The sequence below is a fragment of the Eumetopias jubatus genome, unplaced genomic scaffold, assembly GCF_037043125.1.
Source record: "Eumetopias jubatus isolate StellerSeaLion01/CBP00866 unplaced genomic scaffold, mEumJub1_p1.0 scaffold_8, whole genome shotgun sequence".
NCBI lineage: Eukaryota > Metazoa > Chordata > Mammalia > Carnivora > Otariidae > Eumetopias > Eumetopias jubatus.
In genome coordinates this window covers 52,841,894-52,913,982 of record NW_028274814.1, presented here as the reverse complement: position 1 = coordinate 52,913,982, position 72,089 = coordinate 52,841,894, and the positions used below count along the sequence as shown (strand labels likewise).

At 37.9% G+C, this 72,089-nt stretch overlaps 1 protein-coding gene across 2 annotated transcripts; it reads right to left on the bottom strand.

The window, feature by feature from the left end:
* Positions 1-38,792: 38,792 nt before the first annotated feature.
* Positions 38,793-59,935, bottom strand: MGST1 (microsomal glutathione S-transferase 1). 2 transcript variants are annotated; one of them, XM_028119752.2, is made up of 5 exons: positions 59,770-59,935; positions 59,581-59,641; positions 53,210-53,357; positions 50,718-50,812; positions 38,793-39,398 (listed from the first exon to the last, which is right to left on the bottom strand). In XM_028119752.2, exons 3-5 carry the CDS (start codon positions 53,333-53,335, stop codon positions 39,152-39,154), a joined length of 468 nt encoding a protein of 155 aa, XP_027975553.1. In that variant the 5' UTR covers positions 53,336-53,357; positions 59,581-59,641; positions 59,770-59,935; the 3' UTR covers positions 38,793-39,151. The 2 variants fall into 2 exon arrangements, with proteins under 2 accessions (XP_027975553.1, XP_027975552.1); XM_028119751.2 differs by lacking the exon at positions 59,581-59,641.
* Between the last annotated feature and the right edge of the window lie 12,154 nt (positions 59,936-72,089).

Genomic DNA, 72,089 nt, shown 5'->3' with positions numbered 1-72,089 from the left:
CCTCAATCAAAAGATCTGAATCTACTGTTAGGGTATTTTGCCCCGTATGGTAGTGGGTATCTTGATAAGATGGTCTAGGGTATTAAAATACTCCTGAGTGTAATTATTTAGAAAGATTAATATTTTAAGTCACTCATGAAATAAATGAGAAAAATTACTATTTTGCATGATTCTTAAAGCCAATACATAAAAACAAACTTTAAGGAAAATAAAATTAGAGTAGAAATAAATTGTTAGCATAAACATTTCCTTCTAAATCACCCTTGATCCTTACACTGGATTCAAACTGCTTTCAGCATTAATATACTTTGGTTTTTCACCAAAATCCCTCTAGACAGCCTTCATCAGCTGCCAATATGTCTCCATCACAGATCCAAGTAGTCTGTTCACTCTGATTAGACTGTTGGAGCTAATTTAAAGTATGGCCTTTGTTATGTCTATACCAGTCTAATCAGCTAGGAAGATTCTCTGACACCCTGGCATCCAATCTGTCTCCATGTCATTGAAGCAGAAAGACAATGATTATGGCCATCAAAGTATATCTTCAGGCAGAGATATAGTTCTCCAAACCAGTGCTTAGTTAAAATTGTCATGTTTTAAAATTACTGCAAAGATAGTCAGATTTTTGATAGAAATTCCAGGAAGCTTAGAAGTGTCTCAGTTGTTTTATCTTGGCTAGGTCTCATTTCCCTAATTAGAGAGTAAGCTCCTTGAAGGAATAGATCATATTCTTCTCAATGTTCCCTACAGTATCTTATAGATGGAATTGTTTTACACAAATTTATGTAACAAGGTAATTTACTGTGAAAGTTCCCTGTTACTTTGATGTCTTTCTGATGCTATCTCACCAGAGCACTCACTTTGGACTATACACAATGTTAGGTTCTTTATATATGTCTCATCTTATTTATCCCCCACTAGCTTAGGAGTGAAACATTATTATTATTGTCCCCATTGAGATGACCAAAGCACAGAAAGGTTAAATAATATGTATATATATACCAGTTGGTGGCAAAAGTGGTATTTAAATACAGGGTCTCCACCTCCAAAGCCCAGAATTTTATCTTCCTACTTCTCAATGGAAGCAGAACACTCAGAAGATTCTTTGAGTGTTAGGGTGTGCTCCTGGGTGCAACACAAGTGAGGGAACAGAGTTCCGTTCCTGGCACCACAGGTGGAAAATGATTCTGAACAGAGAATAACAAGGATTATAAACCTAGCCCTTCTGCTGTTATATTTGTTAATTCAACAAAAATACAAATGTTAGCCCTCCCTGATTTCCATCTTCCCTACTTCACCTTCAGGTGTTTTTTCTCTCATGTGAACCTTGCTCTAATCCTTGGAGGTGGAATGGTATGCTGCAAAGAACATGAACCTTGGAATTAAACTAGTTTCATTCCATTTCTGACTCTACCATTGACTATCTGCGTCCTTGGGCATAGTATTTAAAATATTTGAATTCAATTTTCAATAAAATGAAGACAATAATCCCTACCATATAAAGTTGTTTGGATGATTAAATGATATGACAAACATAAAACTGAGGGCCCATGGAAGATACTCAATAAGTGTGAATTCCCTTTGCCCTGCTTTGACTGCTTTATTTTCCTGATGAAGGGATACATGTGCAATCATCCACCAAGTCTTAAAAGTCTTTCCCTACAGCAAGGAGCAAGGAAGAGCTGCTCAAGCTGGAAATTGAAAATTTCCTATCTTCCATATGTAGAATTGCTTTAATTGAGTAATTAAGAAAGGACCTCAATTACATTTAAATACTTGTCTTGATACTTTAAATACTTGCTTTAGTGCTTTTGTATTTTAAAACCAATACCTTTGATGTTTTAGTACTTGTGTTTGGGGATTTTTTTAGGTTTAGAATTTGATCCCTATTGTACGGATGTTAGGGCCCATTAGCTCAGATACTGTGGGTTTGCTTTTAATAGTTCCAAAATACGTAGGCCTTTGTTAACCTACCATGAGTTAGAGGTACTGATTCATTTATATCACTGCCAAGCACTCTCTATTTTTGGCATTGGTCAGATGTTTAAACTTTAGAAGTGCTACAGCCTTACAGAAAAAGAACTAAACCAAGAGTCCTGACAACCTGGATTATCACATTGGCTCTGCTACTCTCTATCAATAACAATTTGGACAAAGAGCTCTCTGAGCTCCTCCAGTATGGCACCATTTCTCATCTGTTCTTATGCTCAGAGTCCAGCAGAGCACCTAGAATGAGGTAAAAACTACAAAAAAAAAATGTTTGTTGAATCAAGAAGTATTTTAATCAGTTAATATTTCAATCAATCAAAGTGTTTGGGACTGTGTTAGAAAGGGCCATTGGGAAAGTGGTATATTGTTCTAAGAAGGAGGACATAAATGTATGACTAGGAGCATAATGAATAAGAACTGACTCTGCTTCAATATGATACTTCTCTTTTTTAAAAAAAACAGTATTTTTATTAATAAAAGAATTACAAAATTGAATGATTTGAAAGGAATAATCCAAGCACATTTAACTACTTCTACTCTAAACAAAATACTAGTTTACAACTAGGCTGAACTTATGACTCATTCAAAATTTATGTTGAAATGTGTGGTTCTCTCTCCACTTCTCTACCATCTTTGTTACACCAAGGCTACCAATTGTGATGTTCATAACTTTGCATCTTGGCATTCAAATATTAAAATATTTGAAATGTTGGTATAGTAGAATTTCAGGTATTCTGGAAGTGAGAGTGATGAGCATTTGGTTAGAAAGAGACTTCAAAGGCACACACAAAAATTATACCAAGTAGGAAATACTTTATATTTTTCATATAAGACCATATGGTCACCACTCTTACTAGGCATATATCATTACACTTAGCTACTGATCCCAGACTTTCAGAAAACTTAAGTTCACTCTGATTTTTAAAGAAATGCTGCACAGAGTAAGCCTTAATATTATGTTTACAAGAAGGAAATAATATGTACATAGATTCATTCATTCATTTGGCATTCGCTAAGAGTCTTCTATGTGCCAGGAATTATATGCTAGAGATGCCAAGATTAAATGACACTATTAATTGCATAGTCTAGAAGTGGAAATAAATGTAAACAAATATTGGCAACATACTATGACAGGTGCTAGAACAACAAGATATAGTGGTTTACCCAAAAGGAGGGGATAATCAACACTTCTTTGAGAATGTGTGGAAAGAATTCAGAGTAGGTGAGACATTTAAGATGTATCTATAAAGATAAGTAGATTCTGCTTATGTTATCTGGGGAGAGGACAAAAGGGGATTCAAGCATAATGGGCATTTCATCATCAGTCTTTCTCATCCAGTGCTAAGGCTGAGAGATTTTTCTCTCGTCAAATGCTTCACAACCACTTACTTGTTATTTTCAATGTTCATAAAATGCTCAAGCCATTAAAAATTGGATGCTCTGTTCATAATGGGGTTGCTTTGGATGACAGTCAGCAAAATCTTGGGCAATGAATAGATGTATTTTCTGCTGAAGAATGCATAGACAACATGCAGGCACCTGTGAATACAAGACTCTCCCTTAACAGCTACATGAGCATCAGCTAACAAGATTCTTCAACACAAGTGACACATGGTGGTCACCAAAATGGCAACAAGGCATCGCAGGAATCAACTTAGCTCTTTCACAACAAATTGAGGTTGAAAAACCACAGTGATAGTGATTTTCTTGATGCCTATTTGTTGGCTCTGTCCACTCTCTTCCTTCCTTTCTTTCTAGGTGACACTCATTGACTAACCACATACTCACTCCCAAAATAATAACTACTAACACCACCAAGTGTGGGAAGCCTGACAAGTTTGCTACTCTATTTCTAGCTTATTATGATGGCATATACTCTATGTTCTGCTTCTTTCAGAGTCCTATTCTTGAACTTTGAGAACCTTTTCTTCTTTCTATAAAAACTGGTCTTCCAAATATTGTTTAGAAGACTGGAAGAAACATCAGGGTTTTTTTTTTTTTCCTCTCTAAAAGCCTGTTATTTACAATTCTAATTCTCTTCAAGTAATGAATGCCTCTGACAAATTCCAGCCAGGAAGAGATTGGGACAAAATTAATAGTTCTAAATATCTCACTACATTTGCCAGTGTACAAACTGACAAAAATGAAACCTGGAAGATCAGGGTAGTGCAGTTACTTTATCAACTATATTTCATAAGCTTAAAACAACCCTCTAAGGTAGATGTTATCATGCCTCACATGACAGATGTAGTTGTTAAGATTTAGGTTGTGCCCTGGTCATAGTTAGTGGGTTGAATTTCAATCCAAGTCTTTTGACTTCAAGTTTAATGCCCTTCACGTTTGATCTATAAAACGAAATAACTAAGAATAGTCTAGCTCCAATTTCCACATAGCACATGCTTGACATCTTAATGAAAAAATTCAGACATATCACAGGCCAAATAAGAAGAATAGCTAACATTTATTAATAGTTTACTATTTAGCAGGCACTATGCTATGTACTTTATATGAGTTAATTGTTATTTTTACAAAAACCTTATGAGAGTGGTATTATCATTAATTCCATTCAACATCTATGTCAAGTAGGGCTTATAGAACTTATGTAACTTTCCAAAGACCACAGAGCTAAAGGTGCTGAAACCTAGGGCACCTGGATGGCTCAGTCAGTTAAGCATCTGGCTCTTGATTTCAGCTCAGGTCACGATCTCAGGGTTGTGAGATCGAGCCCTGTGCTGGGCTTCACGATCAGTGTGGAGTCTGCCTGAGACTCTCTCTTTTCTTCTCCCTCTGCCCCTCTTCCTGCTCATGCCCTCTAAATAAATAAATAAATAAATAAATAAATAAATAAATAAATAAATAAAATCTTTTAAAAATAGATACAATAATCAAAATTTTAGTGGATGATATGGATTTTAGGGTAGATTAGACTCAACTAATAAGAGAATTTGTGAATTAGAGAGAGATCAAAAGCAATTATCCAGAATGTGGCACAAATTTACAAAAAGCTAGAAAATTTTAAAAATAGATGAAAAAATATGGAAGAGAGAGTGAGATGATCTTACATAGTAAATCAGTTTCAGAAGTAGTGAAAAGAGAGAATGCAAAGAATAATTAATAATATATTAACTAAGAATTTTCCAGAACTAATGAAATATACCAAAACACAAATACAAGGATCTCAATAAATTCAAAGTAGAATAAAATATTTATAGCAAAAGTGCCAAATGCCAAAATAAAAAAGAACATTGTAAAAGTAGTCAGAGGCAAAGATTAACTTTAAAGGAGTAGCATTTAGACTGATGGTTTTCATCTCAACAGCACTAAAGGAAGTGAAAAAGAAATAGAATGATAGTTGGAATGTGCTTATAAAAAAGCATTTATCATACTGTAATTCTATACTCATCAAAATATCTTTCAAGAATAAAGGTGGAATAAAGACATTTTTCAAAAAATAAAACTGCCACCAACATATCCACACTAAAAACAAATCTATAAGAGGTACCTCAAACCAGAGGAAAGTAATCCTAGTTGGAAGTTGGAAGATACACAAAGAAATAAGGAGCAAATAAAGTGGTATATGAAGATGTGAAGCTAGAAGACCATTGACTGAATACAATGGTAATAATATCTCTAGAGTTTAGGGGTACCTGGGTGGCTCAGTCAGTTAAGCATCTGACTCGGTTTTGGCTCAGGGTTGTGGGATCGAGTCCTGCACTGGGCTCTGTGCTCAGCAAGGAGTCTGCTTGAGATTCTCTCTCTCCCCCTCTGCCACTCCCCCTGCTCTCTCTCTCTCTCTGTAAAATAAATAAATATATTATATCTTTAAAAAAAAATCTCTAGGGGCACCTGGGTGGCTCAATCAGTTAAGCATCTGCCTTTGGTTCAAGTCATGATCCCAGGGTCCTGAGAGTAAGCCCCTCATCAGGCTTCCTACTCAAGGGGCAGTCTGTCCCTCTCCCTCTGCTCCTCCCCCCTTCTCATGCTCTCTCTCTCTCAAATAAATAAAATCTTTAAAAAAATATATCTCTATGGTTAAAAAAATTAAAATAAACAAGGACAATAACATAAATGTAAAGAAATAAATAAATGAAGCAAAAGTTTCTGTGGTCCCTAAAATATCCCAGAGAAGGTTAAAAGTATTGGCTAAATTTGGACTTTGATCAGTTAAGGATGTCTGTAGTAGTTTATATTAAAAAATATAAACAGAATGTATAGCTTCTAAACTAGTAGTGGGAAAAGAATAAATGATCAATAATACAAAAAGAAAAATAGAAGATTAGGTATAAACACAAATATATCAGCTGTTACATGGACTAAAAAGGAACTAAATGCCCCTGTAAAAAGATGAAGATTGTCAGATTGAATTTTAAAAAAGAATCTAATATATCTTCAAATAAAAAAAGATCTAACATAATTCAGACAAGTTGAAGGTAAAAGATGGAAAAAATGTACTGCGCAAACATCAACTAAAAGGAAGCTAGTTATTATTTAATTATTATATTAATTATCATGCAAAATAGACTTTAAGGCTGGAAGAATTTCTTGGGATGAAGAGGGTCATATTATAAGGACAAAAGTAACAATTCAAATATATATACATATATTTGCATATATAATTTTGTGTCTGCTTAAAACATGACCTCAAGATGCATGACACAAAAACTGAACTATAAGGAAAAATGAATAGCTCTGCAATTATTGTAGGAGACTTCAAGTTTTCTCATAATTGATATTAAAAAGTCAGACAAAAATTTTACAGCATACTTAAATTTTGACACATACAGAATATCATATCCACCAAGCGCAAAATAATTTTTTTTCAAATACACAGGGAACATTTGCAAAATTGACTATATAATGGGCCATAAAAAAGTTTAAATAAATTTCAAAGGACTGAAATCATACATGGCATATCTTCTTTCCTCAGTGTACTTAAGTCAGAAACTAGAAACAACAACAAAGCAAACCAGCAAAAAAGAGGGAATAAACTAACACATTTAGTATTTAATATAATCTATGGGTCAAAGAAGAAGTTGGAAAGAAAATTTAGAACATTTTAACTGAATGATAAAAATCATAAATACCAAATATGTAGGGTGCAGTTAAAGCTGTACTTTTAGGAAACTTCTAGTCTTAAATATTTATATTAAAAAGCTGAAAGGATATGGAGCACCTGGGTGGTGCAGTTGGTTGAGCGTCCGACTCTTGGTTTTGGCTCATGTCATGATCTCGGGGGTGTTAGATGGAGCCCCAATTCGGGCTCCATGCTCAGCGTGGAACCTACTTCAGTTTCTCTCACTGCTGCTACCCTGCCTTCTAAAATAAATTAATAAATAAATCTTTTTTTAGCTAAAAGAATAAAAATTACTGAGTCAAATATCCATCTAAAAAATAGAATACTTTTTAAATGTATAAAAAGGAGAAATAAAATCCAAAGAAAGTAGAAGAAAGGAAATAATGTAGTTAACAGCAGAAATTAATAATAAGAAAACACATCCACAAAAAAATTAAATAAATAAAATAGAAAACACACATAGAGACATGCAACAATAAAAAAGTTGGTTCCTTAAAAAACCAAATAAACCAACAACAGCAGCAAAAAACAACATACAAATATCTGGCTAGACTAACCAAGAAAAGCTTAGAAATCACAAATAAATAGGGGATCCAAAAGAATCTATCATATTCAGAGATTTAATTACGTTTACTAGATACAAAATGATATATAAAACTCCATTACACTTCCATATCCCAGCAACAAACAGGGAAAAAAAAATAGAAAAAGATACTACTTAAATAGCATCAACAATATTAAGAAACTAGTTATAAATATAACCAAGGATGCCCAAAATTCTATAGAGAAATTAAAATTCTTATATAGTGCATATAAATAAGTGGAGAGATATTTGTGATCATGGATTAGACGATTTGATATGTTCAGATGTCAAATATTCCAACAGGCCTTCCATTGATTTATAGATTTAATATAATCCTATCCCAAATTTTAATGTAGAGTTGGTGGTGGGGGGAACATTATACAGCTATTTTTGTTAAAACACTGTGCTGTTGATGCTGGAGTAGACACATAGACCAATGGAATTGAATATAGAGAGGGCAGAAAAGGACATACACATTTTTGGAAACTTCATATATATTAATATTTAAAAATCTAGAAAAATTTATACATATAAATTTTATATTTTATATATCTATATCTATGATATTTATATATAAATTATATATATTAATGTTTGTGTATATATAAAAGCACCAACTGCAAGAAAAAGAAAAGGCAGTCTTTTTTAAAGAGAACTCTCTAGAGAGTGAGTTAGAAGAGGCTATTCAGAAAGTGGAAAAAGGCACAGAAAAAGAGATGTGATATACTGGTGATGAAAGGGAGATTTTGAAATGGAGAAGAGAATGAGAATTGCATTATCAATTTTAATCTAGTCAAAATATGTATTTTTTAAATTAGGTTAAATGGTATTACAGGGGCGCCTGGGTGGTTCAGTTGTTAAGCATCTGCCTTCAGCTCAGGTCATGATCCCAGCATCCTGGGATAGAGCCCTGCGTCAGGCTCCATGCTCTGCAGGAAACCTGCTTCTCCCTCTCTCACTCTGCTTGCTTGTGTCCCCTCTCTTGCTGTGTCTCTCTCTGTCAAATAAATAAATAAAATCTTTTTAAAAAAATGGTATTACAAATATTATGAACTTGCCTTATGTTTCTAATGTATTTTATTTTGTCCAAATTTTTATAAAACCATACATGACCCAGTTTCTTTCTCAATGCATACTATAGAATCTCAGATTTAATTGCATACTCCTTGAAATAAATTCTCTCCTTGACCATGACTATTATAGATTTGAAAAGAGAGAACTGTCGCAGTCATATCAACCAGGCCCTCAGTTCTAAACATAAATGCGCAAGAAGGAGAGAGGAAGGAAGGGACTAGGGAGAAAGAACAGGTTTATTTCATTTAAGTGGGAAATGATGGACTTTTCAATGAATGGTGATGAGAAAATTGTATTTCCTACTTCGTACTATATTTTCTTTTTTTCTTTTTTTACAATGTTGTACAATCACCACCTTTATTAAATTCTAAAGCATTTCACCAGCCCCAAAGAAAACCTCATACTCAATAAGCAGTCAGTCTCCATCTCCCCTGTGCCTCATCTCTTGGAAACCACCTATCTGCTTTCTGTCTCTGTGGATTTACTTATCCTGATTTTTTCATATACATGGAATTTCATATACATGGAACATCAAATTCAAAAATTGAATTTTTGTGCCTGGTTGTTTTCACTTAGCATGTTTTCAAGGTTCATCCATGTTGTATGCTGAATTCCTTTTTATGGCTGAACAATTCCGTTGTATGTATATATCATATTTGGTCTATCTACTCATCTCTTGGTGGACATTTAGCATGTTTCTACCTTTTGGTTATTGTCAATTATGCTACTATGAACATATGTGTTTGAGAGCCTGTTTTCAGTTCTTTTGGGCATAGAGTGAGGAGTGGAATTTCTAGGCCATAATGTAATTCTGTTTGACCTTTTAAGGAACTGCCAAAGTATTTTCCAAACTGGCTGCACCATTGTACATTTCCAACAGCATGGATGAGCGTTCCAACTTTTCTACAACTTGTTATTATTATTGTTTTAATTATAGTCTTCCTGGTCGATGTGAAATGATATTTCACTGTGGATTTGATTTGTACTTCCCTAAAGACTAATGATGTTGAGCATCTTTTCATGTGTTTGGCCATTTGTTTACATATGTAGGGACATGTCTATTTAGGTTCTTTGCCCATTTTAAAATTGGGTTGTCTTTATATATTCTGGATTCTAGACCTTTATCAGTTATATGACTCACAAATATTTTCTTCCGATCTGTAAGTTGTCTTTTCACTTTAAGAATATCCTTTGAAGCACAAAAGTTTTTAATTTTGATGAAATTCAGTTTACCTATTTTTTTTCTTTTGTTGCTTGCACTTTTGGTGTCATACCTAAGGATCCATTGTCAAAACCAAGGTCATAAAGATTTACCCCTATGTTTTCTCCCTTAGTTTTATAGTTTTTGGCCTTACATGTAGCTCTTTCTTTAGGTGTAGATCTATTAAATCTATTCTACAGGTGACTTAATATGCTTTATCAATCTGATTCTCTTTTAAATATTATCTTCTGTTTACTATATTTAGTTTTATTTTAAACTTTAATTCCATTATAGTAAACATACAGTGTTATATTAGTTTCAGGTGTACAATATAGTGATTCTACAATTCTTTTTTTTAAGATTTTTTTATCATGTTATGTTAGTTACCATACAGTATATCATTAGTTTTTTATATATTTTTAAAATATTTTGTTTATTTATTTGACAGAGAGAGAGAGAGAGAGCACAAGTAGGGGGAGCAGGAGAGGGAGAAGCCGGCTCCCCACTGAGCAAGTAGAGGGAGAAGCAGACTCTCCGCTGAGCAGGGAGCCTGACATGGGACTTGATCCCAGGAGCCTGGGATCATGACTTGAGCCAAAGGCAGACGCTTTACCGACTGAGCCACCCAGGCAGCCCATGATTCAACAATTCTATACACTACTCAGTGCTCATCACAATAAGTGTACTCTTTTTTTTTTTAAGAGAGAGTGCATCCATGAACGCAGGGATTGGGGAGGGGCAGAAGGAGAGAGAGAGAATCTTAAGCAGGCTCCATGCCCAACGTGGAGCCCCATGCAGGGCTGGATTTCATGACCCTGAGATCATAACCTAAACCAATGAGTGTACTCTTAATCCCCTTCACCTATTTCATCTATCCCCCCACACACCTCCCCTCTGGTAACCATCTGTTTGTTCTGTGTAATTAAGAGTCTGGTTTTTTTGTCTTCCTCTACTTCACTTAGCATTTTACCTTCTAGATCTATCCATGTTGTTGTGAATGGTAAGATTTCATTCTTTTTTATAGCTGAGTAATATTCCATTCCTATCTATATCTATATCATCTATATCTATATATCTTCTTTATCCATTCATTTATCAATGGACACTTGGGCTGCTTCCATAATTTGGCTATTGTAAATAATGTTGCTACAAACATAGGGGTGAACGTATCCTTTTGAATTTGTTGCATTTTTGTATTTGTGGGTAAATACCCAGTAGTGTGATTACTGGATCATAGGGTAATTCTATTTTTTAACTTTTTGAGGAATGTCCATACTGTTTTCCACAATGGCTGCACCAGTTTGCATTCCCACCAACAGTGTAAGAGGTTTCCCCTTTCTCCACATCCTTGCCAACACCTGTTGTTCCTCACATTTTTTATTTTAACCATTCTGACGGATGTGAGGTGATACCTCAATGTGGTTTTAATTTGCATTTACCCGATGATGAGTGATGTTGAGCATATTTTCATGTGTCTGTTGCCCATCTGGATGTCTTCTTTGGAGAAATGTCTATACATGTCTTCTGCCCATTTTTAATTGGACTATTCATTTTTTGCTTGTTGAATTTTATAAGTTCTTTAGATATTTTGGATACAAATCCTTTATTAAATAAGTCATTTGCAAATATCTTCTCCCATTCAGTAGGTTGTCTTTTAATTTTGTTGATTATTTCCTTTGCTGTGCAGAAGCTTGTTAATTTTGATGTAGTCTCAATAGTTGGTTTTTGCTTTTGTTTCCTTTGCCTCAGGAGACACATCTAGAAAAGTGTTGCTACAGTTGATGTCAGAGAAATTACTGCCTGTGCTCTCTTCTAGGATTTGTATAGTTTCAAGTCTCACGTTTGGTCTTTAATCCATTTTGAGTTAATTTTTGTTTGGTGTAAGAAAGTGGTCCACTTCCATTTTTTTTTGCGTACAGTTGTCCAGTTTCCCAACACCATTTGCTAAAGAGACTGTCTTTTTCCCATTGTATATGCCTCCTTTGTTGAAGATTAATTGACCATGTAATCATGGGTTTATTCCTGGACTCCCTATTCTGTTCCATTGATCTATTTATCTATATTTGTGCCAGTACCATACTGTTTCGATTACTACAGCTTTGTAGTACATCTTGATATCTGGAATTGTGATACCTACAGTTTTGTTCTTCTTTTCCAAGATTGCCTTGTACTATATTTTCAAATGTCACTTCCTCAGTGAATTAAGGCCTATAAAAAAGACAAAACTATAAATATTTTAGAAATACAGAGAAATATCTTCATAAACTCAGGGTATTATCATTAATTTTATTCAGAAAACACCAAAACCAAAAAAGAAAAGATATTTAAATTCCATTACATTAAAATCCAAAAAAATTGTTTATCAAAAGACACCTCAAAGAGAATAAAAAAATCAGCTTTTATTGAGATTGTGAGAAAACATTACTGTACATAAAACATATAGGCTAGTTTTCAGAAAATATAAAGAAGCTCTATAAATCAATAAGGAAAAAAAGGATAAATCAATAGAAAACATGGCCAAAAGATCTGAATGGACACTTCCACAAAGACAAAAAAAGGATGTTTGCTACAATAGACAAATAAGCAAAATAAAACCACAATGAGATATCATTAACCATTCACAAATTTGAGAAATACTAAAAAGTCTAACAGTGCCAAGTGTTCATAAAGATGTAGAGCAAAAGGAGGTCTATCATATACTATTGGTGGAAGTGTTTCATAATGCCATCACTTTGGAAAACAGTTTGTAATTACCAAGTAAAATTAGATATGTATATATTCTATAGTCCAACAATTTGTCTTCTAGGTGTATCTCCCAGAGAATATCTTATCTGTTAGCACAGGGACACATGTATGGATGTTCACAGCCACATTATTTATAATAGCAAAAGTAAGGAAACAACCTAAATGTTCATAAACTGGATAAGTGTGGTCTATTAATATAGTAGATTACTAAACAAAATTGACAATAAAAGAACTATACTGTTAGATTGGATTGGGTTTGAGTTGAGTGTTAACTGATATAATACCCTAGTGGCTTAAATGCATTACCAATGTTTAAGTGTAGCAAGTATGTTGGGGCTACTGATCAAGGGATGGAGAAACCTGAGGGTGTGGGTAACATAAGTATAACAGGCTGAACCCCAGTTAGCATAATCTTTGAAGTATTAGCCTCCTTTCTTTCCTCAAACCCATGTCTCTCAAATCCAGGTGGTTGCCAAAGGTTTACAAACTTTTTGATTACAACCTGTTGCTTGCTGTTCCTCCAGGCATTAGGTTTGATGAAACTATGCTCCTAATCTGTTGTTTTCACCTTTGCTGCCATGGTAACATCTCAGACTCACTGCTCTTGTGTGGACAGCCTCTCACTGTGGGTTTTCCTTACCCTGCCAGGAAAAGAAAGCACCTACTCTTCCCATGCTCTCCTCCTATAGTTCACATTTGGGGGCTGAGGAAGGAAACTGCAGGAAGCTAGTGCTTCCTCCCCACATACATGACAGGGTGGGTTTCTCTTTATTTCCCACATTTCTGGGGACAAACTCTCCTGCTACTATCTCCTTTTACCGACTTACTGGGAAGCTAATGAACCTTAAGCATCAAGACCCCCTCATTTGCACAGTTTTCTTCCAATGGTCTGGAAAAAGCCCTAGCAATGTGTTCACATGGACATAGGTCTTTATAAAATTCATAAAACTAATGTATTTAAACAAGAATGAGTTAAGACCACTGTCTACTCCCCCCCTCACAACACCCTTCAGAAAACTTCAACTCATGTTGAACGACATTACAAAAACTCAGAGCATTTTTGATACTTGGTTAAGGGGAGGTTGAACTGGGAATACATTAAAAAGATTTTAGTTGGATATGGACCAATATCGATTTCTATTTATCTATCCATCCATCCATCCATCCATCTAGATATAATTACATAATAGATATAAATAATTATATAATAGCTATACAAACATAGATGTAGAGATGGGGAGAGAGAAACAGATATTGTTTGTCGTCATTTCTGGGCACAGTTAAGTTATTGCTAAGCATCCATCTGTAGTAATGGCTTGCAGGAATATTCATATTGGCCACTGTGCTGACTCAACCTGGTAAGAACAAAGGTGACAGGCTAGAGTTTATATTATGATTTGAACATATATTATTGTGTTAACTACCCCATTTACATAAATACAGGGAGACAAATCACGCTGAAATGCATGGAACCAGAGGCTAGTTTGTAGAAATCTTTTAAACAGTTCATGTATGAAGAAATTTGATAGAAATGTTCCTAAATTTGACAACAGTCCTGGAAGTTTGCATGATATTACTGATAATGTATTATAAAACTTATTTTTTTCTAACAGTAGCAATACATTTTTTAAATTTTTGATTAAACATGTGTAGGGGAGGAATAAGTTTTCTTCCACCCTCTTGGGGTCCCTGGCGGGGTCTGAGAATTAAACTGACAAAGACAGATTAACAGGAGAAAAGCCCCCAAATGTATTTAATATAAGTTTTACCTGACCCAGGGACCTTCGTTAGGAAATGAAAACTTCAAGAGACAGATCTGAATATTTTTGATGTTAGGTTTGACGAAGAGTGGGCAACTGTGTAGAAATATGATAGGTTAAGGAGTACGGGGTAAGTGTAGTATACTGGCAAGACTTAGCGAGGTGGTTTGTGAGATTCTTCTCGGCATCCCTTTGTCTTCAGAGATAAGAAGGCTTCTTTTTTCCTCTCGATGAAGGGAGGGAACGTCTTTCATGAAGGTTTTATGACCTGTTTCAGGAGAGAGGGGCTGGGAAGGTCAGAGTGACATTCCTATTTTTTCAAACTCCTTCACGTTAAAATACTCCATGTGCCAAGGTCCATATTTTGAGGGGAGCTGATCCTAACCTTCATCGTATGCTAGAAGTTACATGAAAAAATTATCCATTACGGCTATAGAAAATCATAGTATATAATCATTGTCATTTGGAGAGGTACTCAAAGAAGATACCATAAAAAAATGTAGGAAAAAAATTATACAAGTATGTCTGACAATTAAAAATATTGGTATCTTGGGTGCCTGGGTGGCTCAGTTGGTTAAGCGACTGCCTTTGGCTCAGGTCATGATCCTGGAGTCCGGGGATCGAGTCCCGCATCGGACTCCCAGCTCAGCAGGGAGTCTGCCTCTCCCTCTGACCTTCTTCCCTCTCATGCTCTCTCTCTACCATTCTCTCTCTCTCTCTCAATAAATAAATAAAAAATCTTTAAAAAAATATTGGTATCTTTCTGTATTTTGTGGCACTTAGTAGCGCTTTAAAATGGATGTTGTTCCGTTTTTATTTTCTCGCCTCAGTAAATATTATTCTTATACCTAATTTTAAATTTGTAAATTTGCTTTTTTTCTGAGGCACCCACACACTGCCTGAGCTTCAGGCTCCATAAAACCTGGATCTGCCCCTGCCTGTGCTACCTTTTCCCAGGGAGACGCTGTAGAGGTCAGCCCTCCCTAGAGTCACTGTTCTGGGAGGACGTATTTCAGGTCCCTCCTTTGGAGCCCTTGCCACATAAATGTGAACATGTAAAACTGAGCCTTAACCTGTAGAATTTCAGTCTCTGATTGAGAGAGCTGTGTACACTGCCTTTCAATTTCCTTTCTCCTGTGAGCATCTTTCGGCTCTTCCTTTTCCACTTGTGCAGCTTCTTCCTACTCTTCATAAGTACTTCCCCTGGGTAGCACCTGATCCAAAGCTTCTGGCACTCACCACCCTTCTTCTTCTCTGAGACTGTCTATGCCTATCTGCCAGTCACCACTAGATTTTAGCACAAAAACCCCAGCACTGCTCATCCAACATGGTTTTATACTTCACACTTTAAAGAAACAGCTCATGAAACCCTTCTTCCACATTCCCCCTCGTCTGGAATCCTGCCTCCCTGCTGGCCACAGAGGGACTCATGCTATATTGCTGTCCTGACCAGAGCAAGGAAGTTCCGAGAAACCCCATCCACCCAGTGACTCTCCTGAGAAAGAGAGGGGAAACTTTCTATCAAAATTTGTAACAGAGAAATCCATGTTCTCTGCAGCTGGACTTGACCTAAACTATGCAATCATAAAGAAGAAAAGAAACATTGCTTTATTATTTTAATTTGATGACTCTGGCTTAAATGATTTTCTGTGAACCACAGGAAACTTAACCACCATCCTCAACTTTATTTTTAAGGCAGACTGTGCTTTTGCATTACAAATAACGGGCTTAATAAATGCTTGTTGGGACACAAACTGTTGGTGCATTGAGTAAACAAACTATTTCTTTCCAGTTTGTGAAGCTAAAACTCTCTACTGCTATTTCTGCAATTGGAGCCCATTGCTGGGAGAAGCCACCGCACTATCACCCAGGTGTCACTATGGCTAATTATTAAAATGAATCCAAGTACATGGTATTTATCCCTATACCACCTTTATCTCTTCTCGAAAGTGCAGAGTGAAACTTCAGGAGACGCACTTAATTTCTGCAGGAAGTTTCAGAAGCTGTAAGAACTCTCATTCCTTCTCCACTGCTATCACTTCCCGGGATCACCCGCTGTGTCTGTTTAAAGCAGCCCTCATCTGAGATTCAGTGCAGCAGGTCAATGGAAGGTCCACACTTGACCTAGGGCAAGAGCCCTGAAAGGACAGAGCCCACAGCCCTCTGCACATTGCTTGAGCCTCCATTCAAGTTTTCCAAAGCTGCCTCGAGCACCCCACTTCCTCATGGCGCATCGGTTTTCATTCAAGGACGGAGAACTAAGCCTTATGGTAATGTCTGGGCCAGTGCCACTCAACATGTGGTCCTCAGACCAGTGCTGGTCTACGAATGGGCCGGTCAATGACAACAGAAATACAGAGATTGAGAGTTTGTGTTAAAAACCTTTTAGAATCCCTTGACATTGCTGCCCGATGTCGCATCCAAGCACATAATCAGTGAACTTGTTTCTTGAAACGGGGAATACCCTGTTTGGATGTTATCTGACTCACCTGGTGAGTTGCTTATGATGTGAGCTGCAAGCTGGTCAGGCACCGTGAGACCACGTATTGGTCTACAAGAGATTAGAAGACAAAAACATATTTTTAAGAGCTGGTTCTTCGTGGTACTTTTAAAAGTTTTGGTTTAGGCTACTGAGAGTGGGCCGGGAGGCAGGGAAGTTTAATGGATGCAAGTTGGAGAGACCCCAGGGAACTCTCTGGAGAGAGTCCTGATTTCTATACGACCTCAGAGTACTTTTCACCTCATACTTGAAATCAGGGTCCTAGGGTGAGGTGTGTTGGGGGCCAGCTTGGATAAGGGTCCACTGTGAACTGCCTCATCAGGGACCTCAGAGTGCTCTCCTTCTATGCAGCTGAGCAGAAATAACTTGCCTGCTGACTGCGCTGATGTCCAAAAGAAAAGCCACACAGGGACATCTAGTGGCAATGAGAAATCGCCGAGATGCTCCAGAGGAGTCCAAGAATTTCCAAACCACGAGCTGCTTAGGCACTTTAGGTTCATTTACTGAACTTTACCCTAGCAAATGAATCACTGCATTTGAAGGCAAGCAGGGGTCAGAAGGATTTGCAGCCCCTGAAATGGAGCCCCTGAAACCTTCACCACTCCTTCGACCACACCTAACAAGCATAGCCAAATGAAGCAAAGAGTGAAGACAACAGATTCTTCAGGCCGGTGCGCTGAGGAGAGTATATGGGTGGGAGACCCTCCTTTTGTGGGCAATTCCTTCCATCCTCTCTTTCTAGTTGTTGGTAAAACAGACCTGACCTTCGAGAGGTAGAAAAGATGCAAAGCTTCAAAATAAAGTGAATACATTAAAAACAGTCCTCCGAACTTGCTGATCTCTAAATGAGCATCAGCAGAACTCTTAATGAGGGTTACTCATGAGCTTCACAGCAAGATGACAAAGCCAAATCAAAGCCAGATACCCACATTGATAAAACAAAGCCCTCAGAGGAGTCAGGCTGCTTCTGGCCTTTGATGGTAGGATGGAAGCAGAAATGGAGATGGTTGCATCAGAAATTCATTGTCAAAAGCTGACTCTTTCACAAGCAGACAGATTTGCAAATAAATTAGATTAGGTCTAAATTAGCTGATAAAAATCATAGTGTACTTTATTACGAGAAAAATATTGAAAGTCTGCAACCATTGATTTTTTACCTCTTCTCTGTGTAGCAAGGTCAAATTTTCCGTACTACAATTCCTACACCCTAGTACCGCTTTTACGAAAGTTATCTAATTGACATAATCTCAAAGTCTTCCCTTAGGCCCACCTTCCCCCAACCTCCAGTGACAAGACAACTCTTAAATTTGCCCTTTCATGCTCACCAACCCTCCTCTTGAGTACAATCATCCATTGCAGGCAAACTTTTTTTTTTTAAGATTTTATTTATTTATCTGACAGAGAGAGACTCAGCGAGAGAGGGAACACAAGCAGGGGGAGTGGGAGAGGGAGAAGCAGGCTTCCCAAGGAGCAGGGATCTTGATGCAGGGCTCCATCCCAGGACCCTAGGATCATGACCTGAGCCAAAGGCAGACACTTAACGACTAAACCACCCAGGTGCTCCACAGGCAAACCCTTAATTGCAGTTACAAGTAGTTATTGGAGCAATTTCTCTTTCCAAGGTTCTCCTCTTTCTCCAAATGAAATTTGGCCACACGAAGTTCATACCCGGGAGGTGGTCTCCAGTCCCTGTGTTGTATTTCTCTCCTGGCTTCTGCTTCTCTGAGCTGTAGTGGTTTCTTCTGCTCTCCGACCTCTGACTGTCCTGTCTAAACCCACTCTGACAGGTCCACACGGGTGGAATCCCTGGTCTGTTCTCAGCACATTTAGTGTCTGGCAATATCCTCCATTCCCACCCAGCTTCTGTCCCTTCCCAATCTCTACCTCTATTACCCACCTGCCCCTGCAGCCTCCACTGTGGCCGTCACCAGAGTCTATCTTCACTGTAGGACCTCTGTGATAGGACCACCCGTTCTCAGATATCCCACCCAGAACAGGTCAGATCCTCAAGAAACAGTCTATGAAAGTGAACCAGGAGAGACTCCGGGGTCTTATTTCTGGGCCTCTCCCTTCCAAATCACATGGCACTGACATAACTATTCTCACATCTCCAGAGAGCCCTCGTGCAATGCACTCCTCCCAGAGTTCATGATAAGAAGCAGGCATGGGGTACCTGGGTGACTCGGTCATTTGAGCATCCAACTCCTGATGTCAGCTCAGGTCATTATCTCAGGGTTGTGAGATGGAACACTGTCTCATGTTCCAAGCTCAGCAGAGAGTCTGCTTGGGATTTCTCTCTCCCTCTGCCCTTCTCCCACTACTTGCGTGCTCTCTCTCTCTCTCTCTCAAATAAATAAATAAAATCTTTTTAAACAAAGAGAGAGAGAAGCAGGGCATACTAGTTTCTTAGGATTCCTGTGGCAAATTATCACAAATGAAACAACAGAAGTTTATTCTTTCCCGGTTCTGGAGACCAGAAGTCTGCAATCAACTAGTAGGCAGGGTTGGTTCTCTCTGGAGGCTCTGAGGGAGAATCTGTTTTGTGACTCTCCTCACTTCTGATGGCCACCAGCCACTCTTGGCATTCCTTGGCATGGAGTTGTACAATTCCAGTAGGCCTCCCTCTTCCCAAAACCTTCTCTGTGTTTCTGCTTCTCCCCCTGCTCTTCCCTCATAAGGATTTGGTGTTGGATTTAGGGCCCATCCTAATTCAGAATAATCTCAAGTCAAGATCTTTAATCTGATTACATCTGCAAAGATCTTTGGTCCACATAAGGTCACATTTATGGGTTCTAGGGCTTAGGACTTGTACACATCTTTTGGGGAGGCACTATTAAACCAATTACATGGGCTATAGTTCTCACTTGGGCCATATCTTCTCACAAAAGCCGAGAACGTGTAGGTCTCTTCCGGGGACCCCAGTAGCATCCCATTCCTAGACCCATTCTGCATGAACCACCTTTTTTTTTTTTAATAGCAGAAGCATTTCTGCTTCCCATCCCTCTTCAATGAGGAATTCTCCTGTGTCATATCTTCCATCTTTCCTACTTCTGGGCCTCTTAGTTCTAGAAGGTACCTACTCTCCTCTTTCCTGGGGTGATAAGGTCTCAGTGCATACACTAATGAAAAACCTATGTGGTTTAAGAGAGATTGAATTGTTTGTAAACATATTTGAAAAATATTATCTCCATTATATATGTTTAGATGCACACAAAGTCTGTTATATTAAGGTTTTGTCCCTACAAGGCAACATCTTAACAAAAACTTTGAAGGAGAAATCCAGTCGTGAAAAAGAATATAAAATTTTACTATGGATAAAAATGCTAATCATAAGCATCCACCAATACACCTCAGCTTGTGTATAATCTTCCTCTTAGAGTACAAAATATTTTTTCCTTCAGTTGCTCATTTATTTTTTTTCAATTTTAATTCCAGTATAGTTAAAATGCAGTGTTATATTAGTTTCAGGTGTGCAATATAGTGATTCAACAATTCCATATATTACTCAGTGCTCATCAGAGTACAAAATACTTCTAAAGTATTCATTCATTACAGACTGTATCTAATTTATTTAGACTTTGATAAAGCTATAGTTCTAGGTCTTGGAAGAATTTGCTCACCTCTACCCTCTACGTTTTAATGTTTTATTCTAAAACATTTTAAACAAAAATCAAGTAGAGAGAACAGTATAGTAATTCTCCATGAACCTATCACTCAGCTTCAACAGTTCAAACCTCAAGACCAGGATGCCTGGGTGGCTTTGCCGGTTAAGCATCTGTCTTCAGCTCAGGTCATTGATTCCAGGGTCCTGGGATCTAGTCCCACATCAGGTTCCCTGCTCAGCGGGGAGCCTGCTTCTCCCTCTGCCTGCCGCTCCTCTTGCTTGAGCTCTCTCTTTCTCTGAAAAATAAATAAACAAAATCTTTAAAAAAACCCTCAAAACTCAAGACCAGTGTCACTTTCCTAACACTGACCCCTTCTGGTCCTTCTCTATCCCATCCTTGCAGTTTGGAACTGTCTCAGACATCAGATCATCTGCAAATATTTCAGAGATGTTTCTAAAAGATGGAGACTTTTTTGCATATTCAATACAATTATCACACCTGAAAATGTTAAAGGAATTCCTTTTCAAAAAATATTCCTCAAGAGACTATGGACTCTAAGAAACAAACTGAGGGTTCTAGAGGGGAGGGGGGTGGGGGGATGGGTTAGCCCGGTGATGGGTATTAAGGAGGGCTTGTACTGCATGGAGCATTGGGTGTTATATGAAAACAATGAATCATGGAACACTACATCAAAAACTAATGAGGTAATGTATGGTGACTAACATAACATAATAAAATAAAATTAAAAAAAATTCCTCAATATCAAATATACATTCATGTTCACATTTTCCCAATTACTTACTGGTTTTCCCTTTGTTTTTACCTTATTTTTTGAATTAGAATTCAAATGACATCCATATATGGAAAAATGATAAATCTCTCAAATTCCTTTTATCTGTAGGTTCTGTCTCTCTCTCTTTTTCTTTTACTGTCTTTCTTTAAGTTTTTGTTGAAAAAATGAGTTACTTATCCTCTAAAGTTTTTCTCAGTCTGATTTTTTTATTTTATCCTCATGGTGACTTTTGCCTTTCGTATTTCCTATAAATTTGTATTCAAAATTAGATACTGTGGAGACTCATGCCGGCTTTTTTGGTCCAGCTTCATAGGTGGTATTGTACACTATCCTCAGGGATAGTTTGTCCCTGGTTGTCTTCTTTTTGTGATATTAGTAGCCATTAAATCATTGTTTTGATCCATTAATTCATAAGGTAATGAAAAGGTAAATTATTTCTTCAATTATTAGCTAGTATGCTTCTACGAAGAGACATTTCCCTCTCAACAGCAACTGGTTAGGCTGAGGTAAAGTTTGTGAAAGAAGCAAGATAAATGTTTGTTCTTTATTTTTTAAGTTTTCACAAAGAATAAGACCCATAACATCCTTCAAAGAAGATAATATATATGACCTCCTATGTATATTATATATATAATAGGCATGTATGTACATATATTTATGTGTATGTATTTGTATTTTATCAACTCATGGAATTAAACACCTTGAATGGCTTACAATTTACTGCAATTATTGTTCTTACTGATACTCATGTCATCCTGTCTTTGACATGGGAGTCTATTCATTTAGGCTCCTGAGTCCTTTTGAGATGACACTAGTAGTCTTGAATAGCATCCTTATTTTCTGATGTGACAAGTTACACATACCAGGTTCATCTTACATTTCCTGCAGCTGGCTGTTAGTTCTTTTCAGTGAATATAGATAGAAAATAGGGTTATCTTTGTTTTGTTCTAGATGAAACACATCCTAAGTTCATACTAATACTTCCAACTCAAAATCAAGAAGACGGGGTTTTTACTAACTGATTTCATATCTGTATCTCCTTTCTGCCATGCCCCCAAATGCTGATTTGGTCCCACCATGGATGTACGGGTCAATCTATGATGCTTCAAAGTCACTTGGGATGGTTCCTCTGTGCCTCAACAGGAGACGCTTTGAGGTTTCTTTTTCCTTTGGCTTTCAGTGGTTAGGAACTGCTCTTTATGATTACTTTTATTTTATTATTATGTAAAATATTTGCATTTCCAAAGTCACATCTTCAAAACAAGGCTTTTAAAGAAAAAAAGAATAGTTTCTATTCTTCTCCCTTCCACTCTGCACTCTCCTTCCCCTACTGTCAACTATTTTTTTGAACCTTATGGTTTGTCTTTTTATTAATGTTTAAAATATAAGCACACAGGCATGCATGTGCATGTGAGTGCATGAACACACACACACATTCTTACATCCTGGAGATTATTGCATAGTTGACACGGAAATTTTCTCATTCTTTTTTATAGTTGCATAATAATCCATGTGTATCATAGATTATTCAGCTCTTCCCTATTGGCTAATATTTGGATTATTTGCAGGATTTTGCCATTGCAAACGGTGCTTCCGTGTATGACCTCATTTACAAGTACTTTCATATTTTTGCTCAGTGTATCTTTGGGATGAATTCCTAAAAATGGGTATCTATGTAACTCTCCTAGTTCATATTTTGAAATATATTTTAAAACTCTTAACTTAGAATTCTACATACAATGGTTACTGTTGTCATTTTGGTAAAGGGTTTGGGGCAATTTTTGAATTCGTGAATTTAAAATTCGTTTGCGTGGCAGGGCAATGAGAAGTCGTGATTTTTCCAGTGGAACAACATACTATTTCTCTATAAAATAGTAATAAATTTAAGACCATCAAAGAAACTAGGGGCAATTTTTAAAAGCAATAACCGTGACTATATTATATGTATGCAATATAAAATCACCACCATGAGCATAAATGTCCCAGGAAAAAAACAAAGATGTTAAATTAGATCTCATCAACTGTTTCTGAGTCTTCCATTTGCTTTCATTTGGCCACAGTTTATTCTGCTCTATGTTAGTGTAAACTACTTGAAGTGATTACACATAGATGGTTTTAACCACTCTTTCTGACAAATGAGTGATTTAATAGTGTTACACTGGAAGTGTCGTGATTTCTGTATATGGAATCCAAGCAAAACAAAGCTTTTCTAGCCAAAAAGCCTTTAAAACTTCAACATCCTTCATGGTAACATCAAGAGTACCCAGCTCAGGGAGAAAATTCAACCACCAGGGAGCACACATCCAGGTGCAGAATATGCTGGTAAGAAGCTGTATTTTCACACAGGCCAATTAACAGTATCTCAATCCTTTATCAATTCAGCAAATGCTTAAAAAGTTACCAAATATCCCAGCATACTCCATACCATGTAGGACATAAGAATTTGGAACAAAAATAGGATAACTTGGTTCAAGTATAAAAGGACCAATGTTGAAATAAAGTTTTCTCAGTCATTTTGATTAAATTCTGGCACCTGTTATTTAGTGAAAAAGAACTAGAGAAACTTCTGTATCCATTTATATCTTTTTGATTCAGTTGTATAGATCAGGGACTAATACACTTTTTCTGTAAAAATATTTAGACTTTGTGAACTAAAAGGCAAATTCGACCATGGTGTATGTAGATACTTTTATAACAAGAGGGAAAACAAATGTCCACAGTTTTTACTGATGAAATTCAAAAGACAACAATAATAATGGAGTACAATTTTGTTTTTGTAATTCAGCTCTACTAGGGAGAAGGGTGGAATTTTATTCAAAGGCTACCATTTTGCATAATTGGGGGTCAAGGTTAGTCTGCCCAATCATCAAATTTGGTGCAAATGTTCATTAGTTTAAAAAACATTTAGCTTATGGGCCAAACAATATCAAGTAGCAGGTCAGATGTGGCCCATGGGCTGTAGGGAACTGAACTCTGGCATAGATAATTCGCATTTTGGCATAGGTTCAGTAAGTTCAACAAATCCTTTTGCTTTCCTTTTGCCTTCTTTACAAGCCCTAAATTAAAGGATCCCCACTAGAATGCAGACTCTGCAGAGCAAAGATCTTCATTTTTCTATCATCGATGTAAACCAAGCACCTAGAACAGTGCCTGGCACATAGGAGGCCCTCAGTGAATATTTCTTTCATGAAGCAATGAATAAAACGTTTTTTGCTATTTGACGTATAGATATTTGGACTAGAGGCACCTCACTGACTCTTAGGAGTCAGCATTCTGGGAGCCAAGAATTAAAAAGACCAAGACATCCTATTTCACTTACATCTGGGCATTCTGTTTGTTTGTCCCACAAATGCTCACTGCTTCTAGTGAATGGTCTACTGAAATGATAGCATGTTTCATGTCTGAAGAAATTTAATAGAAGGAAACCTTATAGGGGAGGGTCATGATGCATTCTTTTTACTGAAAATTTACAAATGATCATTTGGTTTGGGTGACATCACATTGGTTATTCAGAGAAAATTAATTTAAAGATTAATTCTTCTAAGACAGCCACAAAATGCTGTTTAACTCACAAACTTACCTTTGACCTCATTAATAGATGCTACAAGTTTTCTACTCTAATTATTCCCACATCTTGCTATTCATATTTTATTACTGGAAAAAAAGAGGAGTCCAACACCTGCCTCCAGAAAAAACAGAACTTCTAGAGTCAGAGAATATTTCAAATGTTTTTCTAATTCAATCTCTTTCTTTTAAATGTGAAAAAATGAGGAGAGCAAGAGTAGGTGATGTGCAAGTGTGTCTCATGCAAGTTAGTGGCAAAACTATTGTTGGAACCAATCCTTGGTTCTCAAATCTAATTATATTGCCATGAGATATGAGTTATAAAGAAAAAGTAAATTACATCCTGGTAGTTATCAAGTTTATGGATTTAGTAGCTCAGACAAGAAGTTAGCACAGCTCTTGTTTTCATGATGAATACAATGCATAGAAAGATAATATACAATCATTCCAGCAAATACAAAAACAAACAGTTTACTTTTGGGCCAATAATATCGTCTGTTTTATAATCAATGCACCAATAGTCAGAAATTGATTAATTTTGATGAAACACTTGGTTGGGAACAGGGTGCAGATGATAATTCAAGAGAACAGACTGGGCACAGTTTGGGAACCAACTTGATTAGGAAGCAATAAGGCTATCCAAATATTTGTTCCTTGTCCCATCTGTCTCCCAAGCAGCTCACTGCAAATGAGAGGGAGAAGGCCAAGTTCACATACCCAGGATCACATTTTTTTATTTAGTTATAACTATTGCTATCATACTGAGTATATAACAGATTACCACTAATCTGGTAAAATTATGACACAGTAGAATGAATGCTGTTTTAATGTTGTAGAGTTTACAAGATGCTTTACATGTGTTCCAACTGAACCTCATAACAACACCATAAAGTGGGCCGATGTGGTAGATTGATTGCATAAATAGCCTAAATTGTTTCTCTCTCCATGCATCCATGCCCCTTCGCCGTGTGATATTGCGGTTCTCACTAATGAGGTTGCGTCTGTTTCCTAGCACTTTAATTCTCTGCAGTTCTCACTTTAATTCGTATGACCTCTTTTTTTGTGGCCAATAGCATGTTAGCTGACGGGATGAATGCAGAACCTTGAAAAAGTTCTTGCGTTTTCATTTCTTCCATGGCTCTTTGCCGTGGCCGATGAACACATCAGGCTAGCCTACTGGAGGAAAAGTCCGCAAATTTTTTCTGTAAAAGATCAGATCACAATTTTTTTTTTTTTTTTTTTTTTTTTTTTTTGCTTTTGTGGGTCAGGGGTTTTCTATTGCAAGTCTTCAACTACTCAACGCTGCAATGGTGACATGAAAGTGGCCAGAGAAAATAGGAAAATCAATGAGCACAACTGAGTCCCGATAAAATGTTCTTTACAAAACCAGCCCATGGGCTAGATTTGGCTGAAGAGCCATAGTTTGCTGACCCCTGTATCAGAGGATCAGCCACATGGAATAGAGACGAGTTACCCCAGTAATCCTAGTTGAGATCATTTGGAATTAGCCAAGCTCCAGCCAATTCCCAGCTCCATAAGACAACCAGACTCAGGTCCAGCAGCACTGCCTGGCTGACATGTAGCTTAGAGCAGTCACATGAGCAAACCCAGCCAACATCAGCTCAACCCTGTGGAATCATTTGCAAAGCCACTGAGTCATGGGTGATTTGTTACACAGAATTATCGAGGCAGAAGATTGTTCATACAGTAGGTAAAGTATTAATTTTGCCATTTTAGAATTAAAGATGGATCTTAAGGAGGTTAAATACCATGGTCATTATCTGAGGCAGCCAGAGAGTGTCAGAGCCAAGACTCAGATATAGGTGTTTTCAAATCCAGTGTTCTATTCACTATACAAAACTGCTTCAATCTTTTGCTTTTCTTTTGTTTGTTTACATGGAGATAAAGATATAGATATGTACAATTTAAGCTAAAAAATAAGAACTTCAGGCAGCTTCTTCTAACTCTTCACTGCTTCCCCTTTTAGCTTTGAACTATTAAAAATCATGTCACTCTGGCTTAAAGTTTGGATTATTTTCCTTCGATTGCTAATGTGCATCTCCTCCTCGTGGTGTAGCATAGTCTATATTGTCCTGGTTCATATTTTCTAAAACTCCAGTAAAAGGAAATAACTTAAATGGCCTACTCTTGCACACAGCTCCTATTTCTCCATTTTATTGCTCCCATTTTATGCAGGGCTGTCAGGCCTTTCTGAATTAAATGTGACTTAGGGCCTGTGCGTGCTGACTGAGGGGGCTCCTAGGTTCTATAGCTCATCTGCAATCTTGTACTTGAGCTGTCAAGTGTGAGAGATTGGTGCCAAATTCAACCCAACATAGCCCCTTCCCAGAAGTCTGCCTTTGACAACTCCTCCTTGTCAAATCCAACAGTTTACATAGGATATATAGTGAATAAAATACTCTGGAAGATACGAATGCAGAGGTGCTGTTTCCGCGGATAGCAGCAACACCTATCAGCTTCCCACAGGGCTGACATTTCAGGCTGGCAGGGGGGAGATGATCACGGGATTTTTGTGCTGCTGTCTCGAATTGGACTGTAAAGACTCCCAAGGCAAATTGCCTCATGTCTCACTATCTGCCTCCAAGAAGAGTCAGTGTGATGTAACTATGCAACTCAAAAAAAAAAATTTTTTTTTTGGTATTTATAAAGTAGAACCTTCAGGTGAATGACTTATACAACCCATGCAGGAATCCCAAGGCTTGAGTCTCTCCACCTTAAAGTTGAATGCTTTAGGCACCAGAAACTCCATGCCCTTCTCCACACTGCCTGGGGAAATATCTGGTCGTAGAATCATTGAATGTGAGAGCAGGAGGTAGGTGTTAGCAATGCTTGGGTGTTTCTGGAGGTTCCCCTAATTACGAGGAGCCAAATGTTGCACCATTCCTTTTTTTTTTTTTTCAGTGCAATGAGAGCCCATCCCTGATACTTTTATTTGTGCTTTTTTTTAAGTCTTTTTTAAATTGTTATGTTAATCACCATACATTACATCATTAGTTTTTGATGTGTTCCATTATTCATTGTTTGTGCATAACACCCAGTGCTCCACGAAGAATGTGCCCTCTTTAATACCCATCACCAGGCTAACCCATCCCCCCACTCCCCTCCCCTCTAGAACCCTCAGTTTGTTTTTCAGAGTCATCGTCTCTAATGGTTCGTCTCCCCGTCCGACTTACTCCCCTTCATTCTTCCCCTCCTGCTATCTTCTTCTTTTTCTTTTTTCTTAACATATATTGCATTATTTGTTTCAGAAGTACAGATCCGTGATTCAACAGTCTTGCACAATTCACAGCGCTCACCATAGCACATACCCTCCCCAATGTCTATCACCCAGCCACCCAATCCCTCCCACCCCCCACCACTCCAGCAACCCTCAGTTTGTTTCCTGAGATTAAGAATTCCTCATATCAGTGAGGTCATATGATACATGTCTTTCTCTGATTGACTTATTTCACTCAGCATAACACCCTCCAGTTCCATCCACATCGTTGCAAATGGCAAGATCTCATTCCATTTGATGGCTGCATAATATTCCATTGTGTATATATACCACATCTTCTTTATCCATTCATCTGTCGATGGACATCTTGGCTCTTTCCACATTTTGGCTATTGTAGACATTGCTGCTATAAACATTGGGGTGCACGTACCCCTTCGGATCCCCACATTTGTATCTTTGTGGTAAATACCCAGTAGTGCAAATGCTAAATCATAGGGTAGCTCTCTTTTCAACTGTTTGAGGAACCTCCATAGTGTTTTCCAGAGTGGTTGCACCAGCTTGCATTCCCACCAACAGTGTAGGAGGGTTCCCCTTTCTCCACATCCCTGCCAACATCTGTCGTTTCTTGACTTGTTAATTTTAGCCATTCTGACTGGTGTGAGGTGGTATCTCATTGAGGTTTTGATTTGGATTTCCCTGATGCCGAGTGATGTTGAGCACTTTTTCATGTGTCTCTTGGCCATTTGGATGTCTTCTTTGGAAAAATGTCTGTTCATGTCTTCTGCCCATTTCTTGATTGGGTTATTTGTTCTTTGGGTGTTGAGTTTGATAAGTTCTTTATAGATTTTGGATACTAGCCCTTTATATGATATATCATTTGCAAATATTTTCTCCCTTTCTGTTGGTTGTCTTTTGGTTTTGTGGACTGTTTCTTTTGCTGTGCAAAAGCTTTTTATCTTCATGAAATCCCAATGTTCATTTTTGCCCTGGCTTCCCTTGCCTTTGGCGATGTTTCTAGGAAGAAGTTGTTGCGGCTAGGGTTGAAGAGGTTGCTGCCTGTGTTCTCCTTTAGGATTTTGATGGACTCCTGTATCACATTGAGGTCTTTCAACCATTTGGAGTTTATTTTTGTGTGTGGTGTAAGGAAATGGTCCAGTTTCATTCTTCTGCATGTGGCTGTCCAATTTTCCCAACACCATTTGTTGAAGAGACTGTCTTTTTGCCATTGGACATTCTTTCCTGCTTTGTCAAAGATGAGTTGACCATAGAGTTGAGGGTCCATTTCTGGGCTCTCTATTCTGTTCCATTGATCGATGTGTCTGTTTTTGTGCCAGTACTATACTGTCTTGATGATGACAGCTTTGTAATAGAGTTGGAAGTCCAGAATTGTAATGCCGCCAGCTTTGCTTTTCTTTTTCAACATTCCTCTGGCTATTCGGGGTCTCTTCTGGTTCCATACAAATTTTAGAATTATTTGTTCCATTTCTTTGAAAAAAGTGGGTGGTATTTTGATGGGGATTGCACTGAATATGTAGATTGCTCTAGGTAGCATTGACATCTTCACAATATTTGTTCTTCCAATCCATGAGCATGGAACATTTTTCCATTTCTTTGTGTCTTCTTCAATTTCTTTCATGAGAATTTTATAGTTTTCTGAGTACAGATCCTTTGCCTCTTTGGTTAAAATTATTCCTAGGTACTTATGGTTTTGGGTGCAATTGTGAATGGGATCGACTCCTTGATTTGTCTCTCTTCTGTCTTGTTGGTGTATAGGAATGCCACTGATTTCTGTGCATTGATTTTATAGCCTGCTACTTTACTGAATTCCTGTATGAGTTCCAGCAGTTTTGGGGTGGAGGCTTTTGGGTTTTCCACATACAGTATCATATCATCTGCAGAGTGAGAGTTTGACTTCCTCTTTGCCGATTTGGATGCCTTTATTTCTTTTTGTTGTGTGATTGCTGTGGCTAGGACTTCTAAAACTATGTTGAATAGCAGTGGTGAGAGTGGACATCCCTGCCGCGTTCCTGACCTTAGGGGAAAAGCTCTCAGCTTTTCCCCATTGAGAAGGATATTCGCTGTAGGTTTTTCATAGATGGCTTTTATGATATTGAGGTATGTACCCTCTATCCCTATACTCTGAAGAGTTTTGATCAAGAAAGGATGCTGTACTTTGTCAAATGCTTTTTCTGCATCTATTGAGAGGATCCTATGATTCTTGTTCTTTCTTTTGTTAATGTATTGTATCACGTTGATTGATTTGCGGATGTTGAACCAGCCTTGAAGCCCAGGGATAAATCCCACTTGGTCATGGTGAATAATCCTTTTAATGTACTGTTGGATCCTATTGGCTAGTATTTTGGTGAGGAGTTTTGCATCCATGTTCATCAAGGATATTGGTCTGTAATTCTCCTTTTTGATGGGGTCTTTGTCTGGTTTTGGGATCAAGGTAATGGTGGCCTCATAAACCGAGTTTGGAAGTTTTCCTCCCATTTCTATTTTTTGGAACAGTTTCAGGAGAATAGGTATTAATTCTTCTTTAAATGTCTGATAGAATTCCCCTGGGAAGCCATCTGGCCCTGGGCTTTTGTTTGTTGGGAGATTTTTGATGACTGCTTCAATTTCCTTAGTAGTTATTGGTCTGTTCAGGTTTTCTATTTCTTCCTGGTTCAATTTTGGTAGCTGATACATCTCTAGGAATGCACCCATTTCTTCCAGGTTATCTAATTTGCTGGCATATACTTGCTCATAATATGTTCTTATAATTGTTTGTATGTCTTTGGTGTTGATTGTGATCTCTCCTCTTTCATTCATGATTTTGTTGATTTGGGTCATTTCCCCTTTCTCTTTGATGAGTCTGGCCAGGGGTTTATCAATCTTGTTAATTCTTTCAAAGAACCAGCTCCTAGTTTCGTTGATCTGTTCTACTGTTCTTTTGGTTTCTATTTCATTGATTTCTGCTCTGATCTTTATTATTTCTCTTCTCCTGCTGGGTTTAGGCTTTATTTGCTGTTTTTTCTCCAGCTCCTTTAGGTGTAGGGTTAGGTTGTGTATTTGAGACCTTTCTTTTTGTTGAGAAAGGCTTGTATTGCTATATACTTTCCTCTCAGGACTGCCTTGGCTGTATCCCAAAGATTTTGAACAGTTGTGTTTTCATTTTCATTGGTTTCCATGAATTTTTTTAATTCTTCTTTAATTTCCTGGTTGACCATTCATTCTCTAGTAGGATGCTCTTTAGCCTCCATGTATTTGAGTTCTTTCCGACTTTCCTCTTGTGATTGAGTTCTAGTTTCAAAGCATTGTGGTCTGAAAATATGCAGGGAATAATCCCAATCTTTTGGTACCATTTGAGACCTGATTTGTGACCTAGGATGGGATCAGTTCTGGAGAATGTTCCATGGGCACTAGAGAAGAATGTGTATTCCGTTGCTTTGGGATGGAATGTTCTGAATATGTCTGTAAAGTCCATTTGGTCCAGTGTTTCATTTAAAGTCTTTCTTTCCTTGTTGATCTTTTTCTTAGATGATCTGTCCATTTCAGTTAGGGGGGTGTTAAAGTCCCCCACTATTATTGTATTGTTGTCAAAGTGTTTCTTTGCTTTTGTTATTAATTGCCTTATATAATTGGCTGCTCCCATGTTAGGGGCATAGATATTTACAATTGTTAGATCTTCTTGTTGGATAGACCCTTTAAGTAGGTATAGTGACCTTCCTCATCTCGTATTACAGTCTTTGGTTGAAAATCTAATTTGTCTGATATAAGGATTGCCACCCCAGCTTTCTTTTGGTGTCCCTTAGCATGGTAAATGGTTTTCCACCCCCTCACTTTCAATCTGGGGGTGTCTTTGGGTCTAAAATGAGTCTCTTGCAGACAGCATATTGATGGGTCTTGTTTTTGAATCCAATCTGATAGCCTGTGTCTTTTGATTGGGACATTGAGCCCATTTACATTCAGGGTAACTATTGAAAGGTATGAATTTAGTGCCATTGTATTGCCTGTAAGGTGACTGTTACTGTATATTGTCTGTGTCCCTTTCTGATCTATGCTGCTTTTAGGCTCTCTCTTTGCTTAGAGGACCTCTTTCAATATTTCTTGTAGGGCTGGTTCTGTGTTTGCAAATTCCTTTAGTTTTTGTTTGTCCTGGAAGATTTTTATCTCACCCTCTGTTTTCAATGATAGCCTAGCTGGATATAGTATTCCTGGCTGCATATTTTTCGCATTTAGTGCTCTGAAGATATCATGCCAGTCCTTTCTGGCCTGCCAGGTCTCTGTCGATAGGTCTGTTGCCAATCTAATGTTTCTACCAAAATAGGTTACATATCTCTTCTCCCGAGCTGCTTTCAGGATTTTCTCTTTGTCTCTGAGACCCGTAAGTTTGACTATTAGATGTCGGGGTGTTGACCTATTTTTATTGATTTTGAGAGGGGTTCTCTGTGCCTCCTGGATTTTGATGCCTGTTTCCTTCCTCACATTAGGGAAGTTCTCTGCCATTATTTGCTCCACTATACCTTCTGCCCCTCTCTTTCTTTCTTCTTCTTCTGGGATCCCAATTATTCTAATGTTGTTTCGTCTTATTGTATCGCTTATCTCTCGAATTCTGCCATTGTGATCCTGTAGTTGTTTCTCTCTCTTTTTCTCAGCCTCTTTATTTTCCATCATTTGGTCTTCTATATCGCTGACTCTTTCTTCTGCCTCATTTATCCTAGCAGTTAGTGCCCCCATTTTTGATTGCATCTCATGAATAGCCTTTTTGATTTCGACTTGGTTAGATTTTAGTTCTTTTATTTCTCTGGAAAGGGTTTCTCTAATAACTTCCATGCTTTTTTCAAGCCCAGCTAGTACCTTTAAAGTCATAATTCTGAACTCTAGGTCTGACATCTTACTAATGTCAGTATTGAGTAGGTCCCTGGCAGACGGTACTACCTCTTGTTCTTTTTGCTGAGGTGATTTTTTTCGTCTTGTCATTTTGTCAAGAGGAGAATAGATGAATGAGACAACAGAATGGTGACAGGTTAACAATGTCTCCAGCAAATATACGCTATACAAATCAGAAAAGACCTGAAACCAGGGGACAAGAAAGGGAAAGAAAGAAGAGAAAAAAAAAAAGGGAAAAGAAAAAGATAAAAACAAACAAAAACAGAACAAAACAAAACAAAAAGAATATGATCAAATATGATCAGGCTAGTGCATAGACCAGTGCCACACACTAGCTTTTGGGCATATTTTGGTCTGTTAGAAGAAAGTGCCTACTAAAATTTTAAAGGAAGAAAGACTTATATATGTACAAAATAAGGGTTGATACAATGAAGGGTTGGAAGATGACTGTAAAGATGAAAATTATAAAAGATTTTATAAAAGGAATTGATAAGATAAGAAGTTGTTTTTTAAAAAGAAAGGAGAAGATTTAAAAAGAAAAAGAAAAAAGAAAAAAAAAAGAGAGAGAATGTGATCAGGCAGGAGACTAGAACAAAGCCATACACTAGTGATTTAGGGTATATTTTGATCTGTTAGAAGAAACTGTATCTCAAAATCTTAAAGAGAGAACAACTTATATATATATGCCAAAAATAAGGGTAACTACTATGAAGGGATAAAAATATGACTTTAAAAATGAAAAATAAAAAATGCTTTTTTTAAAAAAAAAGGGATTGATAAGATGTTGTTTGAAAAAGGGAAAAAGAAAAATTCAAAAAAAAACAGGTAAAAAATTAACTTTGAAAACCTAATGAATTATGGTAAAAAAAGCCATGAATTCTATGTGCAGTACTCCCCTAGCGCTGGAGTTCTCCCGTTCTCCTTGATGGGTAAACTTGGTCTTGGCTTGCTGGCTGTTCGTGCTGATCTTCTGGGGGAGGGGCCTGTTGCCGTGGTTCCCAAATCTCTTTGCCGGAGGCGGAATTGCCCCGCCCTTGTGAGTCCAGGCTAAGCAAGCTGCTCGGGTTTGCTCTCAGGAGCTTTTGTTCCCTGCAAGCTCTCGGTACAGCTTTGGAGGACCAGGGTGAAAATGGTGGCCTCCCAATCTCCACCCGGAAGAGCCGAGAACTCGGGGCCCCGCTCCTCAGTGCACCCCCAGAGAAAAGCAGTCATTCTCATCTCCCCGGTCTCCGGCTGCTCTCCGTGCTCACCCGGCCTGTGATCAAGCGTTTCTATCTCTGGCACCCGACCCCGTCTGGAGTCTCCAAACCTAGCAGATCCCTGCGGTGCGGTTCTGCGCCGCTCCTCCCCGGGGGAGGAAGGGGAGTCTCCCCAGCTCTGCCGCTTGTTGGGTCCCTGCTGGAGGAGCAGTGGCCCGACTGGGCCGCGGATCACAGTTTATGGCAACCCGGAGCTGAGAGCCCGTGCCTCGGCCCCGTCTCTGCAGCCGGCTTCCCCGCTCCAATACCTGGGAGCTCTGCCGCACTCAGGCACCCCGGGTGTTTCTGTGACCCCGAGGATCCTGAGACCACACTGTCCCGCGAGGGTTCCACCCCCGCTTAGCCACTGGAGCGACGTCCCTCAGCGGAGCCGGCTTCTAAAAGTTCCGATTTTGTGCTCCGCGGCTCTATCACTTGCGAGAAGCGGCCGACGGAGGCCCCCTCCCCTGCAGTCTATCCTCTCGTATATCGCCTCGGATTCACTTCTCCGCATGTCCTACCTTCCAGAAAGTGGTCGCTTTTCTGTTCAGAGTGTTGTTACTATTCTTATCTTCGATCTCCTGTTGAGTTCGTAGGTGTTCAGAATGGGTTGATCCCTATTCAGCTGAATTCCTGAGACCAGAAGAAATCCAGGTCTCCTACTCCTCCGCCATCTTGCTCCGCACCGCCCCCCCCCCCCCGCACCATTCCTTTTTGATAATTAATCTCCTAGCTGAACCTAGCACAGGTATAAGTCATTAGCTTCTGGAACATGAAGACACAAGAGGTGGACTCTCAGTCAAAGGAGAGATCAGATAGCTAAGGAAACAAGGAAAAATAAGGACATGAAGATACATGTTGACTGTGTCTGAGCACTCACATTGATGAGGGACTTGCATCAGATCAGACTCGGTCTTCCTAACCCCACCCCCAAGGCTGTTCCAAGTGTGGAGATGAATGTAGGATGCTGTAGCCAATGAACTATGAGTATTCTTAATCCCATTCATGAGATCTCCTCTAATTTGAAGTGGAGGTATCAGATTATTTTAGTTTTATGCCATCGAATGTCTGATTCATCGAACCCTCTTTGGTCTAACCCATGCTCACCAAGTATGCTTTTTGGCCACACAAGCCTACCTGACGTGTGGAGAGCCCTGGGCCCCAGAGTAACTTTAGAACCTCTGGCAGTGCTCCTTCAGAGAAAATCAACAGAGCCTTTCTGATCGTGATTTCAGCTTCCAAGTCACCTTGACCGCGGAGGCAGAATAGACTGACCCGTGGGATTCAGACCACCAGACCATGGGACGGTTACTAGCCCGAGTTTCGATGAATTCCCTGCCATTCTAATTCAATTGCAGTCTCATTTCTATTTTGGTTCCTATGACTCTACCTCTCAGGACCTAATGCCCCCTCTACCTGAAAGAATAAATCTCCGAGCCTTCAAAATAGAAGGACTCATTCATTTGGCATTGATTAGATAAGGTTTCCTTAACCTTTTTTGAAGCCCCAAGGTCTTTGATATACATGAGTCTCTTATGTCCCACCACCTTTCAACGTGCCCAACCCAAATAAGTACATCTTATAAATAGATGTCCCCACCTGCTAAGAAGTCTCTATGTAATATGATAAAACAATAGGGCTTGTGTCCTAATAATATAGATTCGATACACTTACACATTTGTGTGTACAGATGCTAGCTATGGAGATTTCCGTAAAGCCTGCCCTACCCTCCAGCCCCATCTGAGGGTCCCTGCACCCTCCCCAACAAAACTCCCTTTACTGCCCTAGATATAGTGTCGATAAGAATTACAGATAAATATCTTCTGATTTCTGCAGAAGGATCCCAACTTACTTATGATAGAGTTGGTTTAAGGTAAGTGAGAGAGCAAGGCATGAGCGAAGGGAGATGGCAAAGCATGAAGCAGTAACATGTTACCTAATCGCTAAGTACCCATAATGGTTAGTACTGGTGACAGTGCTGGTACTTATGTGGGTGTGTGTGAGTGGGGTGTTTGTGAGTACGAGGTGCACTGATGTGAATGTTTACATGCACGTCTGTGTGCGTGAATGAGAACACACATACAAAAATAAATAAAACATAATCCTCACTTTCAGAATTCTAATTAAGTGGCAGAAACATGAAAATATCCATCATACCCCTCACAGGTAACAGTGTTTAGGTAAACTGAGCACTCTCTTTCCTGTGTCTGTCTGATCACAGGTTAAAGTTGCTCACTGCACAGACTTCACTCTAAAGACCAGGCTATCATGTGGTCAGGTGAGACTTGATGCAGGAGAAACTAGACCAGTGAATATTCTACCCGTTCATCCACCTGTTGCCATTAAAACAATTCCATTAATAAATCCCCCAACATCTACAGCTTCTCTTGTAAGGGAAAATACAGTTAGAAACCATTTAAAATTATCTTTACAACTATTATTCAAACTTGAGAATTGAAGTAGGTTATCTCTGGGTGTTTTCAGTTTTTCTTAAGTGTGTTCTGCACATAACACATAGTTCTTATGGCTCTGAGAATATAAAACGTAAATGTCCTTTTTTGTCCTGATAATTGTTTAGTAATGGGTATCAAATATTAGTAGCTGACCTATCCTAACCACTAGGATAGCAGCCACAGTCCACTCTGCTTCTACTCTGAGAAGCATTACCAGGGAAGTAGAAATTTTAAGAAAACAGTGAGAAAAATGACCATGGTTAAACAGAGATCTCACACGAAGCTAGGAAAAACTCAAGTAACTGAATCTTTATGACTGATAGATTACTCAAATAATTTTACACATGGAGGACACTTTATTGTTTAGAAAGTACTTTTTTTTATATGTTTCACACACATAGATCACTGCATCTTCAAAAAAAATCTCACAAGAAGTTTGAGGAAACTACAGCTCAGACAAGGTAAATAGATTGTTCAAATCCAAAGAGCAGTGTGTGTGTGTCTGTGTTTATTCAGGTAAGTCCAATCCTTGAATTTTGGGCTTTTTACTTCTAAGCTCATGGGCTTTTCCATTAATTATACCACAAGCTTTTCTGAAGCCAAGACCCATGATAGGCAAAGCTGTTTTTAATGTTAGAAAAAATAAAATAAAATAAAATAAAAAAGAGAGAGAAACTTGTACAGAATTCTCTGTAGTCCAAAAGGTTCTGTTTGTTGACTTTAGAGTTGCTCAAATTATGAGACTTAAAATATTACACAATGATTTTCTCTTGTGTGGTAAATCTAAATGAACAAATATGAGCCACTAAAGGCATTTTTTAAGAAATATGTATTTAAAATTAAGAATAATCAAGAGATAGCCAAATAAATAATTAATATAAATTTAATAGCAAGTACAAGAAAAATATTGATATTTTAAAAGTTCATCCTTCATTATGAGGATTTAAACACATATAATTCCATTTAAGACAAAAAAATCTCAATCTGTGTGGATTTATGTGTTTATAGGTTTGTATACTTATATATTCTATCAATTTTTATATTTATATATTAATATTTTTATGTAGAAACCAAACTGAGTATCATTAGATTCCAAACCCATTGGGTGAAATTTTATAGGAAAACAGAATTTGCAGTGTCAATTTGTCCCCACAAATGATTACAAAAATAAAGATGTCTTTACAAAGGACAAGTCTGGTTGATACTGTCTTATTAAGTTGATCAAATTTAATATCACCGATAATGGGACAAACTGACATCATATGCTTATTGATATGTTGTCATGTGAAAGACACAACATCACCAAAAATGTTTAACCTGAATCTAAGAACAAGAAAATAATAGACAAAATAAAGCCAGATTAAGGTTCATTCTGTGAAACAATCAGCATATACTCCTCAAAATATGTTGATGCTATTAAAACCAGAAAAAAAAAAATGAAAGAACTCTTCCATTTTATTGAAAACTAAATAGAAATGATAACAAAATGCTTGCATGGTCCTCATTTGATTCGTGGATCAAAAGTATAGCAGTTATAGGGGCGCCTGTGTGGCGAAGTCGGCTGGGCGACCGGCTCTTGGTTTCGGCTCAGGTCCTGATCTGAGGGTTGAGGGATCGAACCCCATGTCGAGCTCCATGCTCAGGGCAGAGTATGCTTGAGATTCTCTTTCCCTCTGCTCCGCCCACTCATGTTCTCTCTCTCTCTCTCTCGCTCTAAATAAATAAATGAATCTTTTAAAAAAATATAGCAGTTATAAAGGACATTATTAGGAAAATTCAGGAAATTTAAGTATGAATTATATATATAATATTATTATATTGTTAAGTTTCTTGTGTGTGATAATGTTATTTGGAGATTGTCTTATTCAAGGAGATCCATGTTGAAGTATTTAGAAGTGAAATATCATGATATCTGCAATTTACTTTCAAATTAATCTGACAAAACATTTAGTGATAGAGCAAAAGCAAATGTGCAAAAATGTTAACAATTGGTAAATCTAGATGAAAGATAAATAAAGGTTCATTGTATTACCTTTCCACTTTTTTGTAGGTTTAAAACTTTTGAAAATATAAGTTGGGAAAAATTAAACCAAATAAAACTATTCTTTAAATTCTTTATTTCATAGGTCTGATTCAGCCATATTGCAATATAGGTTTATCACACATGCATTCACCTTTTTTGTAGATTTCAAATATTAAATGTTGAATGAATGTTACAAATTATAATCAGAATATACAACAAGGCACTTAAGGAAGAATTAAAAAGATTTAAGAAGCATGTGAAATTTCGAGTACAAATATAGAACAAGAATAAATGATACTGGTGATGTTAACATTCAGACTGTTTGCCCCATCTTAATTTCTCTGCTCCCCTCCCACTTAGAATCTAAAAAAGCATTCATTATAAATTGGAGGTACAGAATTCTTAGAAAATAAGTGGATGAGTTGTATGATTATCTTTACAAGTACAATTGGCTTTTCAGCAACCTGTAAGCCATTGAAAAAGTAACTCCATATCCAACAAAGAAAGCCAATGCCCGATTTGGCTGGGGAAGGGGTGTCAAATACGCAATCGTGTGGTAGATCCGTGCTCCAACAAAGAGTCTGAAGTGCAGGATGGCCGTAGAGAGATCTGGACCACTCAAGGAATACAGAAGGCCAATACCAAGAAATGGCACAATATTTTCAAGGTCATTCAGGTGAGCTCTGTAGGAAAAAATGATTAGCAAAACACTGATTTCAAAATCCATAGAAATCCATTCATTTTTCCCTTTCTTCTAAAACTAAATATAATGTTAGTGGATCCTAAAAATGCAGATTTATTATTTTTTTAAAGATTTTATTTATTTATTTGACAGAGAGACACAGCGAGAGAGGGAACACAAGCAGGGGGAGTGGGAGAGGGAGAAGCAGGCTTCCCGCCGTGCAGGGAGCCTGATGCAGGGCTCGATCCCAGGACCCTGGGATCATGACCTGAGCCAAAGGCAGACGCTTAACGACTGAGCCACCCGGGCACCCCAGATTTATTTTTTTTTTTCAAATTGCCTTGTTTCTTTAACCATTTGGCTTTTATTTAAAATGTCTTATTATTTTTGGTTCTATCTTTAGCATATTTCAACATATAACAAAGAAGACACTTTTCACTTTCAAGAACATCAAAATTGCATCTGTGCCATAAAACTCACTTCAGTTTTGTAGATGGGAAATATTTTTTCTTCTGAGGTTCATATAATAGCAATTCAAGAGTCTTCTTAAAACTCTTCTTTCCAAAAGAAAGAACTTTTGGTTATAATCTTTCATAAGACTCCTCCCTCACTTCTGCCAGTCTACAGAATGGTTACTCAGACAATCCTTGCCCATTCACCACAACTACTTGGTTACCAACAATTAATTTACCAATTCAATAACAAGAATCTTATGCTCTCAACTTCAAATAACAGAATACATAAGTAGCCTTTCAAATATGGGTAAAATTTTAGCCAATCTATCCTCAAATTACAAGAAGAATTAGCTAACCGAGGGAGCAAAGTACAAAGAATACACAAAAATTATAGATCATAGAAAGATATGTTTCCTAAATTTTATCTTTATACCATGGCTAGAAGATTTCCCCCAGTTCATGGCACCTTGGGTTTCTCTGGCTAGGATTGCGAACAGAAGGCCCGTTTATTATTGACTTGATTTTTTTTAAAGTGCTTAATTTTAAAGTCTAATGTCCCTGTTTAAGTAGCCAGATTTAAAACTGCTTTAGAATCTAGACTAGAAATTGAGATTTTTGAGAGACCTTATCAGCTATTGATAGGTATTTTAAAACAAAAAAAAAAATTAGTTTTATGTCACTTTCTTTTCTTCTACATAGGTTCCTGACAAAGATGGTGACAACATAAAGGCTTGGAGAAGGTGACAGTCACCTAGATAAGTAATGGTTTTGAAAGATTTCAATAAAGAATGACCTGTTTCTGAGTAAAAGCAAAAGACAGAAAGATATGAGTGTTCCCGTCCCCTCTCCATCATGGAACAGGCTACTGAGAGCAAGGTAGGCAAGAAGGGACGGGAATGCTATTTCCTACTGAGGAAGGGTCCAGTTCACCAATTACATCAAGGCTATTTGTTTTGGTCTTTTGAATTCTCCTGCCAGACTACAGATGCAACTTCACTTCCAATCTTGGCCATGTGAGTTTTCTCCCTCACAACTTTCTAAAAGAACAGACATTTTAAAGTTGGGGAAGAAGTTTTAAAAGGGAGACCCCATAGAAAACAATGTCTACTTCCAAGCCTACTTAAGCAATGGGCAAATAGAATGCAGTTTTAAAACAGAGAAGAAAGTCAAGGGCAGTAAGAAGTAATGCGGTTCACTGGGGGCTGAGGGAAGGAAGGTCGGAGGAGGGCTTCTTTTGACTTTACTAGCCCCTCATTTTTTCTGGCCTCCCTCTATCTTATTTCTCCTCTTCAGCTCTCTTTCCCTGTCCTCAGTCCGCCAAATGATCTTAGAAATAACACTGCTCATCGTCCTAGGAAGGCCTGTTTTCAACAGACCCTCATCTTCAATGCTAATTCATGACATACTCAATGCTAATTCACGCCATCTTTTTAGACCCTGGCCAGGGCATTCGGTTTCCCAGCTTTCCCAGTGAGCACCTGCTATAGCTCAGTATCACCTGTCCGCTGGAACCCTTTCTCTGCTCAAAGGACAGAGTTCATCTTATAGGCGCAGCTTCTTTCATCTTCATGTCCTTTCTAGACTGCTTTCAAAATCTACTAGCAGGTGCTAATTTCAGTTTTCACAACCACTTTCTATCTGGGTCTATCCCCTTCCCCCCGTGATGGTTCCTGTTCCCATTTTCGTTTCTTCTTTAGACAGGTGCCCCTTGGTATAGGCTTGCTCTGTGGCTGACATTCCCGCCAGCCCTTCTCTGTGCTCATGATGCTCCAGTCACACCTCCCTGCCTCATATCAGAACCACCTGGATTTCAGCGTCATCCACCTGACCTGGACCAGTGTTGCTACACATCTTTGAGAATTGTCTGGGGGTGGCCAAGTACAAAAGGAGCCTCATACCAGACTTCCAGACTCCCTTATCTCAGCCAAAGCTCTTCACGCTCAACATAGAGCAGTGTGCCCAAATTCCCACAAAGAAATTGTTCCAAATTGCCATGATCTCTCTCCTCTTCCTCTTCTCAAATCCTACTATCCTTCAAGCCCTTCCTTCATGCAATATTCCTAGATATTTTAAGAACTTATACCTTGTCCCCCACAACTTAACATCTAATAAGAGGTTGCTTTATATCATTCTCTAATTACTACATGCGTGTTGGTCTTATTTTCAAGGGAAAAGTTATAAACCCCTCAAGGGCAGGAAAGTTCTTTTATAGTACCCTAACACAAGAAATGACAGTAATGTACACACAATGATTTCTCAGTGAATGCTTTATTCAGGCACTGGGGCCAGAAGGGAAGCCATCTAGTTCAACTCCCAGCCCAAGGCTCAGTCCCTTGACAGAATCCCCAGTGAGTGTCACCTATATTCCATTAAACACTCAGTAAAAAGGTATTATTTGCCTTTGAAGGTAGTGTATTCTAAACGTCTCTCCTTGCCCTTATACACCAAACCCAAGCCTTCCTTCTTTTCCTTTTGAATGGTTCTCTTTATTTCTCCAGCTGCCCTGATTACTTTGCAACTTTCTTTTCATCTTGTTGTACTGAATGGATACATGGTCTCATATTCTTTCTAGAACATGGCGAGATGGGATTAAATAAATACATACGTAAAATGTTTTCTAATCTCTGATTTTTGTCTGTCCAAAATGCAAGTCACTTACTTTAAGCCACTTATCTTGATATTTCCACATATATTACTTTATGTTTTTACTTATTTGCCCCATATGTGTATGTATTAATTTTCTCCATATTGCATATCTGAAAGCATCCCTGTCACTTCATTTGTAACCCCATTCAGTTCCTGCCATTGGGATATACTGATAGAAATAGCTTTATATGTGGAAGTCATGGGGGAAAAAATCCAGATTAAAAATCAAATGAGGAGATTATGGAAACTCTTTATCTGAAAAGTATCTCCAAAAGCGAACTGTTACTACAAACTTTTTGATGGTGTTGATAAGGTCTCAAAAAATACAACTGGAAACTGGACACCTTGTTTTTCTTGGAGACTCTTCTGTTGCCACACTGAAAAGGCAGTGTCTGACCACCAGGGGGCGCTGTGCACACAGTCGCTGCACCTCTTCTAGGACACGGATTCCTTTCAGAAAGAACTAAGGTAAATTGTTCACAACCTGACTAGCTTCAATAACGGCTTTCTCCTCTAGAAGTACAGTCAGTCCTATGGGCATGGGGGCGGGGCGGGGGGTTGGGATGGGAGGGGAGAATGGGGAAAAATCTAAAATCTCAAAATTAAAATATCTTTTGTTAAGCTTTCACACATGACACTTGGATGTTCCCTTCAAACTTACTAATGCTATTGAGCATTGAACTGTTATCACTTTCAAGTCCTGGGCAATGTTATGAGTATAGGGTCGTGATCAGCATCATGTATGTGATTATCTGCTCTAGAAGGGATGTACAAAAAGGTAAAAACAAAAGTTTTAAACTGCTTAATGTCTCTTTGGTGGTTTTGGCAACTCCACAAAGCTGTACTCACCTTTTCTACTGTTTATTCTTTTTCATCATAACACTTACAAATTTCTGATACTGTTTGAAATTTTCACATTCTTCGTCCTGAAACCATTTTAGATCCACATTCTTGGAATCGTCCATTTTTAAGACTGGTTGATTTACTCGTAAGACCATTAATTTAACAAATATATAACTATGTGAAGCAGAAGTTAACATTTTATTCAAACTACCTAGCACAGACTTCCTCTTAGGAGAAAAACATTCTTGTTTAATAAATAACTTGGGGTTAAATTTTTTGCATAATTTTGGTACTAGAAGAGCAGAAGAGTATATGAAGCCAAGGAAGAACCTGCAAAATGGTGTAATGGTGGGCATTATTTGAGGGGAAGAAGGTACAGTGCAACTTCCCCAGGGACAGGATGCTGAAGGACACTGTCAAAGCTGTCTAACATACAACTTGAAATGTTTGCGTTGCCATAATGTAAACACCTCAATTTCATCAAGTCTCTTTTATCCACATTTTTTAAGTTGGTTTGTTGAGAGTTGAGGAAAGAGCCAAGTTTACATCAGCTTAACAAAATGTAGACTATGGAAACATGCACACGTGTAGAAACCCAGACTGAGAGTGAATCTTGAGATCATATACCAGAGGGAATCTGCAGGAATCTGCCGAAATCTTGGGAGGGGCTTCAGACTTTCACAGGGAATCAAGAAAAGTGATAATGCAAATATGATCTAGATCCTAGAGGGTTTAGAAACTCCAGCTGGTTCCCAAATTACAGAAATAAAATTCTTTTATTTCAGTATCCAGTTCACCTATTCATACTCACCAAATTGAAACAGTGCATCAAATATACTCATGATGTTTCCTATCTTAACTATTCACCACAAAACAAAATATCTGTATGTTTAAGTATGGCTATGAAAACACTTCACTGTTTCTTTAATTTTATATAATTTTACTTATTCCTTGAAATGTGCTTAAAATTGAACGATGTTTGGATGAGCGTTAGACAATACTAAGTGAGAAGACGGTATATAATTTGATGTTTCCGATGTTAGAAAAAGGTAACTAATAGATTGGTAATAGACTCCCAATACAAAAAATTCTGTGGGGGAAGCAGGTTATCCAAGATGGTGACATAGGAGGCTCCTTAACTCCATTCCTCCCACAGCCACCTCAAATGTACAGCTACACACAAAGTAATTACCTCTGAAAGAAATCCAGAAACCAGCTAAGTGACTCCAACACATTGAGCAAATACCCACATTGAAATGGGTAGGAAAGGCTGAGACACAATCTTGCCACAAACCCCACCCCCAGCATAGTGCCATACAGTTGAGAGGGAACTCCCAACTCCAAGCTTCTTTCTCAGGAACAATCGGTTTGGACCCCCACATTTAGTGCCCAAACATTTATGACTCTCACCAAAGGATGGGACCTCAAAATATCTAGCTCTGAAAATCAATGAGGATTGCATTCCCAAGACCCAGAAGACTTACAGCAAACAGAAGAGAAATTGTTAAGGGAAGCCCAAGACTTGCTGTGTGTCAGCACAGAGGGAGCAGGCAAAATTGTCCATCTCCCAGTCTTTTCCTGAAAGGGATCCAACTGCATACTTTGAAATCTACTGCCTAAGTGTCAGTATGCATGCATCTAGGGTTGGGCTTTGATCCTTCCTAGAAACCAGGGAAGCCAGCAGACATCTCCTCCACCTTCTCCCTCTAGCTTGATCCCAGTCACCAGAATCTCTCTGGAAGGAGCTCATATACCTGTATGCACTCCAGTTTTTATGGCTGCAGCCCTAGGGCTGGGTCTCCGGATCACCTGGCCTTGATAGCTAATAGCACTACCACTCATGAGTCCTATAAAAATACAGTAAACAAAGAATCATTCTCAACAAGCCCAGGCAGTCACTGCAACTATCCCTCCCCATGGCTATATCTAGGTCCAGCACAGATGGAGCAGACAAAAATGTCCAAATCCAGGATCTCCCTAGAAGGGGCTTAACTACATACTTTTCCCACTGCTACCTGAGCATCCAGCTTCCAATCAGCCTACATCTAGATCTTGACTGTGTTCCTCCCTTTAGAACATGTGACAAGTCTTGGCACACCCAGAACAATTGGGAGCCGGTAAAAACAAAGAAGGCAGCTTGGAGAATCACAAACATCTGAGAGACAACCAGAGGCTCAGGCCAGGATACCTGACAAGTTTCATCTCCTACATGAGACCACTCTGCCAAAACCTGGAGAAGTATTTTTTTTTGTTTGTTTTGTTTTTTTTTTTTTTTTTATCTAATGCAGAGAAACCAATGCAGAGCCAAGGAAAATGAAAAAATAGGGGAATATGTTTCAAACCGAAGAACAAGATAAATTTACAGAAACAGATCTTGATGAAATAGAAATAAGTAATCTAATAGAGAGTTCAAAATAATGGCCAAAGATGCTCACCAAGGTCAGAAGAGAAATGCATGACCAAAGTCAGAATTTCAATAGCAATAGAAAATATAAAAAAAAATCAAAAAGAAATCACAGAGCAGAAGAACATAACTGAATTTAAAAATCCCATAGAGGGGTTCAACACAGGCTAAATCAAGGAAAAGAAAGGATCAGCAAACTTGAAAACAGGGTGATGGAATTCATCTACCTGGAGGCACAAAAAGAAAAAACAAAGAGTAAATATAGTTTATGGAACTTATGGAATACCATCAAAAAGATGAATGTACATATTAGGCAGGTCCCAGAAGTAGAAGAGAGTGAAAAGAGGGCAGAAAGCCTAATCAAAAAAATAATGGTTAAAAACTTTCCTAACCCAGAGAAAGAAACAGACATCCAGATGTAGGAACTTCAGAAGTAAAAAAAATGAATCCACAGAGACCCACACTGAAACCCATTATAATTAAATTACCAAAAGTGAAAGATAGGAGAGAATCTTAAAAGCAGCAAGAGAAAAGTAGCTAGTTTCATATAAGGGAAGCCCCATAAGACTATCAGCATATTTTTTACCAGAAACTACAAGGCAGAAGAGAGTGGGATGATATATTCTAAGGTCTCAAAATAAATAAATAATAAAAAATTAAAAGTGCCAGCAGGAATCCTCCTCCACCTGACAAAGTTGTCCTTCAGAATTGAAGGAGAGATAAAGAATTCTCCAAACAAAAGCTGAAAGTGTTCATCACCACTACAGCAGCTAGAAATGTTCAAGAATGTTCTTTAAGCTGAAACAGGACACTAATTAGTAAGAAGAAAACACATGAAAGTATAAAAGTCACCAGTAAAAGCAAGTATAATTAAATTCAAAATACACTAATGTAATGATGGTGGGTACATCGCATAACTCTAGTATAAAGACTAGAAGACAAAAGTAGCAAAAATAACTGTAACAAAAGACACAGAATGATGGAATGGATTAAAAAAACAAGATCCAACTATTTCTATCTATAAAAGACTCACTTCAGCTTTAAGGATACAGGTACTGAAAGTGAAGGGATGGAAAAAGATATTCCATGGAAATGGAACAGAAAAGAAAGCAGGAAAGCCATACTTAACATGGGACAAAACAGACTTCAAGCTAAAGACTGTAACAAAAGACAAAGAAAGCCATTATATAATGGTGAAGGAGGTCAATTCATCAGATGATATAACATTAGTAAATACTTATGCACCTAATATAGGAGCACCTAAATATATAAAGCAAATATTAACAGATCTAAAGGGAGAAGTAACAATACAATAATAATAGTAAGGGACTTCAATACCTCACTTTCAATAACAGATAGATTATCCAGACAAAAAATCAATACGAAAATATTGGACTTAAACTATACATTAGCTTAGATGAGCCCAAAAGACATTTAAAAAACACACCGTCCAACAGCAACAATACACATTCTTCTCAAATATACATTGAATATTCTCCAGGACAGATCATATGTTAGGCCAAAAACAAGCCTTAATAAATTTAAGAAGTTTGAAGTTATATCAAGCATCTGTTTCAACCATAACAGTATGAAACTAGAAATCAATTACAAGAAGAAAACTGAAAAATTCACAAATATGTGGAGATTAAACAACATACTACTAAACAACAAATGGATTAAAGAAGAAATCAAGAGAAATTTTAAAAAATATATCTTGAGACAAATGAAGATAGAAACAGAAAATACCAAAACTTACGGGATAAAGCAAAAGCAGTTCTAAGAGGGAAGTTTATAGTGATAGATACCTACATTAAGAAAAAGAACGATATCATATAAACAATCTAACTTTAACCCTCAAGAAACTAGAAAAAGAATCATACACTGTTATCAAATGAGATGTAAGTATGGTTCAACATCTGTAAATCAATACCACATTAACAAAAAGAAGGACAAAAATAGTATAATCATTTCAATAGATATCAAAAAAGCATTTGACAAAATTCAAAATTCCTTCGTGACAAAAACTCTCAATAAATTAGATATAGAGGGAATGTACTTCAACACAGTGAAGGCCATACAGGACAATCCCACAGCTAACAACATACATCATACATCATGAAAAGCTGAAAATGTTTCCTGTAAGATCAGGAATAAGATAAGGATGCCCACTCTCACCACTTTTGTTCAGCATAGTTTGGAAGTCTTAGCCAGAACAATTAATCAAGAGCAAGAAATAAAAATCATCCAAGTGTAAAGAAAGAAGTAAAATTATCTTTATTTGCAGATGACATATTATATCAGAAACCCTAATTCCACTAAACAACTGTTAGAACTAATAAATGAACTCAGAGAAGTTGTAGGATATGAAATCAGTACACAAAAATCAGTTGCATTTTTTACATTAAAAATGAACTACCAGAAAGAGAGATTAAGAATTCAATTTACAATAGCATCAAAAAGAATAAAATACTGAAGAGTAAATTTAACCAAGGAGGTGGAAGATCTATAATTGAAAACTACAGGACACTGATGAAAAAAACTGAAGACACAAGTAAATGGAAAGATACCCTGTGTTCACAAATTGGAAGAATTAATATTGTTAAAATGTCCATACTATCCAAAGTGAACTACAGATTCATTGCACCCCCCTCTCAAAATCCCAATGATATTTTTTTAGAGAAATAGAAAAAACAACCTTAAAGTTTGTATGAAACCACAAAAGACCCTGAATAATCCAAAGCAAATCTGAGAAAGAAGAATTAGGCTGGAGGTATCACACTTCCCGATTTCTAACTGTATTACGAAGCTATAGTAATCAAGGCAGTATGATACTGGCATAAAAGCAGACACATAGATCAATGAAACAGAAATAGAAAACCCAGAAATAAACCCATGTACTTATAGTCAATTAATTTTTTACAGAAGAACCAATAATATGCAATAGAAAAGGCTAGTCTCTTCAATAAACTGTGTTGGGAAAACTGGATTTCCACATGCAAAAGAATGAAACCTGACCCTATTTTATACTATACACAAAAATTAACTCAAAATAAATTAAAGACTTGAACATAAGATCTGAAACCATAAGATTCCTGGAAGGAAACATAGAAGGTAAGCTCCCTGACATTGGCTTTGGCAATGATTTTTTTTGGATTTGACACCAAAATCAAAGACGACAAAAGCAAAAATAAACACATGGGTCTATATCAAACCAAAAAGCCTCTGCTCAGCAAAGGAAACCATCACTAAAATGGAAAAACAATCTACGGAGGAAATATTTGCAAGCCACATATCTGATAGTGTAGGCGGTTAATATCCAAAATAGACAAGGAACTTAATATAGCTCCATAACAATAATAATAATAATAACCCAATTAACAAATAAGCAAGGACCTGAGTAGTCACTTTTGTCCAAAGAAGACATCCAAAACCACTGATTTTGATTCAAAATCATCCAAAAATCAATGGTTTTGATTAGCCTCCCCTCTCTCAGGATAGTTATTGTCAAAAGGACAAGAGATAATAAATGCTGGCTGGCAAAGAAGTGGAAAAAAGGGAACCCTGTTGGTAGGAATGTAAACTCGTATAGCCACTATGGAAAACAGTTTGGAGGGTCCTCAAAAAATTAAAAATAGAACTACCAGAGGATCCAGCAATTCCACTTCTGGGTATATATCCAAAAAAAAAAAAAAAAGAAAGAAAGAAAGAAAGAAAAGAAAAGAAAAAGAAAAAGAAACCATTATTCCAAAGAGATATCTGCATTCCCATGTTCACTGCAGCATTATTCCCAATAGCCAAGATCTAGAAACAACTTAAGTGTCCATCAACAGATGATTGGATAAAGAAAATGTGGTATATACGTGCAACGGAACATTATTCACCCTTAAAAAAGTTATGTACAGCAACATGGATGAACCTGAAGGGCACTATGCTGGGTAAAATAAAGCAGACGGAGAAAGACAAATGTTGTGTGGTATCACTGATATGTGGAATCTAAAAGACAGGGAAAAAAAAAAGTCAAACTCACAGAAACAGTAGAAAGGTGGTTGCCAGGGGCTGCGGGGGGAGGGGGGGAGATAAGAAGAGGCCGGTAAAACGGTACAAAATTTCAGTTATGAGATGAAGAAGGTCTGAAGATCTGAAGTGTAACATGGTGACTAATACAGTGTATTAATAACACTGTACTCTATAAATGAAATTTGCTAACAGATTAGAACTTAAATGTTCACTTAAAAAAACAAAGGGGCTGGTAAAGCTGGAGGTCATGGATGTGTTAATGAACTCGATGGGGATAAACGTTTCACAACATATATGTGTATCAACTCATGATGCTATGCACTTTATATGTCTTACAATTTTATTTGTTGACTACAGTTCAGTAGAGGTAAAAAAGAAAGTTTGCAATTTACGTGACTTTATGGCAAGGATTAAGAAGTATACCTTCAGAACTAGAATTCAGTTTGCTTTTTTAAAGCAGTGTATTAATTATATTATTAGGAAGCTGTGTGGATGGTATCTTGGCTTACTGCTTTTCATTGTTCATTGAATTCTCAGTACATTAAACATAATACCTATAAAGGAGAGAGAGAAAGGAGGGCAAGATTTCCCACGTTCATATTTTGAGCCTTATGCAAAAGTATCTTCAACGTTTCACACAAGCCGACAGTCTCAGCTCTGGAGAAAGATGACAAAACTGCAAAAATCCACCATCCTCATTTTACCTTCTACCTGTAATCCTTTTTGAAAAATCCCTACAGAGAAAAAAGTCATTAACCCCAACGAAGTAGGAAATTGGCATGTGCAATTGCAGTGAGAGTTGGAGACTTCTAGATCCCTAATTTTCTATAATTATTATATGGACTAGTTAAGATCAGTGACTTTTCTCCCTTCTCATGATCCCCAACATCCTCACTGAACTCCTTGACCAAAATTCTTTGATCAAGTAAATAATTTCAGGAGACAGTGGGTTTACCTCCGTACACGTTCCACTCTGTCATCTGTCCGAAGATACTTCTTGGCATTTTCTCCTTTGCCAAAGCCAGGACAGTCTTCTGGGTTGGCAAAAACCTATTCCAAATTCCAAGAAAAAAAGGTATTTCAAATGCCAAATAACATGGGAGTATTCTACCTGATAAGTTACTTGCATTTTAATGGAAGAAATACAGGCATCCAGGTTGGCCCTTATGAAAAGAAAATTTGGAGCTCAAACACGGGGAGGGATCTAGACTTTAAGCTTTTCCTAACAGTGCAAAGCATTTTTTAAAGAAAAGCATAAATAAGAACTTAAATAAAAACTAATGTATAAAAATAGTGAAAAGGAAGCAAAAATGGAAAAGAGAGCCTGATTCCAAGCCATCATTGACTATTATTATGGTGAACTGGCAGCTTTATAGTGATGTTGATGGAACTTCCCTCGCATATTAACATTCCCAACTGGTTGGATCATATGAAAGTCTTTAATTTACTAACCATGGATGTTAGAGACCAGGCAAGAAGTGTAAGAGTGAGGGGCAGGAAGTGTATTTTGTACTTTGTCAGGATACGTGTATCTCTTTTCTTTGGCTGAATTAACAGATACTTTGGGTTGAATAATATAGTGAAACATAAGAAGTTGAACAGCATTCCTAAAAATACCAAGTACGTGTTCTAGGGCATATGTTCACTTATTCCTTCCTGCAAATTATTATGCTGTTTGATACGATCTCCCCATCCCTTGAAACCTGAAAAATGCATTTAAGAAATATTTAAGTATGTTCCACTGTTTAATAATTTATAATAAAGATAAACATGAACTACAGAATTAGCCTAATTTAAGCTTAGAAATCCATAAATATTACACTTTTTTTCTAAATATGACATAAGCATTTATTTCAGATAAAGATGTTGAGGAGAACTGATGGGAAGGGACATGATACGCTATCAGCTCTTGAGATCAGCTCTGTCCATCTTGTTTCTAAATAAATGCTTGGCACATGCTAGATGTTCAATAAATATGTTTCAAATAAGTAAATAAATGTATTACAGTGGAAAGTGTGCATGGGATTTGAGTTTACAGCAATCCGAATTAGAATCTCAGCTTCACTCTTTATTGGTGTATAACCTTGGGTACACTACTTAACCTGTCTGACTTTCATTCAGGTCCTCATCTATAAAATGGGGGGATTAATTCTCATTTCACATGATAATACTAACAATTGAATGATTTTGCACATACAAAGAGTATCACATGGCTCCTGGCACATATCACCGGCACTCCACAAATTTGAGTTCTTTTCTCCTTTTCTTGTAAGATGGGGTACATTTCTGCTATGCTTAGTACTACTCTGTTTCTAGAGGACACTGTGGACCCGGGGGTCGGAAGCCACTTTACAGCCTGCAGCTTTGACACCTGGACCCCTTGGAGACTTAAATATGTCTGTAGGTGCCCCCCCATTAAAATGCAAATATCCTTGGGAAGGAATTATACCTCAAGACAGTAAAAGGGAAATACCTTAAGGATGACAATAACCTCTAGATAAAAGCAAGTCTCTGAAGGACAAAAACTCAGGACAGGCACTAAGAGAGAAATAGGTGTGGGGGGGGGCGCGTCAGTGGTTCCCTTGGTTAAGCATCCGACTTTTGATTTCGGCTCAGGTCTTGATCTCGGGGTAGTGAGATTGAGCCCCATGTTGGGATCTGCTCTGGGTGTGAGGCCTGCTTAAGATTCTCTCTCTTCCCTTCCTCCTCTGCTCTCTAAATAAAGAAATAAACAAATAAATAAAAAAGACAGAGAGAAATAGGTGGTTTCCAGGAAGAAATTGCTGACTAGGGACAAGGACCACACCAGTGAAAATAGTTTAACTTTGTCAAGGTAGCTTTGTTCTACCCCCACTTACTGTGTTATAAACCCTGCTTGAGTATAGGATATAGTTTTCAAAATCTTTCTACTACCTTCCCCAAGTCTCCAGTTTAAGAAAAAATCATTCTTATGATGCTAGGCAGAAATAGCATCCACTTAAGAAGTCAGAACTACACAAAATTCAAATGCTTTGCCCCAGTCATAAAAGGCTCTACTGATAATAAGGACTTAATTCTATTCCCAAAGGTGTATCCTTGACCTGTAATAGAACTAAAAACACCAGCTGTCTGGAAAATGACTATTTTCTAAACTCTAGCTGGCAAAATTAACTTCAAAATCATAGAGTTTTCTTGAAAACTTTGACACTCCAAGAATCTCATGTACTAAGTAGCATGACAAAAGGTAAAAGCCACAAGGAAAAAAACTACTTTACTGACTTCCGGGAGAAAGTACCTGTTCCATAAATATGTCAGATGCATCTATACCAAATGATGGCATAATTCATTTGCAACATTAAACAATGTGCCATTGGGCTTTACCAAAAAAGTTTTTTAAAAAGTAAATTAAGAAAATTGTTTTCCAAAATGCCAACCCTTAAAGGAAATGATTGCCTCCAATTGTCTTACCTTTCTTGTCAATCTATAGAATGCAGTTGCAATACTCATAAACATCATTTTTGAAAGAATAATCGTTGTATAGGAAGCATAGGCCATGAATACTTCATTTTCCATTAGCTCAGTGAGGTCAACCATTTTTTCAATTTTGGTCTGGAATCTTAAAAAGAGTTTAGACAAGGGAAGAAAGGCAGACATAAATACCTCAAATAACCTTACAGTCACTTGGTGTACTTATATTGCAGCATTAACCATATTGTTCTTAAAAATATCTTGGGTTATTGCAGGAGAAATAATCTTTTCTAAAATTTCAAAATAAACAATATACGTGGTTTTTTTTTTTCTAGTTCTATAACATTAAGCTTGAAAGTATCAAACAAGCATGGAGTGAAAATGAAAATGTAAGGGTATGAGAAGCAAAAGTAAATGGGCAAAATGTGTAAAGATAGACTAAAATCCTATTTTTGCATCAAGATCAACCACAAGTTGGACACAAAAGACCAGAGTTCATGGATTGATCTCTTTAGAAACATTAAATTATGTACATAGTGGCACCATTAATGTTTGATTAGAAATGCCTAAGTTTGGAGAGCCTGGCTGGCTCAGTCATTAAGCGTCTGCCTTCGACTCAGGTCATGATCTCAGGGTCCTGGGATCGAGCCCCACATCGGGCTCTCTGCTCGGCGGGGAGCCTGCTTCTCCTTCTCCCGCTCCCCCTGCTTGTTTTCCCTCTCTCACTGTGTCTCTGTCAAATAAATAAATAAAATCTTTAAAAAAAAAAGAAAGAAAGAAAGAAAGAAACGCCTAAGTTCTGGGGCTCCTGGGGGGACTCAGTCAGCTAAGCGTCTCACTCCCTCCCCCCTGCTTCCACTCTCTCTCTCAAATACATAAAGTCTTAAAAAATAAAATAAAATAAGAAACACCTAAGCTCTAATATATGTCCTGCTTTAGAAAGCCAACTTATAGCTTTTTGTCATTTCAATAGTATTTAAGATTCCAGGCTACAAGATCTGAATTCCAGTCCCACCTTTTGGTTATTAACTTTGGTTGAGAGATTTGGCCTCTCTGAAACCAAATTCCTTCATTTCTTTTTTTTTTTTTAAAGATTTTATTTATTATTTATTTGACAGAGAGAGAGATAGAGAGAGATAGCGAGTTAGTTCCTAACTTAGCGGTTTGTTGTCAGGATTTAATTGAGATAACATGTGGAATATACTTAGACTTAGCACAGCAACTGGCCCGTGAAGAATCCTCGATAGAGTTATTGTATCCTTATGATCATCATTATCACCATGATTATAGTCATCACTAATACCAACACAAGGAAACAAGGAGAAGCAGGATAATGGAAACAAAATGCCGGGCAAATGCAAAGTAAGGAAGTGGCATTTATGGGACTCTTGTAGAGGGAATAAAGGAAGGAAGGTTAGCTTTACGTAACTCTTCACATGACTTCACCTTCCACTGAACGCCAACTGTCTGTCTGGAGTTGGAAATATAATTGGGAATGTACCCAGAAGGGAAGCTAAGGTATGCTGATGATACTCAAGTCAAAGTGGGTAGGGATTTCAGGTAAAGCTTAAAATTTAAATTCCCTACCTTACCTGGTAGCCATTCTTTTTAACATCCTCCTGTTCTGTTATTAGCTCTGCTGTCTGTTTCTTCTCTCTTTTCCACATAAACACACATCTTTTCTAACACCCAAGCTTCAACACTATTTAACCTGCTTAGCATGGAATTCAGTTTCTTGGACACAATGTCCATTCCTGCCTTTGAAACTCAACCCCTGTATGCAACCTTATCAGACTGACATCGATCAAATTCTGATCATTCTACTCATCTACCAATAACCTATAAATCTATATCTCTTTCTCTACTCTGTGACTGGCCATATAGCTGTCTACATATTGCTGTGAATGTGATATAAACAACACACATATACATATATGCTTAATTTTATAACGTCCAACTATGCCCCATACTTTATGTGTGTTACATAATCTTTGTAACTATTTTGGTATAGTCCTCATAACTATATGCATTTTACAGATGGAGAAAGTGTGACTCAGAGACGTTAAGCAGCCAAGCTAGGACACAAACCCACGTCTCTGACTTCATATCTATACACTAACTACACTTCACTGTCTCCTTCAAGAGACTGTAAAGTGCTCACTGCTGATTCAACGAACACTGACTGAATGCCTGCCTATGGCTGGGGCACCTCACATCTGTTATCTTGTTTCCTCTCCCAGTGATGCTACAGGGTAGGTACTATTACTCCCATTTTTCAGATGAAGAAACCAAAACTTCCGAAGTAACCCCTATTTTTTTCAAAGATTTTATTTGAGAGAGAGAGAGCACGAGCAGGGGGAGGAGCAAAGGGAGAAGCAGACTCCCCACCGAGCAGGGATCCCAATGTGGGACTCGATCCCTGGAGCTCAGGATCATGACGTGAGCGGAAGGCAGAAGCTTAACCAACTGGAGCCACCCAGGCGTCCCAGTAACTCCTATTTTGAAAGCTAGGCTGAATATGTGCTTCAGATTTAAGCAAACAGAAACTGTATGTTTCAGTGTAAAGAACAAAACCAAATGCATATGATACATTAATGCACCTCCACAAGTCAGCAGTCTTGAAAGCACAGAATGTGATATAAGCTCTCAGTGCAAGGTAATACTTTTAGTACCATTTAATGTATCTGCTCTTGTTCTGGTAGCGGGGGCGGCGGGGGTGGGGAGGAAGTCATGAATAAACTGCACTATCCTTCAAAGCTCATGTAAAGTAATTAGCTTAATAAGGGATCCTTAAGTCCTATGCCTCTGGACAGAGATCTGAAGAAACACAGCAGGAATGTTAATTAAAAAAAATTAAGAAAAGTTTATCAAGTTGGAACTGTTGTTATTTAACAATAATTTTACAACTAAACAGTTTTTGTAGGTCACTACAGATGTTTACAGAATGAAATGTATTTAGCAATGGAATATAAGTCCAGACAATGGTTTTCTTTTGGTGAAAACTGGTCTTGAAAAAGTAGAGAAAAAGTGGAAGCCTTCCAGAGCTGCTGGTGGGAAAAGAACACAAAGATGTCAGCAGTTGCAGGAAAACGGCAATGCGAGTTTTTTTTCTTCCAATGTGAATAACACATTGAAAGCGTACCTCACACCAAGAGTTTTTCCAACACCAAGAATGTAGCTTAACTCCTGGAGTCTGTGGTTTGGGGAGATGGGCCAATGCTGAGCCTCTGACTTCAAATCCTAAAGGTCCGTGAACCACTTCTCAGAGACCAATATCTTCCACTCCCAGCATACCAGAGGGACAGGTGAGGAGAAGGTAAGACATTGAGAAACAGAAGTGATTTGGGGAAGGTATGTACTCTGGTGAGTGCTGTGTATTGTGTAAGACTGCTGAATCACAGACCTGTACTCCTAAAACAAATAATACATTATATGTTAATTAAAAAAAAAAAGAAAGAAAGAAAAGGAAGTGATTTACAGCACGGAATAAGATGGTGCTGGCCTAGACTTTTTTTCAAAGCTGATTTGTCAGGACATTGCCTTGAGCCTACATCATGGCTGGGCACTGCAGTCAATACAAAATTAATGGGGCACCTGGGTGGCTCAGTTGGTTAATAAGCATCTGCCTTCAGCTCAGGTCATGATCTCGGGGTCCTGGGACAAAGCCCCAATTCTCCCTCTCCTTCTGCCCCTTCCCTTCACTTGTGCTCTCTCACCCTCTCTCTCAAATAAGTAGATGAAATCTTTAAGAAAAAAAAACCCCACAAAATTAGTGAATGCTTTTTACTAAGGGAGGTCGCCAGGAGGGAGGAGAGCAGTGTAGTAGTGTTAATAATTAAGAGGGTAAATTTTTAAGTGTTTTGAGTATTCTAGGAACGAGGTATGAATAATCTAAGAAAAGACAAAACATGAAACTTGGTTATGAATTAGAGAGAATGAAATGTTACAATGATGAATTATATTTGTCCAGGGTATCGTTCCCTTCATTGTCCATCACTGGTTGGCACAGCAGAGCATACCACCATCTTTTTCACCAGATAGCTGGGCTCAGTCCCCTAAGGTGGAGGTGACGCCTCTGAAGGGACAAAGAGCAAAGTGTGAAGCACACACTCTGGAGCTAGACTAGAGTCTGGGTAAATTTGGCTCTGCCACTTACTGGTTGTGGTTTAACTTCTCTGGGACCTACTTACCTTACCTGTATAATGAGGTTAATAATACTTCCTATCTCACAAGATTCTTGTATCAAATGAGCAAAGCCTAAAGATTAGAAAAGCACTGGGAACTGGTAAATATTATATAAGTATTTGGTAAATAAGTTCCTACTTTGGCACTGTTCTAGGCACTGAGGAGATCATTTGAGGGTTTTCGAAAAGCTTACCCATTATCTCACTTGATCTAGAAAATTCTAAGGTAGTCAGAGCAAGCAATATTTATCTCCGCTTTTAACATGTAAGGAAGCTGGGGCGCCTGGGTGGCTCAGTTGGTTAAGCGACTGCCTTTGGCTCAGGTCATGATCCTGGAGTCCTGGGATCGAGTCCCGCATCGGGCTCCCTGCTCAGCGGGGAGGCTGCTTCTCCCTCTGACCCTCCCCCCTCTTATGTGCTTTCTCTCTCTTTCTCTCATTCTCACTCTCTCAAATGAATAAATAAATAAAATCTTTTTAAAAAATAATAATAACATGTAAGGAAGCTGAAGTCTGAAGAGGTAGAGTGAGTTGAGTAATGTGACCCAAATTCACAGTGGAGGGGTCAAGACTGGAACCCAGTTTTCTCAAGTGTTTAGCTCATGGTCTATCCAACATCAAGGCTAAGAATTCTAGACCACTCTGGTTTTCTGGGGGCCTTTTTCTGTCCAATCTCATATTCCTACCTTGCCCTCCTCACCCAAATACAGCACCTACCCCTACTCTATCTATTACAGTTGAGTCTTTATCTCTCAACCGTGGAACATTCCTCTTCTCTTTACACGGGCTCTGGGCCAAAAAGGGCAAAGTTCTATTCTTATTTATGGTGGCCTTGCAACATCAATATTGTGAAACACACACAAAAATCTGGTCACACAACCCTCAGCCATGACTCTGCAATTTCATACCTTCTAAAACAAATGTAATGCTACCACAAGATTAAAAAAAGAAAAAAAAAGATAATTCAATGGCCTTGTTGCTGTTTATCAATTCTAGATTTTTTGAAAGGGACAAGGTGATTGCAGACTTGGCCTCCTACACTTTGGAGCCTGGGTCCTAGGGAGAAAATGCTGGGGGCCCTGGGAGAATGTGAGGTAAGGCTGTTCTCAGGGGCCTCTGCTGATCTTTCCCAGCCTCACTGAGAAACTCCACTCCAAAACAAACCCTTAGAAAAAATTGTACTTTTCTGCCACCAGGAGCAATATTCAAATTGGGACTGATTTGCCACTTTAAAAAATGACCAAAGTCCCTACATAGTCCTCTTATTTGGGGAACAGCAAAGGACAGCAAACCCTATTACTATCTTAATTCCCAGTACAGTAAGCCCCCAGGGGGGATGCAAAAAGTGTGTGTAGTTTGGTATTCACGGGAAGCTAAGGCCCTGAAGAACTCTAGTCTTAAACGGCAAAAGTCGGAAAGGCTATAAGCTGGAGGATCTGGGGAATTTTCCATGTGCCCCTATAACAATGCTTAATTATAAGCCACTTGGCACTCTCTTGGAGAGAAAGCAGACAGAGGGCAAAGGAGAAAACCAAAGGGTGCCCAGAATACTAAGAGGCCTTGGGACTATTTCGAAGAAAGCAAGGAGATGGGAGATTTGCATGCACCTTCTCTCCGATGCCCCGGGCCCGCCATAACAGTAATACCCGAGGCCTCACCTCCCAAATAAGGGTTTCCCATGGCTTCCTCCTCCAGACTGGGGGGCTGGCTATAATATCACAAAGTTTAATCTATGTCCTCCTGCACTTTGTTATTGTCGTTATATTATTATTACTAAACTTGCCAATGTTCCTCTTGCCTAGCAAAGTGAACCACGAGGAGCAAATCCTTCTTGTACTTCAGTAGGTGCAAAGGCCAATTTTCCCAGGGCCACTGCAGGATTCCACACCCTTCGGTTGAACAGAAATTGCCTAACTTATAGCAACTTCATATATTACTACAATTTGCACACAGAGGGTAGAGCACACAGAGACTCTGGAGCTAGACTAGGGTCAGGGTGAATGCGACTCCGCCACTGACAGGTTGTGATTTAACGTCTCTGGGACCCCAGAGTTCCAGGGGACCCATTCAAAGTGGACGCTCGCGTGGCTTGAGAATAAAAAGTGAGTAACTCACTACTTAAACATGAAAGGACTTAACTCTCTTAAGTTTCTTTCCTGGAGTTTGTCCTCGGGTAAAATTTACCTACCAGGGTACAGGGACTCAACTCCGTTCCAGAGGCGACGGATTGAAAAGCCAGAGCTTAGCCCCTACAGAGAACAAAGAAGTTTCACGCGGGAAAAGACTTTTCAAGCCCACCCCCTCCACCCACTTTGCTCCTTCCCGCCCACCGCCCTCTGAGCACCCATTCCTTGCGCGTCCCTTCCCGGGCACGTACGGTGAGTCCCAGTAAGAGTGCAGCGGCAGCGAAGCTGTCCCAGCCGGTGGCTCGCGGGGGCACTGCGGTGACTTTTACCGCTCGGGGAGGCGGGTCGCAGGCGCCGCGCCCACTCTGGCCAATTTCCAGTTAATTCTCTCTCCGGAGCTTCAAGCCCGACTCCCAGCCTCGCCAAGCACCTCCCCTAATTGGCCTGACTTTTTTTTTTTTTTTTTTTTTAGATTTTATTTATTTATTTGACAGAGAGAGACACAGCCAGAGCAGGAACACAAGCAGGGAGAGTGGGGGAGGGAGAGGCAGGCTTCCGGAGCAGGTAGCCTGATGGGGGGGCTAGATCCCAGGACCCCGGGGATCACGACCTGAGCCGAAGGCAGATGCTTAACAACTCAGCCACCCAGGCGCCCCTGGCCTGACTTTTTTGTGCAAGAGTAATCACTGCCCACCCGTTCCCTTCTTTGACCCCCTGTGGCGCCTGGTGGAAGCCTTTCTTCCCGGTTCCCCTATTCAGTGGGGAGGAGATGTTGGCAGTTAGTATCAGACCTCCGTGTCCTTGGACTTTGCAAGCACGCCAGTGGGAAAGCAAGGAAAAAGCGGTTAACTTTTATTTAGCTGGAAACAATTTTTTTTTAAGGTTTTAATGTTGAATTTTGAAAGCTTTAAAAGCTTTATAGAAGATTTAAATCTCTAGGGGGAAAAATGATGAGAAATCATTCATAAAATTACCTTCCATTGAACTTCACTTTCCCTGCATCCGTGGCTGGCAAAGCCTGGCTCGGACACAATGTAATGTTCAATAAAGATCACCTATAGTCTTCCAAACCTGTAATCCCAAGCAGCTTGCTTCTTCACTCTGTCCCCTCATGTTCAGGATCCAAAATGGAAATGGAGGAGATTATACTGGATCAGTTCATTACACGATCAGCTCAGTATGGTTTTTGCAGGGACATTCAGGGGAGTGTTTTAGGAAAGCATGGTTATTCTAACATCAATATCTAGATTAGGGATATTTCTAAGCTTCCTAGTCCCCACAAAAATATGTATGGATCTAGCTTCCATGGTTTTATCTAAAACTATTTAAGGATTTATGTTTTCAATCTATGTTATTTCTCTCCTGGTACTACTTCTCACATTTACCACCTGCTGTGTAGTATACTTCCTTTTTTTCTTTCTTTTTGTCCTAATTTTATCTCCTTCAGGTTTTAAGGGGTGTCCTCAGGACTAGCTAGCTAAGATTTGATAGACAAGTCCGTGTTCTACCAAAAAAGGAAGTAAGACTTACCAGTTTGCTCTAGGAAGCAGAAATTAATCACAAACCTGAGAACAATTTCTATATAAGCCTATCAGTAGAGTATTGGGAAATCTAGCATCAGAAGATAGTAGTGCTTCATTTTCAGGTCTATATCTTTTGAAAAATGTGTTTATTTACTTATCTCAGTAAAGTACTCTGGAACCCGGCCTTAACACTAACTGGAATAGGACAGACTTTGAGATGAGCCTATTCTGAATTCTCACCACAGGAGTTTAATACTCTTAATTTATTATGAGGTGATACAGCCCAAACCATAACATTACAGAAAAAGGTACAGAGAGCTATTATTAAATAATTTGACCTACAGAATTCCATTTGAGCAGTTCTAACATGTTTTTGAAAAGAAGGGAGCACCTGACTCATCTGATGCTCTAATTATAAGATGTAATCAAACTTAACTAATCAATGAATAAATCTTGAGTTCCTGCCATCAATAAACCATGAACAATTATTGCCTGTCTGTTATATATATAACACTGTCTTTAGTACAACATCAGCACTTAACAGTAATAAATTTAATTCAAAAGACATTTATGAAGTGAATACAAGGCACTTGGCTTGATGCTAAGATCTGAAACTCAGATAAATAACATCAAATAATTTTGCTCAAGGAGTTTATAATCTAGTAAACACAAAGGCCAAAAAAGTACAAAGGCCACCAAACTTGAGGAAGAAAATATTTCAATTGAGAAATGAGAATGACAGTTGGGGTAGGAACTAGGGCAGTAAAGAATTTACACTTTTTATTCATCTTTGTTATAAGCCCTTAGATGAGTACAGAACAGAAAGAGTTTTTATCCAGCTTGTTTTATTTCGGGTAAAGGGAGGGGTTCAGACTTTGAACCTTTCTCCTCACCATCATTTTAAGTCTACAGTAAAATCTTTCAGGAAAATTCAACTCAAACTTTAGGACAAGTAATTCCCTAGTAAATATTAAAACAGTTTAAAAGGTCAATGATTTGGGGTGGGAGAGCAAAGGTCACTCAGCAGAGTAGCTGCCATAACAAAGAAAAGGGGGATCAGGTCAGAAAGGTCTAGAAGAATAAAGCATTTGCAGCCTACTAGTTCTTACCTTTTAAAAAACCCACAAAGGAGAAATATCAGAAAGGATTGTCATTACCACAAGACAAGGCTTACTGTAAGTGGGAAGGGATCAGGTGCCCATCATTTCTTGTAATTATCTTAGATCTTTGTTTTTTTTCTAAATCCACAGGAAAAGTTCCCCCGTAATCTGAAACTAAGGGTGCATATCCTTCATGAAGATTTGTGTAAACATGCATGAGAACTTTTAAAATTAAGGGAACCAAAAAGTGAAATAAAAATAAGCAACATTCTAAGCATACAAATTTTTTTAAAGGTTTTATTTATTTATTTGAGAGAGAGCACAGGCTGGGGTAGTGGGAGAGGGAGAAGCAGACTCTCCATTGAGCAGGGACCCTGATGCGGGACTTGATCCCAGGACCGTGGGATCATGACCTGAGCCGAAGGCAGATGCCTAACTGATTGAGCCACCCAGGTGCCCCTAAGCATACAAATTTTATTTTAGAATTATAATATGCTTTTTAGGGCACCTGGGTGGCTCAATCTCTCTCTCAGATAAATAAATAAAGCCTTTAAAAAATATATAATATGCTTTTCAAAAGGATACTAGATTGTTTATCTCTCCCAACAATCCTGTAACAGAGTTCTTATTTTTCCTATTTTACATATACGCACTCTGAGATCCAGAGCAATTTGGAAGCTCTACCAACTTCGAAAATAAACTCTAAGCCTAAAACCTACAGGAGGTAAAAGTAGCCAAAATGAGAGGAACAGGACTAAAAAATAATAAAACTCATGAAACTAGTCAAGAGAATATGGCAAAGCTATATGACAGGTAGATCAAAAGAACACAGTAGAGTCCAGAAATAGAATCACACTTAATTCATCAACTGATTCCCAAAAAGGTGCCAAAGCAATTCAGTGGATAAAGGAAAGTTTTCAACAAATGGAGTTGGAACAACTGGATAGCCATATGGAAAAAAAATGTACTTCAACTCTAGTTCATACCATATACAATAATTAATCCAACATGGATCATAGACCTAAAGACTAACACTAAAACTTCTGGAAGAAAACAGGAAAATACCCTAGGGGTAGGCAAAGATGTCTTAGACAAGGCACAAAAAGCATTATCTATAAAAGAAAAAAAATATTAATAAAGTGGACTTCATCAAAACTGAAATCTCCTAGTCAAAAACTATCATTAGGATACAATGGAATATTATGCAGCCATCAAAAAACTGAAATCTTGCCATTTGCAATGATGTAGATGGAACTAGAGGATATTACGGTAAGCAAAATAAGTCAATCAGAGAAAGACAAGTATCATATGATCTCACTGATATGAGGATTTATTTTATTTTATTTTATTATGTTACGTTAGTCACCATACATTACATCATTAGTTTTTTATGTAGTGTTCCATGATTCATTATTTGCATATAACATCCAGTGCTCCATTCAATACGTGCCCTCTTTAATACCCGTCACCAGGCTAACCCATCCTCCCAACCCTGATATGAAGAATTCTTAATCTCAGGAAACAAACTGAGGGTTGCTGGAGTGGTGGGGGGTGGGAGGGATGCGGTGGCTGGGTGAGGGACATTGGGGAGGGTATGTGCTATGGTGAGCGCTGTGAATTGTGTAAGACTGATGAATCACAGACCTGTACCTCTGAAACAAATAATACATTATATGTTAAAAAAAAAAAAGAAGAAGATAGTAGGAAGGGAAAAATGAAGGGGGGAATCAGAGGGGGAGACAAACCATGAGAGACTATGGACTCTGAGAAACAAACCGAGGGTTCTAGAGGGGAGGGAGGTGGGGGGATGGGTTAGCCCGGTGATGGGTATTAAGGAGGGCACGTATTGAATGGAGCACTTGGTGTTATACACAAACAATGAATCATGGAACACTACATCAAAACCTAATGATGTAATGTATGGTAATTAACATAACATAGTAAAATAAAATTTAAAAAAATATATCATTAGGAAAATTAATAGGCAAGCACAGACTGAAAGAAAATATTCTCAATACATTTATCTGACAAAGAACTTGTATGCAAAATATACAAAGAATACCTATAATAATTAAGAGACAAAATATACAATTAAAAATAGAAAAAATATGCAAAAGATTTGAATAGACACTTCACAAAAGAAGTTATATGACTATCTAAGAAGCAGATATAAAGGTGCTCAATGTCATTAGTATTCAGAGATATGCAAATCAAAACCACAATGAGATACTTCTTCCCAAACATTAGAATGACAAGAATTAAAAAGACAGACAAAATCAAATATTGATGAGGGTGTGAAGTAAATGGGATTTTTATACATTGACTGTGAGAGTATGAAATGGAACACCCACACTAGAAAAACTGGTTTGTAGTTTCCTATAAAGATAAACATAGATCTAGGCTATCATCCAACACTTCCACCCTGAGGTATCACTCAAGAGAAATGAGGACATATAGACACAAAGAGAATTGTTTAAAAATTTTTTTGCAGCTTCATTTGTAATTGCCAAAACCTGGGAAAACCTAAATGTCCATCAGCAGAAGAGAAAACAAATTGTGTTAACATTCATACAGAAATACTAACTAGGTCTCAAAAAATATTAAGAAAGTACTGACACATAGTAACATGGCTGAATTTCGATACTATGTCAAGTAAAAGAAACATTTACATGAAGTTCAAAGACAAGTAAAACTAATCTGTGATCACAGAAATGAGAAAAGTGGTTGTTTGTGGTGGGATGGGATGCCAATTGGCTGAAAAGGAGCATAAGAAAATTTTCTGGAGTGATAGAAATGTTCAGATAGCAGTTACATAGGGGTACACATTTATCAAAACTCACTGAACAGTACACTTAAAATCTGTGTACTTGACTACATACAAATTGTACCTCAATAACAAATGAATTTTTAAAAATTGTATGAAGTCTATGGAAGGTGGTAATGAGCTAAGCCTAGAATAATTACATGTTCACCTCTATCAATTCCATCTTAATATTGGGTTGGAAAGTATTGAAGGAAAATGTAAATATATTTCAGAGAAAACTGAAATCCTCATTTATTTCTGTTTCTCCCTCTTCCACTGAAACAGTAGATATTATTTGCTTTTCCCAGAAGAGGGATATTCTTAAGTACAATTGTCTGCCAAGTGTTAAGAAGGACATCATCCCTTTCACTGAAGCAGTCAAAGAGCAACACCTAATCTTGCCAAGATTCTCTGGCAAATGTTTCAGGCAACATGGAGACATAATTCTCCATTTGTAGGATTAATGTTAACTTTTCCAGCAGATAACACTACACTCACTCATGGACCCTACTATAGGCCCAGGGAAGGCATCCTGACACTCCAATCGAGTTATATAATTTAGGTTCATTCAATCAATCCCGTCAGTATAGATGATATATTGGAGGCTTTAAAACACTGAATTCACTGAAGCAAACCTGAAAATATTATTTCAAGTTTAGAAAATAAGCACTATGCACCACTTGCTAATATCCCCATAATTGCTTTTGCTTCTTTCACATCACATAAGCTTACTGACAACAATTACCAGACTGTACTAATAAAAGTTACCATCACTTCTATAATGGAGCCTCTTTTAGGTATATGAGAGCCTTCCATGTGCTGAGAGAAATCACTTGGCAAATCTTGTGGAACCTACTTTCTTTCTGCCAAATCTGTTTAAAATTCTTCTTTTTCTCAGTTTTGATTTAGTAACTTTAGATCTCTGCATTATGTTGTGTTTTGCACAGAGCTATTGATTTCAGCTAAGGAACCGTGAACAATAATTATTTTGCATGACTAAGCTCTGGTACACCATTGTCAGGCACTTTCCAGTACCAGTAGTTTCAAAATTTAGAACAGAACTGTCAAACAAGCAAATGCCTCCACCAAAGACTTCTATTTTCAAGCTACAGGCTTGAGTTCTATGATGTGCAATAACAGAGTGAATCTTTGTGTTCTTGTGAAAGCTCCTGATTTGACAGTCCTGGAAACGAAAGCCTGTTTCTTTCTAGAACAGATATATCAGTGGTAGCAACAATACAAATTTTTTTAAAGATTTTATTTATTTATTTGTCAGAGAGAGAGCAAGAGAGAGCACAAGCAGGGAAAGCGGCAGGCAGAGGGAGAAGCAGCCTCCCCGCAAAGCAAGGAGCCCGATGCGGGGCTCGATTCCAGGACCCTGGGATCATAACCTAAGCCAAAGGCAGATGCTTAACCAACTGAGCCACCCAGTTGTCCCAACAATACAAATTTTTTAAGCAAGGCTGAGGTATGGCATGAGATCTGGAAAGGGGAGACTCAGGCATGGAGATTATTAAATGCTAAGAAGGACCATATACAGTCAGTTAAGCAGCTTATCCCACACCGAGAACATCTGATTTGGCTCATCATGGTTGGACATCTTTCCAACCATTCCAGAAAATTTTTATGGGGTTAACCAATTTGTACCAACTAAAATTTTTATCCTAAAAATAATGTAAATCTAATACAAATGTTTCTTCACATTTTAAAAAGCCTAAGAATGGAGCATGTCACAGAAAACATTAATAGACGGGGCCATCCATTTTCTATAAATTAAATGTATTTTACCCTTTCAGCACAGCCAGTCATGACCCATCAGGAACACAGGCCAAACAATTTCTGTTTAAAAGTTGCCCTTTTATCTGAAGGGGTACGTGCACCCCAATGTTTATAGCAGCAATGTCCACAATAGCCAAACTGTGGAAAGAGCCAAGGTATCCATCGACAGATGAATGGATAAAGAAGATGTGGTATATATACACAATGGAATATTATGCAGCCATCAAAAGGAATGAGATCTTGCCATTTGCAACGACATGGATGGAACTGGAGGGTGTTATGCTGAGTGAAATAAGTCAATCAGAGAAAGACATGTATCATATGACCTCACTGATACGAGGAATTCTTAATCTCAGGAAACAAACTGAGTGTTGCTGGAGTGGTGGGGGGTGGGAAGGATGGGGTGGCTGGGTGATAGACATTGGGGAGGGTATGTGCTATGGTGAGCACTGTGAATTGTGCAAGACTGTTGAATCACAGATCTGTACTTCTGAAACAAATAATGCAACATATGTTAAGAAAAAAGAAAAAGAAGAAGATAGCAGGAGGGGAAGAATGAAGGGGAGTAAGTCAGAGGGGGAGACGAAACATGAGAGACGATGGACTCTGAAAAACAAACTGAGGGTTCTAGAGGGGAAGAGGGTAGGCGGATGGGTTAGCCTGGTGATGGGTATTAAAGAGAGCACATTCTGCATGGAGCACTGGGTGTTATGCACAAACAATGAATCATGGAACACTACATCAAAAACTAATGATGTAATATATGGTGATTAACATAACAATTAAAAAGTTGCCCTTTTACCCTTTACATTTTTACAACACTTTTTTTCCAAGGGTCTTATCTTCCATTGATAGTTTGATTCTCAAAGCAACACTTTAGGACAGGCATTACCTTCTTTGCATAGATTTAAAAACTTAAGAACAGAGATTAAATGACCTTGAAATGTCCTATGACCATGAAAAATAAAGGGAAGGATGGGAAGCATGACAAAGATGCCTCTTAGATGCCTGTATCTTTAAATACTTCCTTTTTATTGACCCAAGCCAGTGTTCAGGCTCTTCAAAATCAATTCATACTGACAGATTTATTATTGCTGCTTTATAAATCAGAATTCTTGTTTATTAAGTAAAAAGAGAAAGTTCTGCCTTTCTATAGGTCAGACTACTCAGATTTACTTTACAAAGTAGTCCCTTTCTAGGTGGAAAACCAAATGAGAAATAACAAATTGTCCAGAAGGAAGGAAATCCTTCCCCCAAGCTGTAGTAGAACTTGGAAAATGATCTCAGGTTCCCTCCAGAGGGTACCTTTCAAGTGACCACGGAGAAGTTACTACAATTTTTTTTAAGGGAATTCTCCAATTTTAGCCTCTCTCCACACCAGTATATCCTATCCAGCTCTGCATGTCTGGACTTTCTGGAGCACAACTCTGATAAGCCACTCCTCTACTAGAAATTCAAGATAGGATTCAAGAAACAATGATCTCAACTGGTCTACCTTTCCAATTCCATCTGCAGGATGCATTACATGAGAGTAAAAGTAAAATGTTGGGAGGTGGACTGGGTTTTCTTACCTCATTTGGTCAACTTCTGGGATGAATCTTGATGTAATACTGAGGTAAGTTTGGCCTGCACCCAGCTATTTATAGTATCCAATGGAGTACTTATGCAGAACTTAAACTTCTCTCTTTGAAAAGACTATAAAGGATTTGTTGGAAGTTGTTAAGCAGACATTTTAAAAATAAACAATAAAGGTGCCTGGATGGCTCAGTTGGTTAAGCATCTGCCCTCGGCTCAGGTCATGATCCTGGAGTCCTGGGATCAAGTCCTGCATCGGGCTCCCTGCTCAGCAGGGAGCCTGCTTCTCTGTCTCTCTCTCTACCACTCCCCCTGCTTGTGCTCTCTCTCTCTCTCTCATAAATAAGATCTTTAAAAAAAAAAAGAAAATAAACAACAAATTTAGTATACATATGTAAAATTATGAAATTTGTATTAGGGAAAATTTTTAAGTTTACAATTTCTTGACACCCTCAAATGTAGTTGGCAACTAAATAAAGAGAATTTAAGTAAGTCTATATAAGATAGAAGAGAGATAAAAAGTGGAGAGGGTTACTAGAGCAGAAACTTTACAAACCAGAGCCAATAAGTCAGCAGGAGCCCTAGGACAAAGGATTGAGAAAGAGACAGGATGGCTGGTGAAGAAGAGGAATTTCAGAGTAAGAACAGATGTGGCTCATAAGGATTTTCATCAGGATTTCAGACACAATGTAATGCAAACTTCCTCCTCTTTCTTTTCCCATACACTCTTCAGGAAAGTATCCCACTCTCTCTAAAGTCTTAGGGAGTTGATTTTCTTTCTGGAACTCCTGAGAGGTGTTGAGCTGGACTCCACCAAACAGATTGAGAATGTAGAGGCCCTTTGAGCACAGCCATGTTTGGGTTAAGCCACTAACATACAATGGACATACAACAGGCTCTGACCACAGTTCCAGTTCCTTCTTGGGAAGAAAATGGCAATAATTGGATTCAATAACTCAATAACTGGCAATAAGTTGATCCAGAATAATTTTTTCTCCTGCATATTCTACTCTGGTTTTGTCCAGCAAAACCTATGCTGCATCATGCTTTAGAAACTTTACGGTGAAGTCTCAGTCTTTACTTGGTCTCCTGCTCATAGTGCAGTTCATATATATATATATATATATGTATATATATATATATATATATATATATATAATTCCATAAATGACCTCTATGGAAAGGTTTTACTTTCCAATATGATCTTTAAGCACCAACGGGCTACAGACAATGATGCTCTCCATGTCTGCCATCTCTTTGTAAGATCAGTGACCATCTCAGCTCTCACTTACAGATGATAAGAAAGATAAGGATGGGGTTTAAACCCCCTATTATGATAAAGAGAGTTGCTTCCTGCTTCCCATGAGATCTGAAAATAGATTGCTCCACATCGACAATGACAGGAGACTTTCTGTCAACACTGTGAAGTTTCCATCCTTCAGAATCAATGTCGGCAATGGCTTAAGAATGCCAAAATATTTTAATAGCTTATGGGGCCAGTATACAAATTATTGATATCTTAACTGTATGTGGAATTCCAGGAAAAGCAGAGAAAGCAGAAGACTAGGGGGAGAGTCTATATGTATTGCTTACTCTGGGGTTGGTTAATTGACACATGTTCTACGTGTTTCCATTGCTATACTTCTCCTCTGTTGTCTTATCTGACAATATCTTCTTTTCACCTCAGTTTATCTAAAATTTATATAGTCTAACCTAGCTTCTATTTTCCCATAATTCTGAGACTTTTACCAAATTAAAAGTGATTTCCTTCTCTACTGAACTTTTGTAGGAGATTATATTTACCTCCTTTATGGTATGTTTACATTATCTTATAATTTGATTACTTTTGTAATATTTTAACACTCCCATTAGTCTATTTTAACTCACCTTTAAATATGCAGTATATAAATATAGGGCACCCACATTGAGAAACAATGTGTGTGTGCGCTTGCGCGTGCGTGCACACACACGGACTAAAAGGAAATAAACAAAATGGTGATAATTGTTTTTTCTGGCCTAAAGGCATCTGTATGATTTCCATTTTCTTCCTTTTACTTTATCTCTATTTTGAAAACTGTCCGCCATAATATGTATTACTTTTTTAATGTAAAATACAATAACTATATTTGATCAGAAATTCAAATATTTGATTACTTCCCTTGCCAAAGGTACATTAGGCTTTTATTTTTTCACAAAATACTCTCAAATGATATCAATAAAATACAAAGCACTTATCATCTAGGGTTATTTGCAGGAAGGAGAAATGATTTTGGTTCTCGTGTTCATATAATGAAACAAACTCTAGTAGCATCAGTTCAAGAGGTTTTCAAACTTTTTTTTAAGTGTAATTCTGTTTTTAAATGAAATCTTACCCAGAACCTTACAATTTAAAATAATTTACACCAAGGTACAGGTTTCTCAGAAGGTCCTAAATCTCTAGTGATTAGGACAAATGTGTATTTCCTTGGTTAGGAAATCCCTAAATCACTCTCATGGAATATTGGGGTTCATCTAGTCCAATCCTCTTACTTTACCAGAGAGTAAACTGAGGCACAGAGAGGTTATAATATCTGTCAAGATAACTCAGTTGGTAACTAGAACCTACATTTTCTAAGTCTAAGGTTCTTGCTGTTGGGTCATAATGTCCTAATTCCTGATTGCAATTATTTTAGAGCATGACATTTCTCTGACTCAGTTCTGGATTGTGACATACATCTCTTTTGAATTCTTGAGTCCTTACCCTTTGCTAGTCTTCAATGTCTAGAGTCCTGCTTTCATTCCAGACCTTAGAGAAGGCTTCCTGCCAAAAATGTCTGTTACTCAATGGTTACAATGGTTATTTTCTGATTTCCCAAGACTTGTCTTTAGTACCTGGCCTGTTATCTGACCAGATGCTCATTGCTACATTGCTCCTCTTTTGACAGACAGTGAAGATTTGTTTGAACCTGAGGTACATCTTTTCTGTCTATTCCATATTTGGCCTGACTTTGAAGTTGAAAGCACTCCAGCTTCCATGTGCCTATCTCTAAACTTACCACCTCCAAGCTGAGCAACACATTTAGATTTTTCCACTATTCTGCTTTCTCTTTCTTGCCCAACCCATCGGGAAAATTCCAGAGTACATTCTGTCTTGGTCTTCTAAAAATTATTGAAGTGATATACATTTCTATTTTTCTTTCATGCACCCAAGTCTACAAAGTAATGGTATAAGACAACAAATGACTGAGCTTTTCTCTAAGATCAGGAAAAAGACGAAGATATCACACCACTCTTGCTCAACATTGTACCAGAAATCCTAAAACAGTCAGGCAAGAAAAGGAAACAAAAGTTAGCAGAATTGGAAAAGAAGTAAAATTGTTTCTATTTGCCGATTACATGATTTTATATAAGAGAAAATCCTAAAGACTCAACCAAAAAACCGTTAGATCTAATTAATGAATTCAATAAAGTTTCAGTATACAAAATTAACATCTTAGCATATAAAAATCAGTAGTACTTCTCTACACTAACAACAAATTTTCTGAGAAGAAAAATCAATACTATCTATAATAACATCAAAAAGAATAAAATACTTAGGAATAAATTAACTTAGAAGGTGAAAAAAACTCTATGCTGAAAACTATAAGACATTGATGAAAGTAATTGAAGAGGATACAAATAAATGAAAAGGTATCCTACGTTCATGGATTGGAAAAATTAATATTGTTAAAATGTCAATACTACCAAAAGACATCTATAGATTCAATGCAATCCCTATCAAGATTCCAATGGCATTTTTTACAGAAGTAGAG

Excerpts from the sequence above, each read along its gene's own strand:
- MGST1 (XM_028119752.2), bottom strand. The coding sequence starts at position 53,335 with ATGGTTGACCTCACTGAGCTAATGGAAAATGAAGTATTCATGGCCTAT. Across the intron at positions 50,813-53,209 it reads TCTATAGATTGACAAGAAAG|GTTTTTGCCAACCCAGAAGA; the intron begins GTAAGACAATTG and ends AATTTGGAATAG. Across the intron at positions 39,399-50,717 it reads AGAGTGGAACGTGTACGGAG|AGCTCACCTGAATGACCTTG; the intron begins GTAAACCCACTG and ends TTTTTCCTACAG.